Raw genomic sequence first — 70,784 nt, 5'->3', positions numbered from 1 at the left:
ACGTTGTCGGGGATTCGATTAATCCCGTATGCAATTCCCTTTGTCTACCGGTATGATACTTGCCCGAGATTTGATCGTCGGTATCCCTATACCTTGTTCAATCTCGTTACCAGCAAGTCTCTTTACTCGTTCCGTAACACATCACCCCGTGGCTAACTCCTTAGTCACATTGAGCTCAGCATGATGATGTATTACCGAGTGGGCCCAGAGATACCTCTCCGTCACACGGAGTGACAAATCTCAGTCTCGATTCGTACAACCCAACAGACACTTTCGGAGATACCTGTAGTGCACCTTTATAATCACCCAGTTACGTTGTGATGTTTGATACACCCAAAGCACTCCTACGGTATCCGGGAGTTGCACAATCTCATGGTCTAAGGAAATGATACTTGACATTAGAAAAGCTCTAACAGACGAACAACACGATCTAATGCTATGCTTGGGTCTTGTGCATCACATCATTCCCCAATGATGTGATCCCGTTATCAATGACATCCAATGTCCATGATCAGGAAACCATGATCATCTATTGATCAACGAGCTAGCCAACTAGAGGCTCAATAGGGACACATTGTGATCTATATATTCACACATGTATTACGATTTCCGGTTAATACAATTATAGCATGAATAATAGACAATTATCATGAACAAGGAAATATAATAATAACCAATTTATTATTGTCTCTAGGGCATATTTCCAACAGTGCCTCCTAGATTGGTCAGGTGTCGCTTGGGAGCCTCCTACTCCGTGTTGTGGAGTTGAACCAAGATGTTTGTAAGGGCAAGGAGATCGCCTACTTCATGAAGATCTACTGTGAGTGAGGCTAGTCTTGTGTGGACGGAAGCGTGGTGGAATAGACAAGGCCGCTTCTTTATGGACCCCTTGTGGGTGGAGCCCTCCGTGGACTCTCGTAGCCGTTAGCCTTCGTGGGCTAAAGTCCCCACTAAGGCTGAAGTCCCCACTAACATGGACGTATGATAGCACCACCTATCGGAACCATGCCAAAAATCGCCATGTCAACCTCTTGAATTTGATCTCCCTACCCTACCTTACTTTACACTTGCATGTTTTACTTTCCGTTGCTATACTCTTAGATGTGCATGTGTAGGGTGTACTTGACTAGTCATAGTTGGTAAAACTGGCCCACACTAAAAATTAAGAAAAGGCTAAGCTTTTTTATCTTGTCAAGTAGTCTAATCACCCCCTCTAGACGTACTTTCAATTGTACAGATGTACAAGGGTATATAGAAGCTCTCCCCTCTCATAGCTATGCATCTCCATGGATAGATCTTGCGTGTGCGTATAATTTTTTTGTTTTCCATGCAACGTGCCCCAACAATTTCATACACTTACACTTGCATGTTGTTTGTTATCCACTGCATATACTCTATATGTGCATGCGTAGATTGTATTGCTAGCAAATTAGTTTGTGCTAAAATCTGCCTAAGTTTAAAGAGAGCCAAAATTGCACCTTTTGTCTTGTTAGTGTCTATTCACTCCCGCTCTAGACCATTCCTTTCGATCCCTCATATGCTTGACCGTATAGCATGCTCACGTTACATCCTTCTCCTCCCGCCCACTCCAGTATTTCGTGCATGCTTCTCCCGCAGCGTCAGTCGATTGTCCAGCGACACCCAGATGATCCCTCGTGGTCGCGATTTTGGCACACCGCGAACGCTGCTGCATCACCATGCATGCGAGCATCCAGCTTGCCACATGCATGGTTCTTGCAAAACCTGACCCTCGTTGTCGCTTGCCAAACTCATGGTTCCAGCATCTCGTACCGTCTCGTAGCACCGACCGCGGTTGTAGCTCACCGTGTAGCCGGTGCGAGAAAACTGTATGGACGGTTGCAGCAAAAAAAGTTATCGTTGTAGCAAGTCTCATGTCGATTCCAGCATTGCAACCACCGATTCCAGCAAAATCCATAGTCGTGTGCATCATTTTACACTATCACCGGCACCCCGATGACGAGGGACCAAGGTTGCAGCATAGTCACCAACTAGTCCAGCATCCGCCTATCGGCTTTGCAGCACGCCGATTTTGATAACCCATCGTCTCTGGTGCCAATAGCTGTTTTTTGTGTGGAGAAGGAGGGCACAAGCAGGCAACCTCTGAGATAAGGAGGGGGGAACGAGAAGAGGAGGCGCACGAGGTGTGAGATGGTGATACATCCATTTTGCATCATGTTTTCATGTTGATATTTATTGCTTCTTGGGCTGTTATATTACTTGTGGTACCATATTTATGCCTTTTCTCTCTTATTTTGCAAGGATTATTTGAAGAGGGAGAATTCAGGCAGCTGGAATTCTGGACTGGAAAAGGAGCAAATCCTAGTCCACTATTCCGCACATCTCCAAATGCCCTGAAAATTTACGTGGATTTTTTCTGGAATATATTAAAAATACTGGGCGAAAGAACTACCAGAGGGGGCCCACCAGGGCCCCACAAGCTTGCCCACCGCCACCACCCCCTGGTGGCGCAGGGCAGGCTTGTGGGCAGCCCACTGGCCCACTATCCCCCCTCTTTTGCTATATGATGCGTCCTGACCTGGAAAAAAAAATTCAAACGAGAGCTTTTTTGTGGTTTCGCCGCCGCCACGGGGGGAACTTGAGCAAATCCAATCTAGAGCTCCGGCAGGACGATCCTGTCGGGGAAATTTCCCTCCCAGAGGAGGGAATCGGCGCCATCGTCATCACCAACACTCCTCTCGTCGGAGGGGAGGCATCTTCATCAACATCTTCATCAGCACCATCTCCTCTCCAATCCCTAGTTCATCTCTTGTAACCAATCTTCGTCTCGCAACTCAGATTGGTACTTGTAAGGTTGCTAGTAGTGTTGATTACTCTTTGTAGTTGATGCTTGTTGGATTACTTGGTGGAAGAGTTTATGTTCAGATCCTTGATGCTATTCATTACACCTCTTGTCATGATTATGATTATGTCTTGTGAGTAGTTACTTTTGTTCATGAGGACATGGGATAAGTCATGTTGATAATAGTCATGTGAATTTGATATTCGTTCGGTGTTTTGATATGATGTATGTTGTTTTTCCTCTAGTGGTGTTATGTGAACGTCGACTACATAACACTTCACCATATTTGGGCCTAGAGGAAGGCATTGGGAAGTAGTAAGTAGATGATGGGTTGCTGGAGTGACACAAGCTTAAACCCCAGTCTATGTGTTGCTTCGTGAGGGGCTGATTTTGATCCACTAGTTTAATGTTATGGTTAGACTTTGTCTTAATTCTTCTTTTGTAGTTGCGGATGCTTGCGAGAGTGGTTAATCATAAGTGGGATGCTTGTCCAAGTAAGGGCAGTACCCAAGCGCCGGTCCACCCACATATTAAACTATCAAAGTAACGAACGCAAATCATATGAACATGATGAAACTAGCATGACAGAAATTCCCGTGTGTCCTCGGGAGCGTTTTTCCTCCTATAAGACTTTGTTCAGGCTTGTCCCTTGCTACAAAAGGGATTGGGCCACTTGCTGCACCGTTGCTACTACTTGTTACTTGTTACTCTTTGTTTGCTACGTTTCACCTCGCTACACAATCACTTGTTACTGCTACTTCCACTGCTTGCATTTATTACCTTGCTGAAATCCGTTTAGCAGAACCTTCTGCTCCTCGTTGGGTTCAACACTCTTACTTATCGAAAGGACTACGATTGATCCCCTATACTTGTGGGTCATCAGATGGTGCACATCATTGATGGTGGCCATCAATGGCGACGACGTGCTGTAGTGGAACTTGACGACGCACGGCGCGCGGGATGGCCGCCGGCAGCAGGATGCGCACGACACGAGGAAAAAGGGACAATGTGAAGAAAAAAGGAATTTGACGCGGGTCCTGCAACAATGTCTATTGTGAGGGTATTGATGCGGTACGCATGATACGTCCATTTTGCATCATGCTTTCATGTTGATATTTATCGCTTTATGGTCTGTTATTACACTTCACGGTACGATACTTATGCCTTTTCTCTCTTATTTCGCAAGGTTTACATGAAGAGGGAGAATGCCGGCAGCTGGATTTCTGGCCTGAAAAAGGAGCAAGTTTGAGATACCTATTCTGCGCAACTCCCAAAGCCGTGAAAATCAACGAGGATTTATTTTGGAATTTATAAAAAATACTGGGCCGAAGAAGTACCAGAGGGGAGACAGCAGGAGGCCACAAGCCTGCTAGGCGCGGCCTACCCCGCTGGCCGCCGCCTAGGGGGCTTGTGGGCTCCCTGTTGGCCCTCTGGCCCCCCTCTTTTGCTATAAGGAGGATTTCGTTCCAGAAAAAATGAGGAGGAGGCTTTCGAGAGGAATCGCCGCCGCCACGAGGCGGAACTTGAGCAGAACCAATCTAGAGCTCTGGCAGGGTCGTCCTGCCAGGGAAACTTCCCTCCCGGTGGGGGAAATCGTCGCCATCGTCATCACCAACACTCCTCTCGTCGGAGGGGACTCATCACCATCAACATCTTCATCAGCACCATCTCATCTCCAAACCCTAGTTCATCTCTTGTTACCAATCTCCGTCTCACGACTCCGATTGGTACTTGTAAGGTTGCTAGTAGTGTTAATTACTCTTTGTAGTTGATTCTAGTTGGATTACTTGGTGGAAGATTATATGTTCAAATCCTTGATGTTATTCATTACCTCTCCGATCATGAACATAATTATGCTTTGTGAGTAGTCACTTTTGTTCTGAGGACATGGGATAAGTCATGTTATAAGTAGTCATGTGAATTTGGTATTCGTTCGATATTTTGATGCGTTGTATGTTGTTTTTCCTCTAATGGTGTCATGCGAACATCGACTACATAATACTTCACCATTATTTGGGCCTAGAGGAAGGCATTGGGAAGTAGTAAGTAGATGATGGGTTGCTAGAGTGACAGAAGCTTAAACCCTAGTTTATGTGTTGCTTCGTAAGGGATTGATTTGGATCCACTAGTTTAATGCTATGGTTAGACTTTGTCTTAATTCTTATTTCGTAGTTGCGGATGCTTGCGAGATGGGTTAATCATAAGTGAGATGTTTGTCCAAGTAAGGGCAGCACCCAAGCACCGGTTCACCCACATATCAAACTATCAAAGTAGCGAACGCGAATCATATGAACATGATGAAAACTAGCTTGACGGAAATTTCCATGTGTCCTCAGGAGCGCTTTACCATCTGTAAGAGTTTGTCTAGGTTTGTCCCTTGTTACAAAAGGGATTGGACCATCTTGCTGCACCTTTGTTACTTTTGTTACTTGCTACTTGCTGCGAATCATCTTATCACACAACTACTTGTTGCCGATAATTTCAGTGTTTGCAGAGATTACCTTGCTGAAACCATTTGTCAGATCCTTGTGCTCCTTGTTGGATTCGACGCTCTTACTTATCGAAAGGACTACGATAGATCCCCTATACTTGTGGGTCATTAACGCACAATTAGCCCCGACCTATTGGCTGGGAGCGAAAATCATACGTGTTATCTACACTCTTATTTGCAAGAAAGCATATTATGAATGATAAATACGATTTATTCAGATAATAAACACAATTTTTTAGCAAAAAAAAGATCTTTTTTCTTCATATTGAAAAAAAAACGATCCTGTTGTTACGGAAAAATAAACACGAGGGGTACGAAATGGGCTGGGCTGGAGTAGTAGGCGTCAGCCTGGGCTGGGTTTCTTCTCAGTCCGCTCGGATGATGGGAGAGAACCAAATCGAAACCCTAGCTGCTTGCTGAGGCCCGCCACGCAACAACACGGCGCGATGCGGCGGTGGTGCTGCTCCTCCGCCGGCGGCCTTGCCCGCCGCTTCCTCTCCGCCCCCACCGCCGTCCATGCCCGCCCGCCCGTGCCCTCCCTCCCCTTCCGGCGCGACCACTCCCACTCCCACTCCCACGCGCCTCTGCCCATCATGGGCTCGCTGTTCCACTCGGCGGCGGCCGCTGCGATCGTCCGGCCTCCGGTGATGGCGATGCAGCTGCGCCACTACGCCATCAAGGGCAGGTCCCGCGCGCCGACCACGCCCACCATCTCCAAAGTCAAGAAATACAAGATGAAGGCACCCTCGTAGGTTCCCAACTCACCCTCCCTCCACCGCCAGTGTATTGCCTGCATTTCTGGATCTCATGGTTGTGTGTGTGTCAGGTCCATGAAGTTCCGCTTCAGAACGATGAAGGACGGCCAGATCCGCAGGTGGAGGGCCGGCAAGCGCCACAACGCACACCAAAAGGTACAGTGCTCTTCGTCTGCTAGCTGCAGCCCGTTTTCCACAACGTACTCAAGTTTCACTTAAATTGCTCTAGATCCATGTATTTCCAATTGATGGCACTACCAAACTATGCCTTTTGATCTTACAAATGCTAGCCTGCTGTGGCGCGTACGGTGATCCTTCCCACACATTTGAATTACTATTGCTGTATAGATGCATCAATATAGTTAAAAATGGGCTAGGCTCTATGAGATAGCAAAACGCCTAGCACATAATTGTGCTTAATGTGCATATAATTGCACTTAAGGCGGTTGCAAAACCCACAATTAACGCCTAGTTTTTTTTTTACTTTGTCCATCATGCCTCTCAAATCGCAAGCATACGACAGATAACAGCTGCTTGTCTTTCCGCTGTTGCTGCTGATCTATCTATACCAATGTGTAGTTGCCACTAAGGTCAAGGGAAAATTAATCTGGTTGACCATCTTGGTAAATGATAGCAAATGCTAGCCTGCTGTGGCACGCACGGCGATCCTTCCCACCCTTTCGAATCACTACTGCTGTATAGATGCATCATGTCTCTGAAATTGTAGAATGGAAGCATATGACAGATAGTCTGCTTGCCTTTCTGTGATTGTATACCAAAGTGTAGTTGCCACCGAGGTCAAGGGCAAATTAATCTAGTTGATCATCTTGCTAAATCGTAGCAGTTCTTCATTCCTGTAGAACTTAGCAACTACAACATCTGTTAATCTTTACAGTGAATAAAGTTACTTAAAAGCTGCACTTTCTCTTATACTTCAACATAGTTGGTCGTGGGATCCAGCAGATCTTTTTCAAAGGAAAAAAGGAATGTCAATAAAATGTGAGATAAACCTGTTCCACACCCAAAGTATCAGCTTTGGAACCCCCCCCCCCCCCCCCTGCCCAAGAGCCTCTTTGACTGAGAGGAATCAAAATGCAGGAACACGAAAAACACAGGATGTGCCATGGCCACTTGAATCATATAGGCCAGATAGTGTTTGATGTCACAGGAAAAACAAAGGAAATCTAAAAGGTGGTTGGATTGGATGCTAGATTTTGTGGAATGTAGTACAAATGATTCCTTAGGAAAAATCCCTATAAACCAAACGATGAATGTAGGAAAAATTCATAAATGCCTCTTTGATTCACCGGGTTTCTAAAACATAGGAATAGGAAAATCACAGGAATAGAGTGGCGTGCCATATTCATTCCTACAAGGTTAGTGTGGATGTTTGATTGCACACAGTAAAAACGTAGGATTCTTCACGTGAGGTTGGAGTGGTTGGAAATTTTCGTATGAAAACTAGTACAAACGAATCCTATGAAAAAATTCCTGTGAACCTAAGGATTAGAATCCATCAAAATTCCTTTAGGAATCCTATAAATCAAAGGGGCCCTAAGGGTTCAAATCCTTCAAAAGTCCTATGAAATTCCTTTCAATCAAAGGAGCCCTATTTTTTGGTACATCTAGCCCCCTGACCTAATTACTCTTTAACCATGATTTATCAGCCGATTTAGTTGATTAGGCACCAGTTTTGCAGATTCGACACTGTTTGATCCAGTCAACGAAGTTGTTGACGCACTTTGTGACCAGTTCCTTTGGTTTGCATCCGACTTGACCGATGCCGACCAGAGCCACCTTTCTGCGTAGCCCGAAGTACTCCGCATTAACTTGAGGAGGCACCGGCTAGACTTCCATGCGACGGTGTGCAATGCATCCCTGTGGCGGACGCCAGGTTGCAATCACCTGTGTCCTCGAGTGTGGTGCATATTGTGTGTTTTCGTCTGGCTGCTAGAATCGATCGGTTTGATCGTCTTGCTAGCTAGCTTTGGCCATTGGGGACCAGTACATGTCGTGAACAAATCAATCAGCCACTGTGTGCTAGATGTGTATGTACACATCTCGTCACCTCTGATTTCTTGTTCTCGCTGGAAGTACTTGGTGCTATTGGGGCTGTGCCAACATGGGCTGTCGCAGTAGATGAGCTAGTCTATTTTGAAGCTGTCCATCGTGGTCCTCGACGCGCAGCCACCAGAGCGCCCCCTTGTAGAGGTCAATGAAGAGGTCTTGGAGAGTCTCCCCCGTGGCAACTGATAGGGTCATGGATGAGGCTGTGGCCGGTGAATCACGGGATCACCTCCCTAGTAGGGATGTAGGGCCGCAGGAGTGGCGGCGACGGCATCTATATCGATCGATTTATGGTTTTTGAGGATCAAGAGCTAAGCCGGTGCCTAATCAGCTAATCTGGCCTGTAAATCATGGTTAGAGGTATAATTAGCTCGTTTAATTAGGGGGTGGGGGTGTTAGTTGTGCCAAAAAATAGATTAGTGGAGAAACAACATGAAGCTTATAGTTTATGGTGTTAAACGGACTTAACTCGATACATGTAGGTTCTGTTGTTGTACATATGATTCCAATTAGATTTCTTCATTGAATTTGTTTGTGATGTAATTATGAATTTGCAGTCCAAGGAAGCAAAGCGAAGACTTCGGAAGCCTGCTTTAGTGCATTTAGCTTATGCAAAAGTTATAAAGAAGCTCAACTTCTGTGGCTAGGAAATGGATGAATGCAGGATGGGGATTGGCGCATGAATCTGATCGATGAAATACTGATTGCCAATTGTAATCTTCTTAGATTTGTCCTTAGATGCATTATCATCAGATTTTTGTGCTCTTATCTGTTCACCAATACTGATGAGCATTTTATCGTATTACCATCTGCTTGTTTTCTACACAATCTAGTCTTCTAGTTGATAAAGGCTCCCTTGTGTTTTGTTATGCACACGGAGAAGACTCGCCATAGTGATGATGGCCAACCTGCTGCCAGTAAAGAAACTCAATGTTCCTTATCCTAGCTTCAGATTCAGTGAGCTTCACATGCCAATGTTTTGACCTGGTGTTCAATTGTAGAAATTCAGAGGACATTGTTCTGTGCTTTTGTTTTCTCAAATGGCATAGTTCACCACTTTGATTGTATTGCGGCTTGTGGTTCAGAGATCTTACTGGTGAAACCATCTTTCAAGGTAAACTGAATGTTGCATTTGCTGGTAACTGGGCTGCTCTGTGCCATGATACGCTCTGGGAGCAAATTGAATGATTGAATCTGAGTATGAATGTGTACCCAAGGATAAAGAGCATCGTTTATTGGCCATATAGAAAGTTCTCTTTTTGGGCTGCAATTGGTCTAGAAAATCATGCATGAAACTAGAATATAGTGGCTTGCATTGTCCAGTCTCATCAGAGACTATGGGCAACAGGGCTTGCATTGTGGTAATGAGATTCTTGTTGTCGTGTGAGCTTTTATCTGCGCATTCGGGCCTCAGGTTTTCCTTTCAGCATGTTCCTCCTTTCCTTTTTATCGTTCTTTGTAACCTTTTTTAACAGTGCGGCGTGGCCGGATTTCGCCATCAAATCATCATGATGAAAAAGGAGATTGGTGGAACTTGAAGTGATAGATCGAAGAGATTCAGAAACAGTTGCCGTGTTAGTAAACCACTCCCTCCTAGATAGCTTCAAGATGTGAGTAAAAACTGCTTGCATGGGTAGGCTATATACCTTAAGCTGGGTTCAGTATAATTAACCAAGTTGTCATGGACAAGTACACACGAATCTGGCCTTGCATGTTCTTTCCCTATCTATAGTGACATGCTCTTCCTTCCATCCAGTAAATAAACATTAAAAAGGCACAATAGAAGCTACTACTGAGACTAGTAAAAGGTATCATCATCAGTACAGTGTAAGCATCGATTGCTGGCTTGATTCGTAGCCTTCAGCGGTAGAGGCAGATGATGAATTCTGGATTAGATGTAGTCGCAGAAGCCGGAGCTGAACGGATCAAACAGCTGCTGCTTGCTGTCATCTTCCTGGATCTTGTTGATGGAGGAGAAGACGTTGAGGGCATCCATGTCCGCGAACAGGTCCAGGTCGCTCTCTTGCTTTAGCTGATGATGAACACCGGCACAGTCGACGTCGACGTTGGTGTTGCTACTATTACGAGCTGCTGTGGCCGCCAACGAAGAAGAAGAAGAGGAGGCGGCGATCCTCGCGGCGGAGGAGGAGGACGGACGGGTTGATCCGGCGAGGGCGTTGCGCTGGGTCGGCCACGGGTGGTTGTGGTCGGAGGTGTAGGTGATGACGAGCATGTTGGGGTCGGTGCGGCTGCGCTCCACCTGCTTCCTCGCCGGGCACCCCTTGGAGCTGCTGCACCGGTAGTAGCCCCTCGGGTACGGCGACCCCTTGATGGGCTTCTGCCCGTACTTCCTCCACGCCCACAGGTCCGACGGCACCACCTCGCCGCTCGTGCTATGCCGGCCGCTCGCCCCCGGCGCCGCCGTCGGCGCCGGGATGCACACCACCTTCTTCGACTGGCTCTTCCTGCACGCACGCACGCAGCATCGATTATGGCATGTTTTAACACGTAGTGGTGCCCGTCGGTCCGTACGTGTGGAAGCTATATCAGACGGGTGAGAATATGTTAACCTTGGCTTCATCGCAGCAGGCACACGAGGGTGATGGACGATCGACATGTGCTGCAGGCGCTCGCCTATCTCCGGCGGCGGCGCGACCACCATCTCGCCTTCCCTGCCGATGCCCGGCCGACGAATCATCCCGGCCAGTGGCTCTGGATGCGGCCGTGTATATGTCGTCGCCGGCGGTGAATGCAGCGAGATCACGTGATGATCAGACGAGGGAAGCCTGGTATTGCCGCCCATCATCATGGCCACCATTCCCAGCTGCTCATCGCCATGCCCATGGCCGACGACCAGGCCGTCTCCACCGCTACCTCCTTCCCGTAGCAGCGAGCTGTACTCCTCCTCCTCCTCGTCGGCAGCCGGGGTTGGCAGCTGATGAGGCCGGTGCAGGCTTGCCCTGACGACATCGGAGAGGTCTCCTTGCTCGCCCGGCGACAGCCAAAACAGGTCGCACATGATCGACGGCCGCCGATGTCGATCGGTGTTGATTCACTGGTGAAGGTTATGATCGATCAGCCCGCAAAGCGCAGCGCCGTGACCTACCATGCATGCAGATCATCTATATCTACTCTCAGAGGGAGGACTCAGCCGATCTAGCGAGCGCTTCTCTTGTTGTATGTATGTGCATGAGGATAGGCGGCTAGCTACACATATAGTGGTACAAATGAGTGGAAACTGGAAACCCGGGGCTGACTTTTAACACTAGCTAGGGAAGGAAAAGTGGCAGCAAAGCAAGACGAAGGTGGTGCTGCCATTATACAAGTGAAAGAGGAGACAACTTATACATATAGTAAATAATATTCAAGGTAATTCATTCTCAAAGGGAGCATGCATGTAACTATATATATATAATCTATTGATCACAACATTTAATCGAACGGAGTACTGCATATTTCTGCTCACTGATGGAGCCATTGATGGTCTTGTCTTGCACGGTCCAAATCAGCAACCCCCCCATGGGCGATCATCCATCGATGGCTGCTACCATTTCAGTGGTCGATCCATCTATCTCCTTTTCTTTTCGATCAAAAAGGGTCTCAAGGCCCTCGAATTCAATATCTCTTCTGGCTTTTATCTTTTCTTTGCCTTTTTGTATCCCGCCGATTCCGGACACATCTTTAATCATTTCATGGGTTTCGGCGAGCACTAGCAGCTTGTTAATTTGACCGGCAAGGAAGAGGCATAAATGAGATGAATAATTAATAAAAATGGTTATATGCATCGTTTAGTGCGGAGGCCGAGGATTTTAACCTCTTTTTCCAAAACAAAACAAAATTCCCGGGCAACAACTTTCTGAATTTACTGCATTGTGCGAGCCCTCACATGGCATGTGCCGTATTCTCTCCGACAGGGTTATAATGGCTAATATATACTCCATCCGTCTTAAAATAAGTGTCACAACTTTGTACTAGCTCTAGTACAAAATTGTACTAAGCTTGAGATAGTTATTGTACTAAGGGCTAATATATAGTACTTCAAGATTTATTTTGATCGTCAGAGTTATACCAATAATATATGTTATGTATGTCACAAAAAGTATACCATCAAATTTGTATTTGAAAGAAGTTTCCGGTGATATAACTTTTATGACACACACCACATATATTATTATCATTGTCTGTTAAAGTAATCTCACAGTATGTATTAGGCCTTACGAACTTGAGCAGATGAACTAAGCTCCCTTAAAAATTCCCAAATGCATGCCCTCCAACTGAAATGAATACAAAATGTCAAGCTAGTGACGACTTGGATTAATTATCACGATATAATCAATGATATTGGCGGAGCTACATGTAGTTCTCCGAGGCTACTTAATTACCCCCCCCCCCCTCCAACATTCCTGAGTAGAAAAGGTATGCCCCCTCAGAAATAGGTGTATTTGCCTTTCACCCCTCCAACAGTCCCTCCCTAGCTCCGCCACTACAGAAGCTTGATTGACTCGAGTTTGTCCTTCATGATTGATGCAGATTTCAATCTTTTTTCTATTGCTGGGAAAGTCAGGTTTTTGTCAAAGGTAATCTTATATATGGCCTAATCTAGTTAAAGACATGTATTTTCGACTAGAATACTAGTATAATTTGTTGATTTTAACTGTAACATAAATGTTTTAGGGCATTGGCATGGTCTTAATTATGGTGTTTTGACAATAAATTTGTAACCAAACATATTGTCATGTAAAAATACTTATATATTTGATGAAAAATCCAATAAATCTCAATACGATGTTTTGGATATGACTATTTTTTTCATATACGATGTTCACAAATGTTTGGCTTACATTTTGGAAAGGATATAACAACTAGTGATCTGGGGGATGACAAGAGTGCTCTTTTCTGGTTAGACCTTTGGCACACTACAATCATGGAGACGTAATTTCCACACATGTTTTCCTTCAAGTTGAAGTTATCCGTGTGAGCTTGGAGCTATCAGAATACAAGGATATGTTAGATACTTGGAGCTACATTTGGGAAACATGAAGGTATTCCTCTGCCAAAGCCTACAATGTGATGAGTGGTATTAAGCTGGTTCATCCTCATTTCCAATGCACTTGAAAAAGCTCTCGTCAACAAAACACAAGGTCTTCTTTTGGATTTTTTTGCATGATAGATTAGTACAAGAAATCTTTTGAGAAGGAATATTTTTGAGTTGGACAGTTATAATTGAGTTGTACTGAACTGCCAATATGAAGAAACTTTGCACCACCTTTTTTGGAGTTTCCCCTTTGCTTTGAGATGTTGGGACTTTGTTTATCTGAACAGATCTCTAAATCTTTCTTTTAGCGAAACATTGAAGACATGAAAAACATTTTGAGAGTGCAATTATTTACGAAAATTGCCGCTCTTGTTGCATGGGAAATTTGGATCACACAATTTTTTTCCAGAATATTGTAAAGATGGAAGAAAGTCTACTTAAATTATGAGCTAAATCTTTTGAGGCAGAAGATCGAAAACAAATATGCAGGAGCCTACAATGCTTGGCTACCTGGCATTTTGTAAATATGTATTTCAGTTTTTTTTCTTTATCTTTGTTTTTTCATTTTCCTTGTAGGCTTATTTTGAGCCTTGTAACTGCTCTTGTACTTTCTGAACCTTGTTTAGATTTATAAAACTGCAGTGGGGTTTTACCCTACTGTTTGTAGTAAAAAGAAAGTAAAGTTCAAGAAGCAAAAATAAAAAAAGACGATTTAGGATGTACTCCCTCCGTTCCAAAATAAGTGACTTAAAAATGATTCAACTTTGTACTAAAGTTAGTGCTAATTTGAGTCATTTTTAAATCACTTATTTTGAGACGAAGGGAGTACTACGTAACTAGCTAGGCTAGAGTTTTTTTTAGAAAAGGGCTAGGCTAGAGGTGGGGAGGCACCATGAAAGAAATAACATGAAAGGAGCAAAACAAGATTCTTATTTCCAATGTATAAACGACAAGTTGTGTCTAGAATGAATTTATCATGAATGAAATTAACCAATAACAAGAAATGACGGCCGGACCATCGATCGAGAGCCTGTGAGTGCATGGACTGTTACACATACTTTCTTGCCCTGAGAAAAGAAAAGAGGGGGATGTCGTCTGATATCTCTGATTCGCCCCTAATTATCCATGACCGAAAGCTACATCTCAAAATCAACCACCTAATTTGCTATAGTAGCTCTAATAGTACATAGGAGTAGAATTAATCTGTTGATGATTTCAGCGGGCAAAAAGTGTACGTAATGATTCCATTGGTTTGCAAGGAGTCATGTCAACGCCCGATTGGTGAACAAGCTAATTAATTCACTACTAGATAGCTGGTTAGTCAACCATCAAGTCATGAACACGCATCGATCTTATCCTATCCTAAATCAACTATCAGTTCCAACATAGTACTACTTTCGTCCGGATTTATTAGTCCCCAACATACTTTATGTCAAAGTTCGGTCACATACTTGGCTAACAAAATGTTAATGCGTGTCATCAAACGTTATACTGTTGGATTCGTATCTGAATATAGTTTTCCACGACATTATCATTGCTACGCGTAAATTATATTTTATTAATTAAAACCATTGTCAAAATATGACCTGAATTATGACTGCCACTAAACCAGGACGAAGCCAGCAGTAGCATAGCTGGTCGTATTCTAATGGGAGATTAACATGGTCACATTCAGGCTGACAGCTACGCGCACCACGAGAAGCACATAAGCGGGGCGGATGATTTGAGGCGGGACCTGATCGTCGACGGGGAGGTCGGAGTTGCTCCATGCATGATTGGTTGACGACGATGCGTATGCTAGTGGCGAGATGGATTCGACGAGACGTTTCGAGCGACAGAAAAGATTGGAAAAAGTTCATTTTAAACCTTGAATTCGTAATGGTCGGGCGAAATGAACCCCCAAATCAAAATCTCGGTCGATCGTACCCTGAACTATGTAATCCCGGTCTAAATCGAACCCTAGCAAATTTCAACCGGGATTCATCTTATGGGCCGGCCCGCTTTAGTTTTTCTTTCATTTAAAATTTGTTGGGCCGTGCTCCTCGACGCCTGCAAAGCCATCGCTGCCCGCGTTGATCGCCTCCGTCATGACACGGCGTCGCCAGTGTGGACGGGAGCAAAGCCGTTCTCACCAGCCGGCGGGTGTGAACCGACGAGGAGTTCGAGAAGCGTCCGAAAGAACACGAAGGAGACCAACGGCTGCTGCATGGAAAAGGTGGCCCGGACGCAGCAACAGCTTGCGGCAAGCCGGCGAACACACGGGCGATCACAATCATAATCACATCACGCTAGTGGTCTTCCACGGTGCGCGGCGGGAGCATGCAACGACAGCGCTTCGGGTTTGACGAAGGGCCGGCACGGAACCCCGCCGAGGAGAGGAGACTCAAGAGACCCGCCGCGACCGAGTCCGAGGAGACCCCCGGCGGCGGCGACGACGAGGACGATCTGCCCCCGGGAACCAGGAGGAGGATGAAGGAAACGCAGCAGAAGCCGAGGCCGAGCGGCAGCACCGCGGCCTCCTCCGTCCGCGCCGTGTTGCAGGACTTCCTGGAGCAGCAGCAGCGCCTGGACGCGCAGCGGCAAGAGGCGGCGACGCGCAGGAGCGGCTAGCCTTCGAGCAGCAGTGGAAGGGTAAATGTTTTTTCCTGCCAGACATAACAAAACAAATATATGTTTTTACATATTATTATTATGTACTGCCATTCATATTGGAAGGAAAACCAAAAAGAAAAATTTAAATGAAAGGAAAAAAGAACCCAAAAAAAGACAGGAAAAAGAACAAGAAAAGGAAAAAGGGAAAAAAAGAAAAACGAAAGGAAAAAAGAACCAAAAATAAAAGCAAAAAAGATAAATTTAAATGAAAGGATAAAAGAACGAAAAAACAAAAAATAAAAATAAAATCAGAAGGAAAAAATCAGAAAAGAAAAAGGAAAAAATAAAATGAAAGGAAAAACAGAAAAGAAAACAAAAAAACAAAACAAAAAAACGAACGAAAAAACGCGCTTCCATAAACTGGGCCGGCCCAATCCCGGTCATCGTGTGGCACATCAACGATCCCTGTTTGGAAAATGGTCAGAAGGTTTGATTTAGACCGGAATTGCATAGTTCAGGGTACAATCGACCGGGATTTTAACTTGAGGGTTTATATCGACCGACCTCTACGAATTCAGGGTTTAAAATGGACTTTTTTCGAAAAGATTGGATGGCATAGGTCGGCCGCCCGCCCGGCTTTTACCCACTTGGATGGAGCTGCACAGGCCCATCAATCCGTCACTTCGCCTTAGCCCATCCATCCATCCATGGACGATCGAGTTCGTGCGCACACTCACTCGACGGTCTAGTAGCTAAGCTAGCGAGCTATAATCTGTGCAGAAGAATCTGAACTAGTATACTGCTAATGATTGTTCCCCATATATTTCCTCTTTCCCGGCCGGGACGACGTACGTGGTGGTGGAGCGATGATCGTTTGATGGAGGGGTAGCATAGCTTGCTGCATGTGGCCGACGGAGTGGCCCTCATGAATTAAGCTTGAGCTATAGGGTTGCAGAGCTGGAGTTTTTTTATTTATAAATAAATAAAACGCAAGCTGTATTCATTTGTAACAACCATACGTGGTTTATGAGGATATTTATAGTGTTTTTTTTATGGTAAAAGAGTTTTATTCCATATTCATAGGATTACAATCAAGAGGCACCAACTCCTTCACACGAACAAGATCTCTACCAGACCATACAGTAGTAGTACTCTCCGTACGACTATACAAAGCCAACCGATATGCTACCCTATTTTGCTCACGCTTAATTTTCAAAGAAATAAACTCTTGCTTAACCATGTGATGCCTAATCTCTGCAACCAAGTGACCATATGCCGACCTGGTTAAACTCTCCCCCATTCATACCTACCAGTGCCACGAAGGAATCTGTACAATGTTATTTAATGGCTCTCAAACCGACCAGGAAAAAGATATAGCTAATCTAGCAATCTTCTGACCAGCTTTATTTACTTCTATATTATAATGCTCGAACCTAGAAATGGGGTAATCATAAGTAAAATATAAACAATCGTCAAAGACCGTCACCGCCGCCGCCTACCATCCTCCATTCTTCATGGTATCGATCATCTTTAGATTATCCGAATTAATAATAACACGATTGCATCCCGTCCTTTATGCATATGATAGACCGAATTTAAGGGCCAAAACTTCAACCATCAAGACATTCGCGTGCCAATCTATATTTTCATTCCTCTAAGGATGAATCTGATTTTGTCATCTCTTATGACCACCCCCGTCGTACCCCTAAGCATGCCATTATAAAGAGAATCATCAATATTAAATTTAACAAAACTTATGTGAGGGCAGACCAACCCTTCTTTTCATGGGAAAACCTTCGGAGAGAAAGTAGTAACATAATTGGTCGTAAGAGCATGGATGCCCATAGAAATCGGGTGTACGCATTTTGAGTTGTCTCCGTGTGAATCAATTTACGTCTTTTCCACCGCAAATACCAGACTAGATGACAATCATTTTACGTGCATATCGAGTACCCATGATACACAAATTATGTTCTGTCAGAAGAAATAAATACTCCAATACCGTCTCTCTAGCACGATCTACTTCATAGGCTTTATAAATAATATTGTCCATCTCCATCCTTTTTCAAACCACCCTTGCTTTGTTGAAGAGAAATAACATATGCTTCATATCTTTTGGATTTTTTTTTTTGAAATGATTCATATCTTTTGGATCAGAGGAGCAAGTAGGGCAGGCGGGCACAGTGGCGAATCTTGCAAGAGAATAAAGGGGGAGGGATCAATGTTAACAGTGTGAAGAACAATACACTAACTCTCAGTTTTTTAGTTCAAATAATGTTATTTTTTATGATGAATACTTGTAAATTTAGTTTTTCAATTTTTGAAGAGGGCTCAACCCTTAGATTCGTCACTGGATGGACAAGACTTTCATGTATCTATTAGCAAGCGTAAAACGGCACAAGAGTGTGCTATGTAACGCATGCCAAATATATTTAGACCTTGTTCGGAATCTCTCCACTCCGCGGAGCTGTGGAGCTGAATGTGAGCCGCTCCTTCAAAATGATCTTTACCCTGCTTCGCTCCGGGAGTGGAGTCGACGGAGCGGAGAGGAACCGAATAGTCTTTTGATCTTTATCAGACAAGGTAATTTTCATAACTTACACCAAATAGAATTAACTACTGTTCATCCCATCCAGTTGGTATGTTGAAATTTGCTTCCATCGAAATCTAGCTGTTTTTTTCTTTTTGTTTGATTATATAATCAAGTTTGTGTTGGATACCCCGTGTACTTTCTTTTTCTTTTTCTTTTTATGGAGCAGGGAGAAGAATGCATAACAACGTGGCTCGGCCCGGTTGCAAAATGCTGGCTCGTTATTTTTTTTCGTGGATGATGGAGTGAGTGAGAAGAGAGTGGGCCGGCCCATACCGTCCTGGTCCGCTTCGCCTATCTCCTCCTACCTTCCATCAGAGAGAGAGAGGGGCGTCGCGTCGCATCGGCCATTGAGAGGAATCAGAGGGGGAGCGGCGCAGGAAGCGAAGGTATCATCCATGGCCGCGGTGGTTCGGAGCGTGTGGCAGGGCATCAAGGAGAAGGGCCTCGCCAACTTCCTCCGCTACGCCCGCGACGAGGGATACCTGTAAGACTCGCCCCCCCCCCCCCCCCCCCCCCCCCCCCCTCCCTCGGATCTGAGATTCGTCCATGCTCCTCCTGCGGCTGTTGGGTCAAAATCCCATCCGATTATCATCTAGGGCTTCTTCTTCAACTTCGAATGCCTCGCCGCGCATCATTTTACCGATTGATTGTTGGATCGGTAATTTCGTTCGCGTCAATATTAATGAAACCAAATGAATATGCAATATCACATGTTCATCTGCTGCCTCAAATTACACAGAAACCTGCATATCTCGAAATTACTCTGCTGGGATTGCAAGGTCTGGAAACAGAAGCACAACTGTTCCTTCCTCTTGGTCTAGGTAGCAGGTAGCTTAAGACAAAATCCTTTGGTACACAAATGCCTCTGCCCACGTTATCAATTTCCTCGATAGTAAATTACAACGCGACAGATCTTCCAGAAAAAAATGAGTACGACACAACATTACCAGAAAGCGAGGGACATTCAAATTTTCATACCATTGGTTGGCCACTGTACTCATTTGCTCGTTTAATATTTTTCATGTGCTTTTAGCTTCCACATAATGCTTTTTGATTATAGCAGGACCTTAGCATCCCAGAAATAGAATACTTTGAAACCTATGTACGCATTGCAGTTAGATCAAACAGTTGCGGGGACTCCCGCGTTAAGGTATCTCCGACTCTCCGCTGTGTGATAACTTGATAAGTATATCCTTCCATCAGAGAACGCAGTTTAGTGCGATGGCTGATGAATACTGGTTACAATCTGCAGCTTCAAGTTGGAGTCCCCAATTTTTAGAAGGAATCACTTTCACTCTTTTCCAAGGTTTTTTTAAGCGCTAGGCGCTGAGCTAGTGTTTTGTCTCCACCTTGCCCTTTTCTGACCAAAGCACATGCTTAAGTGCAATTAAGTGCATGTTAAACGCGATTAAGTGCTAGGCGTTTTGCCTCTGCCCAGTGCACAGGCACACTTAAGCGTGTGCGTATGCTCTTTTCAATTTTCTAAATGCAATAGTTGTATTGCTTTTTGTTAAATGAGCATCACCATGTACACTATCCTCTTCTTGTCGATATTCTCTGGACTGTTTTTAAATTTCTAAAATGATATAGCTCTCTTAGAATTCCATAGTAGGAGGGGAAAAAAGAGCTAAATTGCACATGTGTTTCTTTGTTTATGCTTCTAATGTTGTAATATGGTGTTATTTGCAGAAAATGCCTTGGGGATGGAAACCTATTGTAAGTCCTCCCTCCCATCTCTCCAGTTTTGCAGGAAGGAATGCTTGGTTTTGTGCCTCAGTGTGCAGATTTCTCTTCTTTTCAGGCAAACCAAAATTCACAACATTGGTGCAACCCTTGTAGGAGTTGACAGTTTTGGAAACAAGTACTATGAGAAACTACATGACACTCAGTATGGTTAGTGGCTTTACCCCTGGTTGAGCTACTACAATATTTTATTTTTTAATTCTGCTGCATGCCCACATAAGAATGTTGACCATGAAACTGATACAAATTGCCACTTTAGAAAGACCAGTACAGACTCTATACTCATCATCCATAGTAGTCTCTAGTCTGAGATTTTGTCTCTCTTTCTTCTTTTCTCTCACGCCTGAGAATGGTAACATTGTTCTTTAATGAACATTCCAAGCTTGAGCATTTGTGTTTCTTCGTGGGAGCATAATTCTTATTGTGCTTCATTGCCCCCCTCCCCTGACTATGTAGTAGAAACTAAACATTTTCAATTTTCAGGAAGGCATAGGTGGGTAGAGTATGCAGAGAAGGGTCGCTACAATGCGTCCCAAGTGCCTGCTGAATGGCATGGATGGCTGCACCACATTACAGACAGCACTGGGGACAAGGCAAGTTTTCTCTAATGTTTCCTGTGTTAGCACACACAAAATTTTCTGAGGTGCTTTATCCGTATAGGCAATGCTTCCTGAATGACATGTACTCCCTCCGTCCCAAAATAATTGTCTCAAGCTTAGTACAAATTTGTACTAGAGCTAGTATAAAGTTGAGACACTTATTTTGGGATGGAGGGAGTATTAACTAAGCTGTACTCCCTCCATTCTGAATTGTAGGATGTTCTAACTTTTTTCTGAATCGGATGTATATAGATGCGTTGTAGTGTGTTTGTTCACTCATTTCGGTTTGTATGTAGTCCATATTGAAATACCGAAAACATCTTATAATTTGGAACGGAGGTACTATAAAATAAATGAGCACTTACGTGTGTTCACAATCTCTGTTAAAAAAAAACGTCTTCACAATCTGTGGAATCAATGAGACTGAAAGTTTGCTTATTATTTGGACGGTGCATAGGCTGCTGAGGAACATGATCACATTTCAAGCTATTGTTCTTCCTTATATATTGTTAGCAAGGATATCCTTTGATGTGTACAAGTAGATTCGGTGCACTATCTTCACTATTTGAAATTCGAAACCAAGTAGCTCATAAATATGACTTGTTTTTTCCTTGGGAGGGCACAGCTGCTGGAGGAGAAGACTAAAAAGTTCATTATGGAGCACAGACAGAACTACACTGGACAGGGTGACGACTTGATCTACCACTCCAAGGGGCATGCTCTGAACCCTGGGCAAAGGGACTGGACAAGGTACCAGCCTTGGGAACCAAAGAAAGAAGAGGCCACCTGATCGGATCTGAATGGTACCTGATAATCATCCTCTTCTATGTTTCACATTTGGTTTGGTGTCGCCGATCTAAAGCTGCCAGCCAGCTTGGTTTCATGGACTGGACCTGAATAATGTACTATATCTGATACTGAACACCTGCCACCGAACAATTTTAATCTCTGTCTGGATGTGGCAATAGAGAAACTGGCGATTGTCGCTGTTTGCTTTGAAGAGTTTCTTTTTCTACTGATGTCAATGGTGGGTGGATGTTGAGATGCCTAAGGCTTCGTTCGGTTACCCAAGGTAGAATCCAAGTGTGGATTCTACCCTCCCAGGGATTGGGTGATCCCCGTCATGTCACCCACCCCCACCATACCCATCCATAGAAATCCCTGTGTGCATAGTATGTGTTCGGTTGCTCCCCTTCTAATTCATACTAAAAGACAACCAGTCACCCAAACGAATATGTGAGCAGTATACTGAAAGACAAACTTATCTCAAATAGACAGCAAAATATTTATCATACAAATTTACAGTATATGTCACCCAAACGAAGCTGGAGTATATGTCATACAAATTTATCTCAAATAGACAGCAAAATATTTCTAAAAATTCTCAGTTATTCTAAGCTAGAGTCCATCAACTTTCAGAAAATGGTTTACAATCTCTCCCAAATCGTTTAAGATATACTAGAAATGTTACATAATTTATCTCGTCGATGCCGCTTCCATAGCGATTGATGCACTACATTGGCAATAAAGGCAATTAGTCCATATCAAAGAACTAATATGTGAGCAGTATACATGAACAAAGAAATAAATATGAGATGTTTTACTTCTCGCAATCAACAATCAAGAAATAATCATGAACTAATATACATGAACAAATAACTAATATGTTTCAATGTGAGCAAAGAAATACTGAAGAAATACTGAAGAAATAATCATGAACTTATATACATGAACAAAGAAATAAATATGAGATGTCTTACTTCTGGCAATCAACAATCAAGAAATAACCCTGAACTAATAATCTCAAATATTGAAGAATAACAGCAGCACCACAACCACAGTGGGCTGGAACTGCATACATGCATTTGAATCAACCAGCACACCAGCCCCAAGCACCGATCCAATATCTATAACAAATCAACCATGAAGAGCAGCCCCACTCTCTTAAAAATCCTCAATCTATCTACTGATCTCCTTCCTCACCCATCCCAATCTCCTTTTCCTTAAAAAATAAGACTATCATATTTAAAATATTTGTCATGTATTATTTACTTATTTTAATTCAGGCTAGAACAACACATTTTGAAGTTGTTATATTACAGTAGCAATGAGCAGGCCAAACAACAATTGATAAAAAAACAAGGGAGCTTCATGTGAGTACCTGAGTTATTCCATTTCTGCTCTCAGCCACATAAGAGCGGTCTCCGGTCTGGCACTCATGAAAATCTTTCGGTTCTCGGGGATCTTGAATACTCGGAAAGCCTTGACTTCTTCCTCGGGTGTGATATCCATTGTTTTCAGCAGATCAATGCAATTTTTGATAGAGTACTCGTCCACAACCCTTGGCTTGTTCCTCTCATCTTCCACCTGCTTCGTCCTTATTTCCAATTACTTCTCCATCATTGCAGCCACATCGCTATTCGCCCTGTTTTTTGGAAGGAGAGGTGGGGGTTGATTCCCTGCTGAAACCCGACGGTTTTGGACGGGATGTAATCCCGGTCGGGTTTAACCGAAGACAGTTAACTGGTTCACATGTATTTAATCCCGGTCGGGGCAAAACCCCGGGGTTTGACCGGGTTTCGGCGTCGATTCTGACGGGGGAAGGCCTAACTGAACGAAGCCTAAAGGAGATAATATTGTTTGCTAAATTCGGCGGTGTTGCAACATGCCCGTGTTGTTTTCGTGTCAATACGCGACACTGAAGTGTACGAGTATTTGATTTGGCAGTTGTTATATGATGCTGACTAGAGGGATTCTTTTCTTTTCATTTTCTTTTAAGAAAAGGTCTTATCTTTTCATTTTCTTTTGAGAAAAGGTGACCATCGTCATTTTTTGGTTGGGAATATTCCCCTTATCGAAATTACGTTGATGCCTCTGAATTGGCTAACTATAGATATACAAGGATGACCCCCTCACCCACCTCATCACCGCGGACTAGCCGGAGAGGGGCCAACAATGAAGAATTGGAAGAGAAGTGTGTGGGACCAGAGCAAACAAATACGGAGTATGAGAGGGAGGGGTTTGGTATCATTGCTTGTGTGTGTGTGTATGGCTAAGATGCTCTTTTTGATTGCGGTCATTGTTTGTGTGTGTGAATATGGCTAAGATGCTCTTTTCGATTGCAAAGTGCCTATTCTTCTCCCCGCTGCACACACAAAAAAAGAATAACCTCAAACAAGCAACACGCAGCCGGTGCGGTGCGTGCATTATAGTTAGTGAAGGCGACGACTTCTTCACAAGAAAACAAATTGACGAGACATAATAAAAACCGATCGATCGATCCATCCATCCAGAGAGAGAGAGTCGTGGAAGCGTGGAGAAAGAGCCGGCGTGGACGACGACGTGACTCCTCCAGCTCCAAGGCCTCCCGCCTGGTTATGGTTACGGTTTAGGTCCTCGTGTACAGAGCACAACCTCGTGCTGCCGCCATCGGTTTGGTTCGGCGGGCCTTGGGCACCAACCCCTCTTCCTCCCCGCCCCGGGTCTTCCTTTCCTCAGCACAGCGCACCTGCTAGCTAACTACTCCCACCCACGAGTAGCACGGAACCGAGCAGCGCGACATTGATGGCGTCCAAGGTCAGTTCTTGCTACCACTACGGTTCTCCTTCCAGCTTCCATTTGCGGCTGCTTCTCCTGCCCGGCCCCTGGCACGTACCTTTTTGTCGGCTGATCGGTTTCATCGGCTCGGATTTTGTGGTGCAGGGCGAGAGGGATGTGGAGATCCACGTCTCCTCCCCGGCGCCCGACGACCGCGACGCCGCCAGGCCCTTGCTGCCCGCCGCCTGCGAGGCCTACTCCGTCTCCGCCGCAATCCTACCGTACGCCGCTCCCCTCCTCCTCCTCCTCCTCTCGCTTAACTGATCGTTCATTGCTAGATTCAGTTTTTTTCCCTACTTATTACTGCTGTACTGCCGCCGCCCATGCTGCTGCTGCCGCCGCCGCCGCTTCATTCGTCTGGGGTCTCCCTGGGTGGGACGGAGCACCCAAATCACGATTCAGGCTTTTCATTCACTCAACACTGCAAAACCATCATCTTACTCTGCAACCAAAATACCTGTAGAGTTGTACGTAGTACAGAGTACAAAACATATCTCTTATCTGAATGCTTCGTTGTACTGTTTGCAGCTTCTTCTTCCCAGCTCTGGGTGGGCTTCTCTATGGCTATGACATCGGGGCAACATCTGGTGCCACCATATCGCTCAAGGTACCACTTCCTCACCACTCTCTCCGGCACCATGACAGTTTACAGTTGGTTATAATCATCTTCTGTGCGTCGGTTGCAGTCCTCCACATCCAGTGGTACAACATGGTACGACCTGTCATCAGTGCAAACTGGCCTCGTGGTAATGCTCTACTCTACCATCAGACCAATCTTCTGTAATTATGCCGTCACCACGTTTGGCCTCATTTTAATCTTGTCATTCCATTGTTTGCGATGCAGGTCAGCGGCTCACTCTACGGTGCTTTGATCGGATCCGCCACGGCATTCACCGTTGCGGATTTTCTAGGTACGCCTGTTCTGCTATCCTCATGTTCTACTTGCTATGCTGTGCAATCTATCTGTTGTTCTGTTATGATTTGTGCCTAATTGCTTACCACAGGAAGGCGCAGAGAGCTTGTTGTTTCTTCTATCATGTATTTGGTTGGGGCTCTTCTCACAGCAGTGGCCCCTAACTTCCTTATCATGGTGGTTGGTCGCTTTTTATATGGCATAGGAATTGGATTGGTAACAATACTTTATGTCATACTTGAATTGGATACGGACACATACACACATTTCTTTATGAGGCTGATGTGAGTCGCTTTCATTAGGCAATGCATGCTGCTCCAATGTATATTGCTGAGACTGCTCCAAGTCAGATTAGAGGCATGCTCATTTCTCTCAAGGAGTTCTTTATTGTTCTTGGGATGCTTGTAAGTTCATAATAGATACTTCTTTCCCCCTTCTCCGCCCACTTATCTTCCAGCCTACTTATTTCCATTTCCTTCTGCAGCTTGGTTATATAGTGGGCAATCTCTTTGTTGAAGTGATTTCTGGTTGGCGCTACATGTATGCCGCCAGTGCTCCGATATGCGTCATTATGGGCATCGGAATGTGCTGGTTACCTTGTTCACCTAGGTGGCTTCTGTTATGTGCCACACAAGGAAAAGGAGATCTGCGGGAGACAAAAGAAAATGCTACACGTTGCTTATGTCGATTGAGGGGTCAAGCGTCACCTGATTTGGTTTCGGAGCAGGTTAATTTGATTCTGGAAGAACTCTCATACGTTGGTGAAGAGAAAAAAGCAGGCTTCAGTGAGATCTTTCAAGGAAAGTGTCTCAAAGCAATGATAATTGGATGTGGCTTGGTGTTCTTTCAGCAGGTACTCTCTTTAATCTTGTTTGTTGACCTGTCCTAGAGTTCTGTTCGTACATTCTCCATGACATCATGTTGATCTTTTCAGTGCAAATAATATCAGGTTGATCTTTTCAGTTCAAATAATATCAGGTTGATCTTTTCAGTTCAAATAATTGATCTTTATGTGGTATTTATTCTTCTCCTTCTCTATGTATTTGCCAGGTCACTGGCCAACCAAGTGTGCTATATTATGCTGCGACAATTTTTCAGGTACTAATACTTCTGCATATGAAATTATTCAACTCAAGTATGACATCTTTTTGGTGTTAAGGTTGCCATTTCCAGTATAGGGATGGGGGTCAATCTTGCAGGGCTAGTTGTATTGGCATGTCCTTGCCTTCGAACACCATCAATTCTTTGCTTTTCTTGCTGTGTTGCTGATAGCTATCATTATTTGCACACAGAGTGCTGGATTCTCTGGAGCATCTGATGCCACTCGTGTATCAATTCTTCTTGGCTTGCTGAAGGTAGGTGCCAATTTTTGCACAAGTTTAGTTTAAACTTATAATAACCAGCAGTGACATCTGCTCGCTTTAAGATGGTTCAGAGGTTTCACGCGTACAAATTATAAATGCCTTGAGAAAAATTCAACATACACACGGTGATTCCATATCATTTTTTGTTCAATCCTGCCCAATATATGCCTAGTTAAGATTTGATGCAATGCTGATAAATACATAAGAAAAATAGTACGATTTTCCATTAAATTGCATATGTCTTTGTTTGTGTTGGAAAAACAAGAAAGTATTACTAATGCTGTGGTTTCATCTGTGCAGCTGATTATGACTGGAGTTGCGGTTCTTGTGGTTGACAAACTTGGTAGAAGACCATTACTAATTGGTGGTGTTAGTGGAATTGTAAGTCTGGCTTCAACATGTAAATTTCTTATTTGAATATGACCAACCGCAAAAACATAACCAAGTTTAAGTTAGTATTCGAGTGATTTTTGTCATTCTGTGTAGTGAAATGATATATTCATATAACCGAATAATATCTTTTCATGCACAACTATGTGTCTCTGTGGAACAAAGGTATTGTTAACTTTCAAATATACTCCGATGTCAAAGGCTATCAGGGGCTAGGAAGCATGTTCATTTTTTTATCATGGTATTTTGATGGAGATGTATCCACACTTATTCACACTTTCCTGTTGATGGTTGTTATGTGCAGGCTGTCTCCCTATTCTTATTGTCTTCATACTATACCTTGTTTACGGGTGCTCCTTATGTGGCTGTAATAGCACTTCTACTGTATGTTGGCTGCTACCAGGTACTTACAGAATCAGCTTACCCTTATTTGCCATAAAAATTGTACACGAGGATTCCAGGGAGGAATATAGTTGGCCTTGCCTTTCTGAAATACTAGTTGGCTTGCATTTACACCAAACTTTCAGCAGTTAAAATTTACCTGTGAGTTAAATTTGGCTGTTTGTCTATCTGATAAGAAATGGTTACTTTGCAGTTATCATTTGGTCCTATTGGCTGGCTTATGATTTCGGAGGTTTTCCCGCTGAAACTGCGTGGCCGTGGATTGAGTGTTGCTGTCCTTGTGAACTTCGCCTCCAATGCGCTTGTCACTTTTGCTTTCTCCCCTCTAGAGGTACAATCCTGCTGCTCTTTCCTTCTGAGTTCTGCCTTGGTCCTTGGATGTATTATCATGTTAATCCTTTCTTAAGGTTAGTACTATCAAGTTAGTGATCTTTTTGTTTTTCTGCATTGTGCTGTAGGACTTGATTGGCACTGGGGTTCTCTTTGCTTCGTTCGGGGTGATTGCGGTGGCGTCTCTCGCATTCATATTTTGCATTGTGCCCGAAACAAAAGGGCTCACCCTGGAAGAAATCGAAGCCAAACTGTAGATCCAACTATCTGTAGTCTCGTCTTAGTTAGCATCTTCTTTACTGCTCTTATTGGTCAGGTATTTTGTAAGCGTAGTATTACATTGAGAAAACTACTTATTTGCCTCTGAATAAGGTATATCTGAATAGAAGGTGTCCAGGTGGGAAAGTCTTCATGAGTGAAAAAACATTCGAAGGGCAGAATCTGTGAAATGTAGAAAATTATGTCTCAGTGGAAAAAAAATGGCATAAAAACGTGTGCAAACACGCACAGAATCGATGAGAATTTAGATAATGACATCCAGCAAAAAACTGTTTAATCACATAAAAAATATGTTCTAAAACCTACCAAGTTTGTGATATACGTGAAAAATGAGGTCCTATTGGAAAGAAACTCTCAAGCAAAATATTGTTCGAGGACAAACCAAAATGTTTCTGTACCAACCCCCCATGGAGTTAGATGAAATTTGAGAAAAAGTGGTATTGCCTGAGAAACATCTCTGGCAAAACACAGTAAGAATATATAAAAAAAAAGTAAATTAACTCCAATGTAATCATCGAAAAAAGTTGAGCAAATTATGTACCAACTCAGGAATCAGTTTGAGCTTCTTCTTTTTTCGTTAGAAATAAGCTCGGCCTTTCTTGATTATCTGACATCGAATATATTTAACTAGGCTAACTTTTTAATCTGCCCAATTATTGAGTACCATTTGGCTATCCCTAAGCAAGCCATTACACAACTCAAATACACATGACAATTTAAAATCTATGGAGACAAATACACACTGTATACGACCTATGAGTAACAATTAAGATACAATATACTTGCAGTGTCTCACGGTGAGTTGGTACAATCCCATGTTCCCTAGCATGTGCCAATGTGCGCATACAATTGGTTAGACATCTCTATTTCTATGACCTCTGAAACATGATCATTAATCAATATGTATGCTAGTCAATTACTCCCTCCGTTCCTAAATATAAGTCTTTTAAAAGATTTCACTAGCGTTCTACATACGAAGCAAAATGAGTGAATCTATGCTCTAAAGTATGTCTATATACATTCGTATGTAGTTCATTAGTAAAACCTCTAAAAAGACTTATATTTAGGAACGGAGGGAGTATTTTTTATCCTCATATGAGTTCAGACTAGGGACTTATTTGGAATATTCATTCTTTAGTCGTTACTTATAATTTTCTTTAGAAAGATGAATATGGAGTTCCATAAGCAAGTTACATACTTGCCCATGATTATCCAAGAACATTATTAAATAAATCTTTGAGCATGGTCGAGGGCATATTCCGAACACATTCTTCATCGAGCCTTTTTTAAATAGGGGAGGGAAACTATGCTGGATTGATTCCAGCTTTGGTCAGTTTTCATTTCTTGTATGCAGATTGATTGATGATCCAGTCCATATCTGAATGATCTGAGACTTTGACGATTTGTTGGTTCTAATTCATCTCAACTCTGAAAGAAATTTCGGAGGGTTTGCCCTGCTTGCACCAAGTTATCATACATGCATGCATATATGTCAATATAATATCACAAAGACCAGCAGCTCTTCATTGTCCCTTTCTTTTATTTGACTTTATTTTGAAACTGTCAGCTAGCTAGGCTTGATCTTGGCTCACCCAGAAAAAGGAATCAAGAATTTGTTTAGTCTGTTGGAGTATGTAACAACTAAGGAAAATCGCATAGCTTCATAATTGGATGCATATCCTGACAGGTTTACTAGATGTGCATCAGTCATCAGTGCATCTTGTCCTTGCGTGTATCGGCGTGAGCCGAATTGGACAGCCATTCTTCAGCCTCGGAAACATTGCCCATTTCTCGAGGCTTGAATCGTGGTCTGCCATCTCCCATCTGAAAACATCAGAAATTTTAATCTTACTCTCCAGCTCTATCTGTCTGCCGTGCATCACATAAAGGGACTTGGATTTAGTGTTGAAACCTGAAATTCGTGACAAGGCGATGAAGGAATATTAGCATCATAATCTTGGCAAGGTTCATCCCCAGGCATGTTCTGCTGCCTGCTCCAAATACCAAGAAGCTGTATGGCTTCATATCATCCTGTCCATAGCAACAACATCAGTCTGTCTATATCACAAAACAATATATCTCTACTATAATCTCTTCAGGCTTACAAGAATACATACATTGAACCTGGAAGGATCAAACACCGTCGGATTGTCATAGATGGCTGGATCATAGTGTATGGATCTCGCGTCGACATTCACGATCCAGTCCTTCTTAATGTGGAACCCTGTTGTTATTTGTCTGTGTCAATAGTAGCTTCCAGCAAGGAAAAAGAAAAAATCAGCGAGAATTAGTTACCTGCAACCTGGCAGTCCTTGAGTGCCACCCTTGGAAACCAAGAAACTATGGTGGCCATCCTCAAGGATTCTTTGACTATCTTGTATGCATAGTCCATGGTGTTTAGATGTTGTAGGGTAAGAGGTGCATCATGGTGCTTGGATGCCAGATCCAGCTGAACCGACTGCATGCATACACAGAGAATTGCAATCAAGACATGAACTAACTTATTCTTCATATATGGGATATTATGCTATATATAGATAGATAGATAAGATGATGAGATGAGATGGAATGACCCCTCACTCTTAATTTCTCTTGGAGGTCTGTGTTGTCGCCCAGGTACTTGACCATCCATGTAATTGCTGTTGCTGTTGTCACTTGCCCTGCACTCGGTTACAAACAAGAGTTACCTCATGCACCTGGATTGAAACATTAACCAATCCTTTGCAAGTTAACAACTGAATTACGACTGACATATATCTATACCTGCAATTATGAGTGTCAAAATGTTGTCCAGAATCTGTTCATCCGTGAGCGCTTCTTCAGGTGAATCCATATGGCTCTTGAGAAGAAGGGACTGCAGAAAGTCGTCGCGGTGATCTAGTTTCAGGCCTTTTTCTCTCCTCATGGATATTTCTTGCCTCAGTACATCCATGATCCTTTTCCTTGCCTGGCGCCAAAATAAAAATAAAAATTCGACACCAAGAATCTAGCTAGAAATCATTCCCTTCTTGTGAATTGTACAGTAATTAAAAACATGTATTGTTGTGCGAATCTTGGTATCTAGTCAATCTAGACCGGACAGTGATGGTTTCGAGTGGTGAAAAAGGTAAAAAGAAATAAGCAAAACTGTTCAAACATTAGCAGAAAACAAATTGAGGTACCTGTAGGCCTCTGTAGAACCTTGTTCCAGGCAGCCTGATTGGCAGCGCGAGCATGGCCTGCGTTACGTCCATGACGTCGCTCTGCAGCTGCTCCAGCTTATGTGCATCCTCCTGTGGTCCGATGAGCATCTCGCAGATGGCCCCGAAGGTGACGTCGAGCGCGGCGTCCAGCACGACGGCCCGGCCCTGGCAGCCGTCGGCGAGCAGCCGGGCGGTGATCAGGCGGTCGAATGCGGCGGCGAAGGCGGCCGTGGGCGCGGAGGCGAAGAGGCCCGCGACGGCGCGGCGCATGCGGCGGTGCGCGCCGTGGGAGGTGCAGAGGAGGCTGTGCTCGCCGAGCAGGTCGGCGACGGTGCGCACGTAGCGCTTGGCGAAGTGCGGCGGGTCGGCGGCCAGGAGGCGCGCGGCGGCGGCGCGCGCGCGGGCGGAGAGGAGGAAGACGTGGGTGCGGCCGAAGAGCACGGTCCGGAAGCAGGCGCCGTGCCGGAGCGCGCGCGCGTGGACGAAGTGGTAGAAGCCCCTGCCGCTGCTGTTGTCCGCCAGGAAGGAGAGCGTCTCCGCCCCGACCGCGCCCCGGCACCAGCCGCCGACGCCCCCCGGCGGCGGGCTGTCGCCTTCCTGCCGGAGCTGGGAGGCACGTAGAGCGCGGAGGAGGAGGTAGGCGACGCCGCCGACGGCCGCCGGTACCAACAGCAGGAGCTGTGCGGCCGCAAAGCGCCATGCCAGCTCCGCCGCCGTCGACATCGTCTCCGGCCGGCGCGCGCGAGCTAATGATGCCTAATGTGATCTCACTGGCGCTTGCACTGGCACTGGCAATGGCACTGGCACGCATATCTAAGCAAGCATGCAGGCGCGCCATATATGATCGGGCCGAGCGCAACCGTTCTCCAGATCAATCATGCCGATGGATCCCGGAAGGATACCCGATCTGACGGATTCCGACCGCACTTGCGCTAGTTGCATCGCATCTTCTCTCGCCGCCCTCGCTTGCGTTTCAAGACGAGTATCATTTGATTTGCAAATAGGTGGTACGTTGACGAGATACCGGGTTTCATTCCATTTGCATGCGGAGTGCTGTGTGTCGTCATGATCTTAGCTTCCAGGGCAGCTGGGCAGGCAGGCAGGCAGACATGACCAACCAGCACGAACCAAAGTTCAGTCGGCTTTATCAGTTGGGTTTGCGTTTTCCCATTGACTGAAGGGCCGCATATTCTGGTCTAGTCGAGGGGTATCTCGAGGAAGAGGAACCCAGCCAATTTCCCACTCACTTAACCCAGTGATGACTTGTCGCCCGCGGAAATATGGCCTTCCACCGCCATCATTGTCATCGTCATCACGAGAGTTAATTGCGGAAAACATAGATATTAAAGGCTAGGGTTGCAGAAACCACAACATTTTGTAATTGCGTCCAAAATCATTAATTCTCAGGTTTTGTAAAAAACACTAGTTGATGGTTTTGCCCATGTAATAACGATTATGACATGTGGAGCCCACAAAAGCTGACCTGGCGTGACGCTCAGGATAGACGTCGTTAGGCTTGGAAGTTATCCAGATTTACAAAGCAGTCCGTGTAAAATTACAGGGAGACCTTTCAATTAACAACAAAAAATTGCAATCAAAGGAGCGCTTGCGGACGCGCGCTAAAACAATCACGGAAACATGCCCCACGGTGTGACGTCCGTCCCTAGGGTGACGGTTGGTTTCCTGGCTCGCGAGTCCTAAGGCGATCTAGGGTTGCCTGGCCGCCGCCGTCCCGCCGCTGCGCTGTCGATCTATACCCTGCCTTGGGAGTCTGCGTTGGGGTGTGATTGTCCTCCCTCGACCCTCTCCTCGAACCCATCCACCTCTCAGCCTTTCGTGGGTCTAGGGGCCACGATCGTACACCAAGTCAAAACCCTAGTTCGGTGCCTGTGTGTGCGGTTGGTGTCCTGATGGAGAAGGTTGAAGGATTGCTGCATAATTTGAAGTTGTCGGAGAAGGAGCGGAAGGGGGTCAAGATCGGATGGGCCGGATCAGGGAAGGTGGGGATGGTGGAACCGCAAGCTCTGGCAAAGCTTCTGTCAGAAAAGCCGGTGTTTGTGGAGGCGATGGATGAGACGTTGGGAAGAATTTGGTGCCCGATCAAAGGCCTGGAGTGCAAGGAGGTCGGGGAGAATATTTTCCTCTTCACGTTTGGGCAGGAATCGGGCAAGCGAATGGCTCTAGAAGGGGGGCCGTGGGAGTTTGGGAGTGATTTGTTGGTATTCGAATATTTCATTGCGAGCAAGAGACCGGAAGACTATAACTTTGACACTATCCCTATTTGGGTGAGGATCATGAGGTTGCCACTTGGGATGATGTGTAAGGAGGCTGGTGAGGCGATTGGCTCCTTGATTGGGGAAGTGTAGGAAGTGGAAGCTAGAGCAGATGGAAAAGCTATGGGAAGGTTCCTCAAGGTGAAGGTCCGTATGAATATCAAGGCCCCGTTGATGCGGGGTTTTCGCTGGAGGAGGAGGAGGACGAGGTTGATCAGAAGGAACAGGAAGACCCCCACCGGAAGGAAGAAGCGCTGGATGGGAAGAATTGGTGCCCGTTTGAATATGAACATCTTCCTGACTTCTGCTATGTGTGTGGGATCATAGGGCACACTGATAAGGCATGTGGGGTGAAGCTGAAGAAAGGAGAGAAGCCGCAGTTTGGCCCCCGGCTACGTGCGTTCATCCCTAGACGGGGCGTCCTGGAGAGCAAAAGTAGGGGGGGGGGGGAAATCGATGGGGGGCTGGGGGCCGTAGCTTTGGAGGGAAGAGTTCAACATGTTGGGGTCGCCGTAGTCTATCGGGGAGTGATGGCCCGTCTTGGGGTAAGGACAGGAGCAGTGGTGCTGAGCGCAATGAAGGCGATGAGAAGGGGCAGGAGGTGACGAGTCCGATAAAGAAACCGGCGTGTGCACGGGAGACGGAGGTGGTTAAGCAGCCGACTTTCCCGGCCGGCGAGAAGGGCACCGAGGAGAGAGGGAGAGTTAGTGCGGAGCGTAGCAATATGAAGGGGGCTGACGAAGTGGATTGCGGGTTGGTGAATGATGCGCTGCCGCAGGGTAACATGCTGGTTGATGATGAGGGAGTTAGAGCGAGTACTGGCTACATACTGGCAGAACATGATCCCGCAAGGGACAAGGGTGTGGAGAACAAAGGGAAGGGAAAGAAAGCTGGTACATTCAAACGAGCGAAGGGGGGAGGAAGGTTGGAGAGGTGTTTACCGAAGGAGTAGGCGGACATCAGGTAGCGATCACTGGTACGAAGCGTGGTGGTGATCACATGGAACTGGATGAGTCAAAAGAGCACAAGAAGAAGAAGGTTGAGCAGGGTCAGACCATTGATGCAGTTATGAACGCGGGGTTGCCGGGACAACCCTGCGAGCCCCAATGAAGCTATGTGCGTGGAACTGCCGGGGTTTGGGGAATGGCCCGGCAGTTCGTAGCCTTCTGAAGTTGCAGAAGGAGTAGGACCCCGACATTCTTTTTCTATCGGAAACAACACTAGACAGAGGGAGGATGGGCAAGTTCAGAGACCAGCTGGGTCTGTATCACATGGTGGTGCAGGACAACGTCGGCAAGAGTGGAGGTTTGGCATTGTTCTGGAGGAAAGGAATCAAGCTTACAGTCCGCTGGAAAGGCAGGATGCATATTGATGCTATAGTTGAGGAGAAGGATGGTTTCAAGTGGCGTCTTACAGGGATATATGGGGAGTCGCATACGGATAGGAAGGTGGAGACGTGGAGGCTGCTGCGGACTCTTCATCACCAACTGGCGCTGCCCTGGGTCTGCTTGGGCGATTTCAATGAAATTTTATTTAGCCATGAAAAACAGGGGGGTGTCCCGCGTGATCATAGAATGATGCAAAACTTTCGGAATGCCCTAGAATTTTGTAACCTGCATGACCTTGGTTTTGGCGGTGATGTTTTCACCTGGAGGAATAAAAACTACCGAGTTGATGGATATATCCGAGAGCGTCTGGACCGTGTTGTTGCTAACCCGGGCTGGTGTACCCGATTTCCAGCGTATAAAGTCATGAATGGGGATCCTTATCACTCTGATCACCGCTCGGTGGTGTTATCACGAGATGGAAGCCCGAGAGTGCAATGCTTGGCTGTCGGCCCATGGCTACCACGCTTTGAGGCGAAGTGGCTGCTCGAAGAGGACTGTGATAGTATTGTGGAGAACACATGGGGAAAGGCTATGAACCCTACTGTTAAGAACAGACTAGCGGAGGTCATGGGAGCCCTTAGCAATTGGAATCGGGAGGTGTTGGGGGACTTAAGGAAGCGGATGAAGAAGATTAAAGCTGAGTTGGAGGCCATTCGAAAGGAACCGATCTCGGATCACCAAGCCAGAAAAGAACAAACGCTGAGTTTCAAACTTGAACGCCTTGAAGAGCAGGAGAACCTAGTATGGCGTCAGCGTGCACATGCTAATTGGCTTACTAAGGGTGATCGTAACACGCGGTATTTCCACGCGTATGCATCGGAGAGAAAGAAGCAGAATTTCCTAACACGACTGAAAAGAGAAGATGGAGTGGTGGTGGAGGATGTGGAGGGCATGAAAAGCCTCATTACTAACTATTTTACCTCCTTATTTACCCCCATGGTAGGTGCGGACGCGTCCTCTATTCTTGAGCACATCTCCCAAAGTTACACCCCTGATGAATGGTGTACTGACTGCGGAGTTCACCGCGGAGGAGGTCAAGGAGGCGCTGGACAGTATTGGTGATCTGAAAGCCCATGGTGTGGACGGTCGACCTGCGATTTTCTACAAACACTACTGGCACCTAGTTGGTGATGATGTGACCCGCGAGGTGTTGCATGTGTTGCGAGGCGACATCTTACCGGAGGGATGGAACGACACCCTAGTGGTTCTTATCCCCAAGGTTCAAAACCCGGAAACGATGAAGGATCTACGCCCGATTAGCCTTTGCAACATAGTCTATAAGCTGGTGTCTAAGGTGTTAGCTAATAGACTCAAATGCATCTTGGGGGAAGTTATCTCACCAAACCAAAGTGCCTTCGTGCCAGGGAGGCTCATCTCGGATAACACTATCTTAGCATATGAGATGACACATTTTCTAAAGAGGAAGAGGTCGGGAAGCAGTGTCTATGCTGCTCTTAAGCTGGATATGAGCAAAGCCTATGATCGTGTCGAGTGGGACTTCCTCGAGACGGTGATGACACGGCTAGGGTTTGCCCCAAGTTTTGTGGGACTGGTCAGTAAATGTATTCGAACGGTGCGATTCCAGTTCAAGGTCAATGGGGAGTATACGGAACAGGTGATCCCGGGTAGAGGACTGCGCCAAGGTGACCCGATCTTGCCGTATCTTTTCCTCCTGTGCGCTGAAGGACTTTCGGCTCTGTTGCAACAAGCGGAGGATAATGGTCAGCTTCATGGGATCCAGGTGGTTCCAGCCGCGCCAACGGTTAGTCATCTCCTCTTCGTGGACGATTCACTATTGTTGTTCGAGGCCACCCCGGAGAGCATTGAGGTCATTAACAAGATACTGCAAGTGTATGAGCGTGGCTCCGGGCAAATGATTAACAGGGACAAGTCTGCAGTGCTTTTCAGTCAGAATGTATCGCACCAGTGGAAGCAGCAGATGTTAGCACTGCTTGGTTTGAACTCGGAAGGGGAGCATGGAAAGTACCTTGGTTTACCTAGCTATGTCGGGCAATCACGACGAAAGTGTTTTGAATACCTTAGGGACCGTATTTGGGAGATCCTGAAGGGTTGGAAAATCAAGCTACTGACAAAGGCAGGGAAGGAGGTACTTATCAAAGCTGTAATTCAGGCGGTGCCCACATATGCTATGGGATGCTTTGATCTTACGAAAGCATTGTGTGATAGCATAGGTCAGATGGTATGCCAGTTCTGGTGGGCAAACCAGGATGAAGAGGACTGGCACCATTGGGTAAGCTGGGAGAAGATGATGTTACCAAAGGTGCAGGGGGGGTTTGGGCTTTCGGGACCTACACTCCTTCAACATGTCTCTGTTGGCACGCCAGATTTGGAGAATCATCCAGGTGCCTGAATCCTTGTGTGCCCGTGTCCTCCAAGCGAAGTACTTCCCTCACGGTGACGTGCTGCAAGCTACTACTCAACCTGGTATGAGCTATGTGTGGAGGAGCTTGCTGCAAGGGGTGGAGGTAGTGAAAGCTGGCATGATCTGGAGGGTTGGATCCGGCGATAATATCAACATCTGGTCAGACCCTTGGCTTCCCTCTAGCGACACCCGTCAACCCCGCACCTTACAGGGACCACATCTGCTAACGAAGGTATCCGAACTCCTTGATCCGACAACTAATACATGGGACGAGCAGCTGGTGCGCCAAACTTTCTGTCCTGCAGTTGTGGCAGACCCGGTGCCCAGCCCGTGTCCATCATTTTATGTGGCGCCTAGCACACAATAGCCACCCGCTACTCCGTAATGTTGAACGCCTGGGAGTGGAGCTTGATACGAAATGCCTCATGTGTTGCCGCCTACCTGAGGATGGAGCCCATCTCTTTTTAAAGTGTAAACAGGTGAAACAAGTATGGAGGGTGGGAGGTATGGAACGGATATGGCGAGAGCTGCTGATGTGCCACAATCCAAAGGACATGCTGATCACCATCTTCAGATTGCAGGAAACGCAGAAATTGTGGGTGATTTGCTTTCTATGGAGTTGGTGGTCGGAGAGGAATAGTGTAAATCATAAAAAGGGGTGACGGTCAGCAGAAGTGTTGGGAGCACTGATCAACTCCACGACCAGGGAATGGGTGGAGTTTCTGGGGAAGAAACAACCCAAGCCGAAGTGTATGGAGCGATGGCAGCCTCCACCTGAAGAAGTTATTAAGATCAACCTGGACGCCTCTTACAATGCCAGCACTGGAGATGGAGGCTGGGGCGCTGTCACCCGTGACCATGAAGGAGTCATGGTTGGTTTGGCGGCAGGGCGACTAGCCCACCTGACAGACCCGCTCCAAGCAGAAACAGAAGCTTTGCGGCATGCGATCGACTTTGCCGAGGATCAGGGGATGGGTCGGGTTATTTTCGAGATGGACTGTTCCAACCTCCAGCAGGCTATCTCTTCTACTGCGCAGGATCGGGGACCGTTGGATATCCTCTTCCGTGAGGCTAAATTCCGTCTGCAATTCGGCTTTATGGAGTGGCAGGTTGTGTACTCTCCTCGTATGTGTAACACCGCATCGCATGTGCTGGCGGCGGGTGGTATGGTGGGAGCCTTTGATAGCCGAGTGTGGCAATCTAACTTCCCGAATGATGTAACTCATGCTGTGGCCGCTGATTTGGCTGGTCCACCGTAATATTGGAATGCAAGGTGTTCCACTTAAAAATAATTGCAATCAGTCCTTTGGCCGAGTGCGCGTGGAGGTACTCTGCCTCCTCGGTGTGGCTGGCCGGCACGTCACGACGGCGCTGGAGCATGGCGTGCCACAAGGAGAACTGCCGTCGCAGAGCTTCTGGATAAGTTGGCCTCGCCAGCGTCCCCACGAGCACGCCGACGGTCGCCGGATTGGCCATGGCCTCGAGAACCTCCGTCGACGCCGGTCAGATTCCGTCGTAACTCTACGTGGTGCGGGTGCAGGTGCTGGAGAGGAGGTCAGAGATGGAGGTCGCCCTCCCCCTCCATGCTGCTATTGACCAAGGCTACGATAGAGCTCATCGACCTCCCCCTCCATGTTGTTTGTGTTGCTGACGTCCGTGCCACCTGTTCCCGCGAGGTCGAGCGAACTCGACGGCCGGACCCCTGGCGAGCGCTCGGACTAAGAGAGCGACCACGCGGTGGATGCATCCTCGCCGGATCCTGGGAGCTGCGACCCGATGCTTGGCGACAACGGCGACCCGATGTGGTGGCAGGGGACGGAGGGGCGGCGATGTGAGATGGGGCGGCGGCGTGAGCAGGGACGGCTGCCCGATGGCGTGAGCAAGGGCGGCTGGCCGATGATGGGGTTGTACATTAGGGGTAGGCTTATGACCCGCGTCCTAGCTCATCTAGGACCCCATACGGACATTAGTGTCCTACAAGTCATCGTTGAAGCCTCGACCTCATTCAGTTCGACAACCATCACTCGGCCAGCTCAGAGTCATTCGGTCTGCTTAGAGTCACTCGGAGAACCTTGTGTCATTCGGAGGCATCTCGTCACTTAGTCCACAACAAGGTGAAGGCACCGAAGAGGCAACAACGGCTAAGGATTTAATCCATCACATGAAGTGAAGTGAAAACCTGCGTTACCAGTAACGCCAAGAGTTAAGGCTATCGTTTCTAGTAACTTCCTTCTTAGTTACCATTTATTGCCTTGTAATGATGCTCAACCGGTCGTGGCAGCCACTATATAAGCCACTCCCACACACCAACTCAATGGTTCAACACTTGTAATCTTCTACACCCCCATAAGAAAACACTAGCCCCAGGGCTCGAGACGTAGGGCTGTTACCACTTTCGAGTGGGGCCTGAACTCATAAATCCGAGTGCATCCTCTGCGCGTAGATAGACTTTGCCCCTTAGTTCATACCCCTGGTACTATTGTCAGGATCATTCCCACGACAGTTGGCGCCCACAGTGGGGCTGCGTGTCTAACAAATCCAGCGCAGTTGGAGATTTTTCACATTTTCGTCAACATGATGACACTCGGTGAAGAGACCCTCTTCGGTTCCCTCAGCTTCATCGTCGACGACTCCGCGTGGCTGCAGGATGCGCCACTGGACACCGACGCCCTCCCCGCGCGAGGTACGTCGCATTTCAGCGCAGTAGCGCATGGAGTGCTGATCTGGTAGCCATCGGTGCCGTATCATTCGGCATCGCCACGTCCAGTTGCTGTCCGCCGCAAGCGCTCTGGACGCTCGCGGATGCAGCGATGGATCAAGCACGCTATGGCCAATCAGGCCATCTCTGGACAGGTGGCCATGCTCAACTCAGATGAGCCCACCGTCAGCCTCTTCCCTTCGTCGAGCGAGGGGTCACTCGACAACTCTGAGTGCGACAGCAGCAGGGTGCAGCTGAGATCCTGATGGCCGACACCAACAGGGGAGGCAGCCCCGATCACGCCATGGAGAATTCTCTCGAGCTTGACGGCAGAGAGTGTCGCCATGGCGACCGCAACCACCAGGTTCTGCAGCCGCTCATCGAGCAGCAGCGGGAGGAACCCCGGCAGAGGAACGATCAAGGCCTTCGCACCCCCATCACCGGGAACCCCCCGAAGGAGATCGTGCTTGAAAACGCGTGACTAGCCAACCTGGACGAACGCGAGCGCCTCGAGTGGCTCCCACGTTCCCTCGATGCTTGGGCTGCGAGAGATCAGCCAAGCTCCAGTCGCAGCCGCAAGCAGTTGTTTCCGGACGACCCCGCACGCCAAATAGAGGTGATGCGGACTACTCTGCTAAACCTGGCCGCCGCCAATTGGATTGCTGATTCCATTCAGCCAAGTGATAGCGCGCCCGGGGAAGGCATTCGGTAGATCCAAGCTCTACTTAAGACGACCCTACAACAGAATTCCGAAGTGTCGCAGTCGCGACACCGCATTCACAGCAAGTTCGTCCAGGCGGATATCGTACAGTCGGCTCATAACCCGCACGTGAACATGCAACACCAAAGGTCTCCTCCTCTTCCGAGAGGCCCACAGGGAGATCGGAGGCAAGGTCATCGGGACCGAAGCAGGTCATCCCCTCAGGGGAATGGCTCACTCGGTCGTCGTCCTAACGACCGTAGGCCAAGTCCCAATCAGCGTCAGGGTCATGAGGGTGGCGACTACCGGGCCCCCGAGTTCAATGCTCGGTACATCATCACGCAAGAAGTGATCGATCAATCGCGAGCTGGTCGTGGAGTGTGTGGACTCGAGTGCTTCGTCCGACACATCCGAGAGGCGGAAATCCCTTCCAACTACCGGTTGGCCTCGGGGATCGGCAAATTCAATGGCGAGTCGAAGCTAGAGACTTGGCTGGAAGAGTACCGAGTGGTTGTCCAGATCAACGACGATGACGACTACGTCACGATGAAGCATCTGCCCCTCATGTTTGAGGGGTCCACAAGGGCGTGGCTCAACCAGCTGCCCCCAGCAGCATCCACAGCTGGTTAGATCTCGTGTGAGTTTCACCAAGACATTCGAGGGCACGTACAAGCGCCCAGGCGGACTGACAGAGCTGCAACACTGTGGTCGAAAGACCAACGAGACTCTTCGAGAGTACATCCAGCGGTGGACCACTCTCCACAACACCGTTGAGAACGTCACCAAGCACCAGGCCGTGTGCGCTTTCAAAGCGGGCACTTGGTATCAGGAGCTCATCCTCAAGTTCAGCCGATCGGGGGACCTGTCCCTCGGTAGATCCATTGAGATCTCCAATCGGTACGCGAATGGTGAGCAAGAAGACCGCCTCCGCAGCGGCAAGGGCCGAACCAATGAAACCCCTTAGTTGGGTAGTGCTGGAAAGAAGCAAAAGCGAAAAGGCGACCCATCGGGTAAAGCCGAAGTAGGTGCTGTCTGAGGACAGGGCCAAAGCAAAACCAAGAAGAAGAAGGACTGGCCTAGCAAGAAGAAAGCCGAGTCAAAGAGCAATCTGTTAGACCAGCCGCATCCGATTCATTCTCGCAAAGACGAGGAGGGGGAGACTATCCCGCCAATCATACGGCTTGTGAATGCCAACTGCTCCAGACGGAGATGGGCGGAGAGACCTCCAGATACAAGGAGGATGAGGACGACCCTGCGGATGCCTCCGGGTATCCTAATATTCACGCGACTCTCATGATCTTCGCCGACGTGGAGATCAAGAGCCAATTGAAAGTTATCAATCGGGAGGTGAACATGGCAGCCCCGGCTATCACAAAGTACCTCAACTGGGCAAATACGCCCATCACCTTCGACCAGTCGGACCACCCCGCCTGCATAGCCACCCTCGAGAGGCAGGCGCACGTGGTTGACCCCGCAGTCAACAGGTTCCGACTGCGGTAAGTCCTCATGGACCGAGGCAGCAGCCTCAATATCATCTACGTGGACACTCTCAAGGCCATGGACATCCCGCTGTCCAAGCTGAGCAAGAGCAACATGAAGTTCCACGGGGTCATCACCGGGAAGAAAGCCGAGTCACTCAGTCAGATCACTCTGAGCGTTGTATTCGGCAGCGAGATTTTTTTCGCAAGGAGAGGTTGACCTTTGAGGTGGCCGACTTTCGCAGCGCCTATCATGCCATCCTGGGTAGGCCCGCCAATACACATTTCATGGCACGACCATGTTATGTGTATCTTAAAATTAAGATGCCAGGTCCGAAAGGTGTGATCATGATGACTGGCAATCAGAAGGTCGCTGAAGAGTGCCTCCAGCAAGGCTCTAGGATCGCCAACGAGCAGGTCCTTGCAGCCGAGCTTGATGGGTACAAAAAGGTGGTGGACACCGCAGATCTTCTCAAGTCGAAGCAGCCAACCACTGAATCCGCCTTTCAGTCGGCTGCGAGACGAAGTAGGTTCGGGTCCACCCTACCGATCCGAGTGCTGCTACGACCAACATCTCCACCTCACTTGGAGACAAATAGGAAGCCGAGCTCATTCAGTTCCTCCGTGAGAACTGGGACATCTTCACACGGAAGACGTCTGACATGCCGGGGATCCCTAGGGAGCTGGCTGAGCATCACCTCCGAGTGGACCCGAAGATCAAGTTTGTCAAGGAACGCCTGCACCGCTCCTCCGTGCAGAAGCGTAAGGCAATCAGCGAGGAGATCGCTCGACTCCTAGCTGTCGAGTTCATCCGTGACGTCTAACACTCTGAGTGGTTGGTGAATGTGGTCCTGGTGCCGAAGAAGAACAATACACTCCAAATGTGTATTGAGTTCAAGCACCTCAATCGGGCCTGCGCGAAGGACCACTTCCCTTTGCCTCGCATAGATCAAATAGTAGATTCTACTGCTGGATGTGAACGCCTCTTGTTCCTGGATGCGTACTTCGGTACCACCAGATCCGAATCTATGGACCGGATGTAATAAAGACAGCCTTCATCACCCCATTCGGGTGTTTTTGTTACATCAAGATGCCATTCGGTCTCAAAAACGCTGGAGCTATATTCCAGCGTATGATTAAAAAATGTCTGTAGAAACAAATCAGTCGGAATGTCGAAGCGTACATGGACGACATCGTGGTCAAGTCGAGGAAAGGTTCTGAACTCCTCGCCAACCTTGCCGAAACCTTCGCCAACCTACAATGCTTCAGGATCAAGCTCAACCCGGCCAAGTGCACCTTCGGCGTACTGGTTGGTAAGTTACTCGGTTTCCTCGTTTTCGAGCAAGGGATCGATGCTAATCCCGACAAGATCGGAGCCATCATCCAGATAAGACGGCCAGAGCACATCCACAATGTGCAAAGGCTTACGGGCTAACTCGCGGCCCTCAGTCGCTTCATCTCGTGACTCGGTGAGAAGGCCCTGCCTCTCTACCGATTGATGAAGAAATCCGACAGGTTCGAGTGGGCTGATGAAGCGCATGTCGCATTCGACCACCTCAAGGCCCTTCTTTCCACCCAGTCAGTGTTGGCTGCTCCGAGTAGCCAGGAGCCCTTGCTCCTGTACATTGCTACCACTAGGCAAGTGGTTAGCACCGTATTCACCATGGAGCGGGAAGAATCGGGCAAAGCTTACAAAGTACAAAGGCCAATCTACTACATTTTCGAAGTGTTGACCCCTTCAAAACAGAGGTATCCGCACTATCAGAAGCTGGTCTATGGGATCTACCTGTCTGTGAAAAAGGCGGTCCACTATTTCCAAGATCACTTGGTCACTGTCATCAGCGACGCTCCCCTAGCAGAAATTATGTACAATCGGGATGCTACTGGCTGAGTGGCCAAATGGGCGATTGAGCTCTTGCCATTGGAGATCAAGTTCGAAGACAAGAAATCAATCAAGTCTCAAGCCATGGTGGATTTCCTTGCCGAGTGGGTAGAGAAAGAGCAGCCTGAACCAGTCGTCCCCGAGCATTGGACTATTGTGACAGCCCGAGACCGACGTTCTAGAAGATCCCCCTTTTATTCTGTTCTCGGCGTGTGGTTTGTTTGTCTGTCGCATTCATCATCGCATCATGCGCATCATCCGCATTGCATCAGCATCCCGTTGCTGCGAGTTTTCAAAAGTTGCATCCCTTAGTAGTTGCTGGTTCTCTCCGTTCTCGTCGTTGCTCGTGTTTAGCCCGACCACACTCGCACGCGCCCGCGGCATCGTCAAAATCTTGTTATTAAAAGTGTGTGTAAAACTTTCTCTGATTGGGTTGGAACTTGGCGTGCGGTCTTAATATATTATAGGTAGGCCGCCCGTCAAATTTCGTCGCAATCGGAGTCCGTCTGGTACCCGAACGGTCGACCGTAGCGGCACCGTATTCGGTCAATCATCAGACGTTTTATCGGTGTTTTAAATTACGTTGCCGGGTGCCGTTTTCCCTCTCATCTCCAGCTAACCTACTCTACACGGCCACTTAGCCCGTCCCGCGTTCGAGATCGTTCGGTTCCGATCACACGGTTGAAACAGGGGCGGAATTCTGCTAAACTTGCCCCCCACTTGTTATAAATAGACCTCCGAGGAATTTTAGACAACAAACCCTAACCCCCCTCGGGATCCACGCCCCTCAAACTCTAACCGCGCAGCCTCTCTCCTCCCTCCAGCCGCTGGGCCCGCGAAGCCCATCCGGGGCCCGCCCGAGCCCGGATCGCCCCACCTCCTCCGTCGCAGCAGCCTCGCGCCACCGCTCTCCCGCAGCCGCCCTGAGCCGCCCATGCCGCGCCCCGTTTGCTGCCTCGCGCACGCGCACTCATGCGCCCCCACAGCCCTATCGCCGGACCACCGCACCCCCTTGCTGGTCGCCGGAGCTCCCCCAGCCCCCCTCGCCCTGTTCTCCCTCTCTTCTTGTTCCCCGTGCACCTCTAATCTCCCTCTCCCCGTTCTGCAGGTCCGGGCCATGGCTGGCCGAAGCTCGCCTCGCCGGTATCCGCCCTGAGCTGCCGGATCCGCCGGACCCTAGGCTCCCGCCCCACCCTCCGCCTTCGTCCGACCCCGCCGGCACCCCCCGCCGCCGTTGTCCTGCCGCAGGCCACCGGGACGAGCCGATGCCCCCACGTTCGATCTGGAACGGGGATCCAGATCCATCCCGAGCGTGTAGGCCACGCTGACCGGCTAGGTGGGCTACCGCGGCTCGACAGCGCCTCGTGGCCTCGCTCGCCTCCAGCAGTCGCATGGGTCCGGCCTGCCAGGCCGCCACGCCGGCCCATCTCCTCGAGCTGGTCCAGCCCCATCTCCTGGGCCAGGTCCAGCGCCTCCTCTAGCCTGCCTCCTCACCTCCGGCTGGGCCGAAGCCCACAAGGTGAGCGCCACCTCTCTATCCAACGCCCTGTGCACGTTTTAGTTATCTTGCGCATGCACCGATTTGGCCCGGTAGTTATTATTATAGGTTTTTCGGATTTATTAATTTCAGGAATATTAGATATTTCAAACGCCCGTATTTAATTAACCAAGCGTCAGATCGAGATGATCTATATATGAAACTTATGTAGTTTTTCGTTTAGATTAATATTTTGCAACTTGCATGCATGTTTGACATAGTTTGACCCGCCGAATGCCTAGTTTTGCGTGCTGTCCTAATAGGGGTTTTATTCCGCAGTTATTTTCGTGCGTGTCCGGATTGCCCGAACTCCGTAGTTTAAATGCTCATATTTTTAGGGACCCTTTGCCATGTATTTTAGAGTAGTTGTTTGTATTTTTGCATGTAGGATTCCGTAGCTAGTTTGCTATATCGTGTTTAGGACATATTCTCGCATATTCGTGTGGCGATATTATTGTTGTGCAACCCCACATGTTATATATGTTTTCGGGGTAGAAAAATCCATAGAATTTAACTGTGCATTTAGTTTTAGCTTTTGAGTAAGTTAGTTCGCATGATATTTTGCCATGTTGCCCTTTTGTTTATTTTGTGGGATTTAATCCGTGCATGATATGAATTAGTTTTGAACTAGAGATGTGTCCTTGGATGTGTAGACTAGCCCCTGGTAATTTTGGTTGCAATAGAAATCCATGTTTAGGTGTGGTTTGCTTGCTCTCAACTTGCTAGAAAATAGTGCTGATTTGGAGTTGCTGAAATATTTCTAAGTTTGAAATCTGCTATATTTTGTTGCTGTCTTTGCATGAGTTTATCCGGTGATCTGTAGCTCTTTTGAGGTTGGTGCAATGGAGCATGCTGTAAATTTTCATGCCATTTCGATTCATGTAGCTTATGGTTTTGCTGCTGTTAATAGGCCTTCAGATCGAAAACTGCACTGTCATAAACTGTGTTTTTCACTAAGTCTGAAACTGTGTGTGAGAAGCCATTTTGTGAGTTCTTTTCCTAGTGTTCCATGCTTCCACGCTAGATGTTATTAGTTGTATGTTGTAGTGCATCTTGACCTCTATTGCCTCATGCCTTATTTGAGCATTTTGGATTTGTATAGCTCGTAGTTGTGGGGTGTAGAAAATGATATGTGGCTGATTTTGGCAGTTTGTAGTGATTTCTTGCTTAGCTCGTAGTTGCTGAACCGTTGCTCCGTTTTGATCGCGTCCTATATAAAACTTGATTAGAATCTCGTGTAGTTTCATAATATCTTGATGGTTGTGTGTGTTGAAATGTTGTGGATGCCATTTGCACACACATTGCATTCATGCCATCATATCTTGCGGTGTTCATATCTTTTGACCCGTAGCTTCGTTGGAGATGTTCTCTATGTGTAAATTGATTGTAACGACGCGTAGAATCTCGTGAATATTTTTTTATGTTTAACAAATATTAAAACATGTTAGTTCAGATCTGGACAGAATTATAAATTAATGCATGAGGTCATCTCGGAGATGCTATATGTCATTTCCGACCTCATTTAGAATGCCTAGATAGGTAGTTTAATAACGCTTCATGATATGTCCGTTTTGCATCATGTTTTCATGTCGATATTTATCGCTTCTTGGGCTGTTATTTCACTTCACGGTACAATTCTTATGCCTTTTCTCTCTTATTTTGCAAGGTTTACATGAGGAGGGAGAATGCCGGCAACTGGAATTCTGGCCTGAAAGTGGAGCAAAGTTGAGATACCTATTCTGCGCAACTCCAAACGCCGTCAAAATCAACGAGGATTTTTTTCCGGATTTATAAAAAATATTGGGCCGAAGAAGTGCCAGAGGGGCGCCAGGGGTTGGCCACAAGCCTGCCCGGCGCGACCACCCCCCAGGCCGCGCCATGAGGGCTTGTGGGCAACCTGCAGGCCCACTTGCCCCCCTCTTTTGCTATATGAAGGGTTTCGTCCAGGAAAAAAAATCAAGGAGGAGCTTTTTCGTGGTTTCGCCGCCGCCACGAGGCGGAACTTGAGCAGAACCAATCTAGAGCTCCGGCAGGACGATCCTGCCGGGGAAACTTCCCTCCCGGAGGGGGAAATCGTCGCCATCGTCATCACCAACACTCCTCTCATTGGAGGGGACTTGTCACCATCAACATGTTCATCAGCACCATCTCATCTCCAAACCCTAGTTCATCACTTGTAACCAATCTCCGTTTCGCGACTCCGATTGGTACTTGTAAGGTTGCTAGTAGTGTTGATTACTCTTTGTAGTGGATGCTAGTTGGATTACCTGGTGGAAGAGTTTATGTTCAGATCCTTGATGCTACTCATTCCTCTCTGGTCATGAATATGATTATGCTTTGTGAGTAGTTACTTTTTTTCCTTAGGACATGGGATAAGTCATGATAATAGTAGTCATGTGAATTTGGTATCCGTTCGGTATTTTGATATGTTGTATGTTGTTTTTCCTCTAGTGGTGTTATGTGAACATCGACTACATAACACTTCACCATTATTTGGGCCTAGAGGAAGGCATTGGGAAGTAGTAAGTAGACGATGGGTTGCTAGAGTGGCAGAAGCTTAAACCCTAGTTTATGTGTTGCTTCGTAAGGGGCTGATTTGGATCCACTAGTTTAATGTTGTGGTTAGACTTTGTCTTAATTCTTCTTTCGTAGTTGCGGATGCTTGCGAGAGGGGTTAATCATAAGTGGGATGCTTGTCCAAGTAAGGGTGGTATCCAAGCGCCGGTCCACCCACATATCAAACTATCAAAGTAAAGAACGTGAATCATATGAACATGATGAAACTAGCATGACAGAAATTCCCGTGTGTCCTCGAGAGCGTTTTTCCTCCTATAAGACTTTGTCTAGGCTTGTCCCTTGCTACAAAAGGGATTGGGCCACTTTGCTACAGCGTTGCTACTTTTGTTATTTGTTGCTTGCTACGAATCATCTCACCACACAATCACTTGTTACCGACAATTTCAGTGCCTGCAGATTTTACCTTGCTGAAAACCACTTGTCAGATCCTTCTGCTCCTCGTTGGGTTCGACACTCTTACTTATCGAAAGGACTACGATTGATCCCCTATACTTGTGGGTCATCAAGACTCTTTTCTGGCGCCGTTGCCGGGGAAGCGCCTTTGGTAAGTGGAACTTGGTAAGGAAACATTCATATAGTGTGCTGAAATTTATTGTCACTTGTCACTATGGATACTAATCCTTTGAGGGGCTTGTTCGGGGTATCTTCACCTCGAACGGAAGCACAAAGAGTTACTCCTCAACCTGCTGCACCTACTAAAACTATTTTCTTTGAATTTCCTTCAGGTATGCTTGAGAAACTGCTGGCTAATCCTTTTACAGGAGATGGAACATCACATCCAGACTTCCATCTAATCTATGTAGATGAAGTTTGTGGTTTATTTAAGCTTGCAGGTTTGCCCGAGGATGAGGTCAAGAAGAAGGTCTTTCCTTTATCTTTGAAGGATAAGGCGTTGACATGGTATAGGCTATGTGATGATACTGGATCATGGGACTACAACCGGTTGAAATTGGAATTTCTTCAAAAGTTTTATCCTATGCATTTAGTACATCGTGATCGGAATTATATTTATAATTTTTGGCCTCGTGATAGAGAAAGCATCGCTCAAGCTTGGGGGAGGCTTAAATCAATGCTATATTCATGCCCCAATCATGATCTCTCGAGAGAAATTATCATTCAGAACTTCTATGCTCGGCTTTCTCATGATGATCGCAACATGCTTGACACTTCTTGTACCGGTTCTTTTATGAAGAGAGATATTGACTTCAAATGGAATTTATTGGAGAGAGTTAAACGCAACTCTGAAGATTGGGAACTTGAATAAGGTAAGGAGTCAGGTATGAATTTCACGTTTGATTGCGTTAAATCCTTTGTTGAGACAAATACCTTTAGTGATTTTAGCGCTAAGTATCGACTTGACTCTGAGATAGTAGCTTCATTGTGTGAATCCTTTGCTGCTCATATTGATCTCCCCAAAGAGAAGTGGTTTAAATATCATCCTCCTTTAGAAGTCAATGTAGTTAAACCCACTCCAGTTGAAGAGAAAGTCATTGCCTATAATGATCCTGTTGTTCCCAGTGCTTACATTGAGAAACCACCTTTCCTTGTTAGGATAAATGATCATTCTAAAGCTTCAACTGTGATACGTAGAGGCTATATTAGAACACCTACACCCCCTGAGCAAATTAGAGTTGAACCTAGCATTGCTATTATCAAAGATCTTCTGTCCAACGATGTTGAGGGACATAATATTCACTTCTGTGAAGATGCTGCTAGAATTGCTAAACCTCATGCTAGAGACAAACATAGGCCTGTTGTTGGCATGCATGTGGTTTCTGTTAAGATAGGAGATCATTGTTATCATGGCTTATGTGACGTGGGTGCTAGTGTTAGTGCAATACCTCAATCCTTATATGATGAAATTAAAGATGAGATTGCACCAGTTGAGATAGAGCCTATTGATGTCACTATTCAGCTTGCCAATAGAGATACTATCTGCCATGTGGGAATTGTTAGGGATGTTGAAGTCTTGTGTGGTAAAACGAAGTATCCTGCTGATTTCCTCGTTCTTGCTACCGCACAAGATAGCTTTTGTCCCATCGTATTTGGTAGACCTTTTCTCAATAATGTCAATGCTCATATTAATTGTGAGAAGCAAACTGTCACTGTTGGCTTTGAAGGTGTGTCACATGAGTTCAATTTCTCTAAGTTTGGTAGACAACCTCATGAAAAGGAGTCGCCTAGTAGGGATGAAACTATTGCCTTAGCTTCTATTGCCGTGCCTCCTACTGATCCCTTAGAGCAATACTTGCTTGAGCAGAAAATGATATGCATATGGATGAAAGGGATGAGATAGATAGAGTTGTCTTAGAACAATATCCTATCCTTAAGAATAATCTGCCTGTTGAACTGCTTGGGGATCCACCCCCACCAAAGGGTGATCCTGCGTTCGAGCTTAAACAATTGCCTGATACTCTTAAGTATGCCTATCTTGATGAAAATGAGATATATCCTGTCATTATTAGTGCTAGCCTCTCAGAGCATGAAGAAAAGAAGTTACTAAAAACTCCGAGGAAGCACCGTGCTGCTATTGGATATACTCTTGATGACCTTAAGGGCATTAGTCCTACTCTATGTCAGCACAAGATTAAAACTGATCCTGATTTCAAACCAGTTGCTGATCATCAAAGGAGATTGAATCCTAAGATGAAAGAAGTAGTGAGAAAAGAAATACTAAAGCTCCTAGAAGCAGGTATCATTTATCCTGTTGCTCACAGCGATTGGGTGAGTCCGGTGCATTGCGTCCCTAAGAAGGGAGGCATTACCTTTGTACCTAATGAAAGGATGAATTGATCCCTCAGAGGAATATTACTGGCTATAGGATGGTGATCGATTTTAGGAAATTGAATAAAGCCACTAGGAAAGATCATTACCCTTTGCCTTTTATCGACCAAATGCTAGAAAGGCTATCTAAACACACACACTTCTGCTTTCTAGATGGTTATTCTGGTTTCTCCCAAATACCAATTGCACAATCTGATCAGGAGAAAACCACTTTCACCTGCCCTTTCGGTACCTTTGCTTATAGACGTATGCCTTTTGGCTTATGTAATGCACCTGCCACCTTTCAAAGATGTATGATGGCTATATTTTCTGACTTTTGTGAAAAGATTGTCGAGGTTTTCATGGATGACTTTTCCGTTTACGGGTCTTCCTTTGATCATTGCCTCAGCAACCTTGATCGAGTCTTGCAGAGATGTAAAGACACCAATCTTGTCTTGAATTGGGAGAAGTGCCACTTTATGGTTAATGAAGGCATTGTCTTAGGACATAAAATTTCTGAAAGAGGTATTGAAGTCGACAAGGCTAAGGTTGATGCAATCGAGAAAATGCCATACCCCACAAATATCAAAGGTATAAGAAGTTTCCTTGGTCATGCTGGTTTCTATAGAAGGTTCATCAAAGACTTCTCTAAGATTTCTAGGCCTCTTACTAATCTCTTACAAAAGGATATTCCTTTCGTTTTTGACGATGATTGTGAGGAAGCCTTCGAAATACTTAGGAGGGCTTTGATAACTGCACCTATTGTTCAACCACCTGATTGGAACTTACCTTTTGAGATCATGTGTGATGCTAGTGATTATGCTGTTGGTGCTGTTCTAGGGAAAAGAGTCGATAAGAAGTTCAATGTTATTCACTACGCTAGCAAAACTCTAGACACTGCCCAAAGAAACTATGCCACTATGGAAAAGGAGTTCTTAGCAGTCGTGTTTGCATGTGAAAAGTTCAGGTCTTACATAGTTGATTCCAAAGTCATTATTCACACTGATCACACTGCTATTAAGTACCTCATGGAGAAGAAAGACGTTAAACCTAGACTTATCAGATGGGTTCTCTTGCTACAAGAATTTGATTTGCACGTTGTCGACAGAAAGGGTGGTGATAACCCAGTAGCAGATAACTTGTCTAGGTTGGAGAACGTTCTTGATGACCCACAACCTATTGATGATAGCTTTCCCGATGAGCAACTAAATGTCATCAATGCTTCACGTAGTGCACCGTGGTATGCTAATTATGCAAACTATATCGTTGCCAAATACATACCACCTAGTTTCACGTACCAACAAAAGAAGAAATTCTTCTTTGACTTGAGACATTACTTTTGGGATGATCCTCACCTTTATAAGAAGGAGTAGATGGTGTTATTAGACGTTGTGTACCTGAACATGAACAGGGACAGATCCTACAGAAGTGTCACTCTGAGGCCTACGGAGGACACCATGCGGGAGATAGAACTGCACACAAGGTATTGCAATCAGGTTTCTATTGGCCCACTCTCTTCAAGAATGCCCGTAAGTTTGTCTTGTCGTGTGAGAATGTCAAAGAATAGGAAATATTAGCAAAAGTCAGGAAATGCCTATGAACTATTCACTTGTCATTGAACCATTTGATGTTTGGGGCTTTGATTATATGGGACCTTTTCCAAAATCCAACGGGTATACTCATATCCTAGTTGCTGTTGATCACGTCACTAAGTGGGTAGAAGCTATCCCCACTAGTAGTGCTGATCACAACACCTCTATCAAGATGCTGAAAGAAGTCATCTTCCCTAGATTTGGAGTCCCTAGATATCTAATGACCGACCGTGGTTCACACTTCATTCATGGTGCTTTCCGTAAAACGCTTGCTAAGTACGATGTCAACCATAGAATTGCGTCTCCCTATCACCCTCAGTCCAGTGGTCAAGTAGAGCTAAGTAATAGAGAGATTAAACTGATTCTGCAAAAGACTGTCAACATGTCTAGAAAGAATTGGTCTAAGAAGCTCGATGATGCAATGTGGGCTTATAGAACTGCCTATAAGAATCCCATGGGCATGTCTCCGTACAAAATGGTGTATGGGAAAGCATGTCATTTACCTCTTGAGCTAGAGCATAAAGATTATTGGGCAATCAAAGAGCTCAACTCTGATTTGAAACTTGCCGGTGAGAAGAGGTTATTTGATATTAGCTCGCTTGATGAGTGGAGAACTCAGGCATATGAGAATGCCAAGCCGTTCAAAGAGAAGGTTAAGAGGTGGCATGATAAGAGGATACAAAAGCGTGAGTTCAATGTAGGTGATTATGTCTTGCTATATAACTCTCGTTTAAGATTCTTTGCAGGCAAGCTTCTCTCTAAATGGGAAGGTCCCTATGTTGTTGAGGAAGTATATCGTTCCGGTGCTATCAAGATCAACAACACGGAAGGTAATTGTCCGAGAGTTGTAAATGGGCAGAGAATCAAGCATTATATCTCACGTACTCCCATAGATGTTGAAAGCAATATTAGCGAGACCATAACTCCGGAAGAATACCTAAGGGACATTTATCAGCCTGTTTCAGACTCCGAAAACGAAGAAGTATGTGATTCGGTAAGAAAACATAGTCCAAAACTTTTCCAGTAGGAAATTTTATCCGTTTTGGAATATTTGAAAAAACACAAAAATTGGAAGTAGTCCGGAAAGTGCGCGAGGAGGCGACAAGCCTGCACGGCGCGGGCCCACCCCCTGGCCGCGCCGTGAGGGCTTGTGGCCACCTCGTGCGCCTCCCGGACTCCGTTTTCATGCAGGGTACTCCTTCTGGTCTGAAAAAAATCATTATATATACTCCCATTTGGTGTGACCCCTGCATCACGCAGATTTCCTCCGTTTTTCGTTGCGAGCCTGTTTTCTGCCGCAGATCTAGGTCAAGATGTCGTCCCAAGAATCTGTGAGGGAGAACAAGCTCCGTCAAATCTATGGAGAAGTTCATGCTGATCTGAAAAGGATGGAGGTCATGGAGGCTAAGGAGAGGCTACCTAAAGAAACCAAGGGCAAATCTAAGGAGAAGGATCAGACATGGGACGAAGTGCAATCTGTGCTCAACAAGGAAGAAGTTGAAGAAGTGGTTTTCCTCCAACCTTACCTCCACCTACTGTCTCCATCTTTGATTGAACTCTTGAGGTTGCAACAACTCCACCACCATCACCACCAAAGGAAGACAACTGAGCATTGGTATGGGCAATCCCCTTGGCTTGTGCCAAGCTTGGGGGAGTTTCCCTGGTATCGTATCACCATCACATCTTTTACCTTTACCTTTGCTTTAGTTTTCCTTTTCAGTTTTCTCTTTCTCTAGTAGTTTAAATGTCTTAGTGTTTTAGTCTTGAGTTTTTCTTTGTGTCACCCCCGATGCGTTCTTGCTCGTGAGCCATATAATAAAGAGTGTCTTAGTTGAAGGGCTTTGCCTCTTGCCATGATCAAAAGAGTGAGAATAGAACAAAAGCATGAAAGATCATGTAATGATCTTATGGGAAGTGATGGCTTCATATATAAAAAAGAATAAGGATTGAAACTTGTTGAGGGTCGGCAAACGTAGACCTTGGTCATTGTTGCAATTAATAGGAAGTTATAAAGAAGGAGAGGTTCACATATAAATATATCATCTCTAACACCATCTATGATTGTGAACACTCACCAAACTATTGCATGCCTAGAAGTAGATGTTGGACAAGGAAGACAACATAATGAATTGTGTTTGCTTGGCTCTGAACAATGTTATATGATTAGAGATCCCTTAGCATGTGACGATTGCTTCCACCTCATATTAGCCAAAACTCCCGCACTAAGTAGAGGTACTACTTGTGCATCCATAAACCTTCAAACCAGTTTTGCCATGAGTGTCCACCATACCTACCTATGGATTGAATAAGATCCCTCAAGTAAGTTGTCATCGGTGCAAGCAATCAAAATTGCTCTCTAATATGTATGATCTATTAGTGTGTGGAAAATAAGCTTTATATGAACCTATGATGAGGAAGACATAAAAGCGACGGACTGCATAATAATTTCTTTATCATAGGAGGCACTATAAAGTGACGTTCCTCCGCACTAAGAGGACACACATCCAAACCTCAGAAGCGCATGATAACCTCTGCTTCCCTCTGCGAAGAGCCTATCTTGTACCTTTAATTTTTGCCCTTGAAAGAGTCATGGTGATCTTCACCAATTCCCTATTTTGCCTTTACCTTGGCTAACGTCATATGCTTGGGAAAGATCTATATTCATATGTCAACTTGGAGGTAAGTATTCATGAATTATTATTGTTGACATTACCTTTGAGGTAAGCAGTTGGGAGGCAAAACTGTAAGCCCCTATCTTTCTCTATGTCCAGCTGAAACTTTGATCTCATGAGTACCACGTGAGTTGTAGCAATTGTAGAGAACGAAAGAATGATTGAGTATGTGGGTTTGCTTTACAAGCTCTTATTTGACTCTTTCTGATGTTGTGATAAATTGCAATTGCTTCAATGACTAAAGACTATCGGTTGTTACTTCTCGGTAAGGTTCTTGATCCATGCTTTACTTTGTGAAGGAATTATCACTTTAGCATGAGAGATTATATGTTGGTATTGCTGTTCTGATCTTGATCATGATGCATGCATGTTCGTATCTTGTTTTGTCGACACCTCTCTCCCTAAACATGTGGACATATTTATTGAGCTAGGCTTTCGCTTGAGGACAAGCGAGGTCTAAGCTTGGGGGAGTTGATACGTCCATTTTGCATCATGTTTTCATGTTGATATTTATCGCTTCTTGGGCTGTTATTTCACTTCACGGTACAATTCTTATGCCTTTTCTCTCTTATTTTGCAAGGTTTACATGAAGAGGGAGAATGCCGGCAACTGGAATTCTGGCCTGAAAGTGGAGCAAAGTTGAGATACCTATTCTGCACAACTCCAAATGCCGTCAAAATCAACGAGGAATTTTTTTCCGGATTTATAAAAAATACTGGGCCGAAGAAGTGCGAGAGGGGTGCCAGGGGTTGGCCATAAGCCTGCACGACGCGGCCACCCCCCAGGCCACGCCATGAGGGCTTGTGGGCAACCCGCTGGCCCACTTGCCCCCCTCTTTTGCTATATGAAGGGTTTCGTCTAGGAAAAAAATCAAGGAGGAGCTTTTTTGTGGTTTCGCCGCCGCCACGAGGCGGAACTTGAGCAGAACCAATCTAGAGCTCCGGCAGGACGATCCTGCCGGGGAAACTTAGCTCCCGGAGGGGGAAATCGTCGCCATCGTCATCACCAACACTCCTCTCATCGGAGGGGACTCGTCACCATCAACATCTTCATCAGCACCATCTCAAGTCCAAACCCTAGTTCATCACTTGTAACCAATCTCCGTCTCGCGACTCCGATTGGTACTTGTAAGGTTGCTAGTAGTGTTGATTACTCTTTGTAGTTGATGCTAGTTGGATTACTTGGTGGAAGAGTTTATGTTCAGATCCTTGATGCTACTCATTACCTCTCTGGTCATGAATATGATTATGCTTTGTGAGTAGTTAATTTTGTTCTTGAGGACATGATAAGTCATGCTAATAGTAGTCAAGTGAATTTGGTATTCGTTCGGTATTTTGATATGTTGTATGTTGTTCTTCCTCTAGTGGTGTTATGTGAACGTCGACTACATAACACTTCACCTTAATTTGGCCCTAGAGGAAGGCATTGGGAAGTAGTAAGTAGATGATGGGTTGCTAGAGTGACAGAAGCTTAAACCCTAGTTTATGCGTTGCTTCATAAGGAGCTGATTTGGATCCACTAGTTTAATGCTATGGTTAGACTTTGTCTTAATTCTTCTTCCGTAGTTGCGGATGCTTGCAAGAGGGGTTAATCCTAAGTGGGATGCTTGTCCAAGTAAGGGCAGTACCCAAGCGCCGGTCCACCCACATATCAAACTATCAAAGTAACGAACGCGAATCATATGAACATGATGAAACTAGCATGACAGAAATTCCCGTGTGTCCTTGGGAGCGTTTTTCCTCCTATTAGACTTTGTCCAGGCTTGTCCCTTGCTACAAAAGGGATTGAGCCACTTTGCTGCACCGTTGCTACTTTTGTTATTTGTTGCTTGCTAAGAATCATCTCACCACACAATCACTTGTTACCGACAATTTCAGTGCCTGCAGATTTTACCTTGCTGAAAACCACTTGTCAGATCCTTCTGCTCCTTGTTGGGTTCGACACTCTTACTTATCTAAAGTACTACAATTGATCCCCTATACTTGTGGGTCATCACTTTACCTCTTGCCATGTTTAACCACATTTAATATTGCCGTGTACCTAATTAGGATTGAACTAAATAATCCGTAGGTGGAGTTTCGTCAATCTGCAACCCGTTGCATATTGAACTTCACTTAATGTGTAGTGTTTGATTGTTGTGATTCGACATGCCATGTCTTGCATATATTCACAGATCCTGCATCATATGTGGATTGCATCTTGTCGTGCATGTGCTGTGGTGAATATCGTGTGTTGATTCTTGCTTCCGGTTTGCTTCGTCTCGATAGAGTTCCACAAGCGTGTCGGAATGTGAGGACCCGTTCGACTACATCGGTTCATTTGCTTCATGGAGTCGTTCTTCTTCCAAGCGGGATCTCAGGCAAGATGACCATTTCCCCAGATACCATTACTGTCATTTCCATGCTAGATTTATCGTTTCTGTCGCTATGTCTCGTTGCCTACTACCTGTTAAATATCAGCCTCTCAACATTGCCATGAAAACCTTCAACCTGTTCACAACCTAGCAAACCATTGATTGGCTATGTTACCGCTTGCTTAACCATGTGTTAGCGTTGCTAGTTGCATGCGCAGTTGTTTACATGTGTTAACACGGGTTCCTTGTTATATCACCATATTAATGCTATTTAATTTAATGCACCTATATAGTTGGTAAAAGGTGGAAGGCTCGGCCTTTCTAGCCTAGTGTTTTGTTCCACCTTTGCCCCCTTAGTTTCGGCTACCGGTGTTATGTTCCATAATTGAGCGCTCCTAACACGATCGGGGTTGTTATGGGGACCCCCTTGATAATTCGTTTTAGATTAAGATTGGTCTGGCCAGGCCCAACTTTGGTTTTACATTTGCCTAATAACTAATAATGCATAGGGACCCGCCGGCACCCGTGGATAATTAATCAACCCCCGGGGCGAGTGCTCCGCATGAGTGTTGGTCCAAAATGGTCTGTCTGCAGGGCCACCGCGAGGAAACTCGAGGTTTGGTTCTCGTAGCTAGTACCATCCGGTCGTGTCGTGAGAACGAGATACGCGGCTCCTATCGGGTTCGTCGACACGTCTGGTGGCCTTACTGGATTAGTGTTACCTTTGACGAAATATCTTGTGCATCGGGATTTCGGTGATGCTTTGGGTAATCCCAAAGTTGAGGTTTTCCACTAAGGAGTCCGACGAGATCGCGAGTTTCGTGATCGAGGATTTGTATGCGGCTTGTGGTAATTTGTGATGGATTAGTTGGAGCACCCTTGCAGGGTTAAATCTTTTGGAAAGCCGTGCCCGCGGTTATGTGGCAACATGAAAACTTTGTTTAACACTGGTTCTAGATAACTTGAAGTTAACTTAATTAAAATATGCCAACTGAGTGCGTAACCGTGACTGTCTCTTTCGTGAGTTCCTTCTCCGATCAGGACACGTGGGGTTATGTTTGACGTAAGTAGGTGTTGAGGATCATACTTTGATCATCAGTAGTTCACGTCCGTTATGCGTAGATCACCCCCTCTTTATTTCTTGTACTCGTAAGTTAGCCACTAAATAAATGCTTAGTCGCTTGCTGTAGCCTCACCACTTAACCTACCTCACCTATTAAGCTTTGCTAGTCTTGATACCTTTGGAAATGAGATTGCTGAGTCCCCTGTGGCTCACAGATTACTACAACGCGAGTTGCAGGTACAGGTAAAGGTTACTTGACGCGAGCGTGTTGATTGTTCATTTGGAGTTGCTTCTTCTTCTTCTTCTTCTTCTTCTTCTTATTCTTCATCATCGATCTAGGATGGATTCCAGGCCGGCAGCCTGGGATAGCAAGGGTGGACGTCGTGTTCTTTTCTCGTTTGTTTTCGTCCGTAGTCAGACGCCGCTCTTCTTCATGATTATGTATTGTACTGATGTGACTCTGATGTAGCTTGTGACGAGTGTAAGACAATTCTATATATCTCTTCTTTCAGTACATGTACTTGTAACAATATCCATTCTTGCGAAACGACAAGATGCGCTTCTATCCCTGAGGAGGCCCTCGTGCCAAATTGAGGATAGGATCGCATCTTGGACGTTACAAGTTGGTATCAGAGCAGTACAGACCTAGGAGCCCCCTTGATTGATCGAACTTGGCTGAGTCGAGTCTAGTTAAAAATTGCTTTGAGTCTAGTTATATATGAGAGAGTAGGATTCTTTTTCCCCCTCTTCTATGCTGTGGTGAGGAATCTTGACGTAATAATTTATTCTACTCCTCTTCTCACTCAATTTTTTTTAGGATCACGCGGATATTTTTGGAATCTATATGATGTCGATGTGACGGAGTTCTGTCTTGGTGCCTCCTGTCTGACTTGATTTCTTCCGGGGAGTTGATCTCCAGGGAATTCTTGAGCACATCGTTATCATTCAGATTTCTTAGTATCTCAGAATGAAGGATGTTCGTAATTGCTTCAATACTAGTAGTGGCGAGAGGAGTCCGGCTTCCCCAGTACTAGTGCACAGAGTTTCGGATGTATCGCCACACTTTGTATCGTTGTGATTACGAGGGCCTGTAGTTGATGAAGGTCCGAGATTTTGGTTATGTGTTGATGGATGTGATACATTGGACGGGTTAGTATAGGAGTTGTGTGACATATTACTCCTTGTGTCCGTGTACCAGATTGCATGACCAGAAATTTCGGGAGTTCTTAGGTGGGAATTCAAGTAGTTACTTGTCACACCCTGTTTTTCATCACAAGTATTTTATGTTGCAAAAATCAGAGCTTGTTAAAACTTTTCCAAATAATGTTGTGAGTGCAATGTCAGCCCTTGTATGAGTGAATGCTTGCTTGCTTGATGACTCAAACCCATGAAAAACTTATTATTTTGCTCTCTTCAAAAACCCTTTTTCCTTTATATCAAGATCACCTTCATCATGATGGGATACACTACTAGCTCATGAAGCCAAGTGGCACTTCCAACCAAAGTTGGTGATCTGATCCAAATATTATTTTCATTCATTAAAAACATTAATTGGTGATTTAAAATATTAATTTCCTAATTTATATTTATGTCTGTTTCTAAGGGCAGGAATGATATTCCCACAAGGAAAATTGCTTTCCTGCCTTAGAAAATTCTGAGTAAATTCATGGAAGCTCAGAAGGACATATATTTTCCATATATAAGATTTTCAACCCTATTTTATATTAATATTATTTGAGTAAAACCCTGAAAACCATTTCTGTCTGTTTTAGCTTTTTGAGATGTTTCCAAAGGAAATGATCTCAACAAATTCCCATAAAATTACAGGAGCCCTCCCAAGCCATATTAGGTGCTCACATAAAATCTCACCTTGATCCAAGGTGGGGAAGTGCACCTAATGAGCCCAAAACCCTCTCTGTCCAGAGAAGAGTTGGAACAACTCTACATTGCAAAGTCTCTCCAATGGAGCTGAAACTTTGCAGAGGTGTTTGACACCCCAAATGAGGACTCCACACCAAAAATGGGATTTGTGAGACTCTCATTGGCCACAGTTCCTTTGTAAAGGACAGTACTGGTCATTTTGAGGCATTTTCAAGTTTACAAAGCTAAACTTGTTCAATGGAGCTCAAATTTGGTGAAACCCCATGTTTTTACCCCAAGACCAAACCTGTTAAGTTTCAGTTCCAGTGGTGGAGTGGAAGCACCCCAAATCACTGTCGAACACCTACTGACAGGAAGGTAAAAACCCTCCTAGCCACTGTTTTACCCAATGTCAAAGCCCCAAACTTGGTGAGTTAGAGCCCCAGAACACCCTGAGCACCCAGTCAACCAGCCCCTCCCTAACTCCAAGCACTAGTGACAAGATCTTCAATTTGAGCCGCAGGCCAGTACTGGCAACACTGGGTTCCTTGCCTCCTTTGACCAGCTCGTGCTCCCACTAGCACACAACGGATAGGCACACTCTCAGCAACACTCGGGACATGGAGGACACGTCCAAAGGGCCCCAGAGCGCGCCAGCATGCCGTGGCATGCCAAAACCGCGCTCTGGACGCGCTACAGAGAACCTCCAGCAAGGGGACGTCGCCCCGACCAGTTCCAACCCCCCAGTAATGTCCAAACGCTCCCCCGACACCCACTCTGTGCAAAGCTACCATCAAGGACCGCCTCTCCTCGCGCAAGAGCTCAGGCGCCGCGTGCCCGCGCGCGCCCGACGCGGCCGAGCATGCACGGTCGCTGCGGCTCCACCCCACTCGCTTTCCCTCTGCGGCCGATGCACCAGGTGGTCCTAAACCACGTCCCGAACCCGTGGTTTCGCGGCCAGTACCTCACTCTGCTAGCACGCGCGCCACGGTGAGTCACCGGCGCGCCCGAGTCGGCTCACCGTCGCTGGCCTATAAATAGGTCCCCCCGGCACCCCAGCACCCCCAGGCAGCTTCAGCACAACCACTAGACTCCCCCTAGCCGCCCAATCGAGCTCGTAGAGCCCCGTTGCTCGAGATCGAACGAGGCCCCTCCGCCTCGGAGCTCCGGTCGATCTCCGGCTACACGCCGGCTCCTGCGCCGCCCGACCTCCCATTGCACTCCTCTTGACGCCAGGAACATTTCCCCCAACTTCCCCGAGCGAATCCCGTGCCCCTAGCTACTAGCTCGACGCCAACCCGAAACCTTTCCGCCATGATCACCTCATCGCCGACGAACCAGACCACCTCCGGTGACGTCCCGACAACGAGCAGGTAGGCGGAGGAACGAGGGACCCATTCCCGCTCCTAGATTGGCCTGAGGGCAACGGTAGCCTCGCCGGCGTCCGTCTCCACCTCTCTCGCTAGAGGAAGGAGAAGGACCCGACAGGTGGAGTCCACCTGTCGGTGTCCTGGGGCAGCCAGCGCGCGCAGCCGCTGACACCGACCCAGGGGCCCGCAGGTCAGGTTTGAACCTGGCCCGCGTGTGCCTGGTGGCCGGTCTGCTGGCTGGGCCGACTGGGTCTCCCCTGGCCTTTTTCTTTTATTTTTAACCTGCAGTTTAAATGATTTTTATAAAAAATATTTAGCCAGTAGAAAAATATGATTCTTCCACCAACAATTTTCTAAAAATGTGTAGTAATTGATTCTGTAGAGTTTGACATTTATCAAAAACAGAATCTGTTTTGGTATAATAAAATGATATTAAAAGCATTTGTTTGCTCCTGTTTGCTTTAAAATAAATATGCTTAGCTAATAAAAACCATAGGAAACATTTTCCAAAATAATAAACTGAATTTATTCAAGCTTTGCAACATTTTTAAAAGCACCTTGTGATCTGTTTTGGTGTGAGCTATTATTAATTTATTCCTTTCTCGACGGTAGAGTTACCGAGTGACGGAGGATCCGGAGCGGAAGACCTCGAAGACCCCGGATACCTAGCTGACCAAGGTAAGCAGCCCTTTGACCATGACTTGAGCACATACATTGATACATGCTAGAATAGCAAGTACTTTTTCGTTGCATGAGATCACAGTGCCGGATCATCATTGGTGTGATGGTACCGAAGGCTTCTTCGAAGCACTTGCATGATAGTGATGTTATTCATATGGCTCCTCGGAGCACAAACATGATGAGGTTGACCCTACCATCTATGAGGATCATGCTACTGTCATGTTGACTAGTAAAGTTATAGGACCATTGCATTGAGCTTGACCCTACCCCTTGAAGGGTCATGCTAATACCATGTTGACAAGTAAAGATAGAGCATATTATCATGAGCATGGTGATGAGTTAAATCAAGAGTTTACGAAAACCCCATCGGGTGCCACTAATGCCCGAGGGTGATGATGAGTTGGTGATCACTTTTGGTGAAGTGATGCACCGGTGTTTTGTGTGAGTATGGTTTCGGAAATGGGATTAGATTTATGATGTGTCGACCGTCCCAACCTTACCAGTACGACCACGATACCCCTTTATGGGACGGGGCTTTGTTGATTACTCTGCTCGGTACTAGCAAAGAGCCACATTACTAGTGGCGGGAGTGATCGGTGTCACTCTCGTGATGGGGTCGTGCCAGGTAGGACGACTATGCCATTATTATGAGTTCCAGGCACACCGTTGGTCCCTGCATGGTTGATACAGTCCAGAATCGGTGCTCGTAAGACGTACAACATGTGGGCTGGGTACCAATCGAGTGGACCTCTTTGTCTAGTATCGTCAGGGGAAAGATGATGATCGGGTACTTACCTCGGGTATATGTGATATACCGCGAGTCGTGGATGACACGGAAGTTTCCCGTTTCTCGTGGGTCCAGCGTACTACCTCTGCAGAGTGTCAAACTATTCGAATAGCCGTGTGCACGGTCAAGGACAGTTGGGTGGTGCTGCTTAAACTACGTCCAACGTTTCCGCATAAACCAAGTGTGAGTAAGTGTGTGTGTTAAAAAGGTGTTGTTATAAAGATAATAATATGACCAAGTTCGGTGACTTGGCATATAGGGTAAACCCGGATGGTTTAGCCCTCATTAATACACTGAGGTTATGACAAGTCCGATGACTTGGCATATAGGGTGAACCCGGTGTGTTCAACCCTTAGTAGATATGTTGATATCTGTAACCTGTTCTTCAAGAGTAGTTCTTTAACTTGTTGCATTTACCTGATCATTCCACCAAATTGCATTCCACCATAGATACATGTTACTATTATTCTTCACTATCAATGTTCATATCATGGGCTGTTTGCGAGTACATTCAAAGTACTCATTGGCTTGCCACTGGTTATATTATTGACCAGACATGGAAGGACCGGAGTTTGGCGACGAGTACGCCGTCGAAGACGAACTTGCGATCTAGGACGCTTCCAAGTCAGAATGCCTGTCGGTGTAGGCTTGATGGCATGGGCACCGCTTAGAACTTACGAGTTTCCGCTACTCGATGTATCTGTTTAGTTTGGCTTTAGGCCTCGCTCTTGAACCCGACCTTCTGGTCGTTTGATGTAATAATTTCGGTACTTGGATGTAGGACTCGATTATTCAGTATCTGTGTTCAGTGAACATTGATCCTTGGGGTCACTGGGCATGGCGAACTCGACTTACTAGTCGGGGTCCCCACAGAACTGGTATCAGAGCCATCCTGACTATAGGAAGCCTTAGATAGCATGGACGTTAGCCGAGAACGTTAGAACGCCAGCCTTGCACAAACTTTTGCACATACAACCTTCTGACCTCTCTCCTATGCCTTGTAGATGGCTGCCGTACCTGAGACGCTTCTGGAGACCGGCTTTCCACTACTCATGGTGGATTGTCTCGAGAAGTGCCACGTACGTCGCACGCCCATCTTCCTCTACCACGAGCACTGGGTCAACACCGACACTAAGGAATATCACGTGGACGTGATAGTGAAGGCTAATGACTCCCTGTCTAGTTGGTTCTTCGAAGGACCACTGAAGGGAGAGCTGATGTTGGCAGTGGAGACGGCCACACGAGAGGCGCTCGTGCGTCTCCGCAGCATCCTCCCTGAGATGGCTAATGAGCCTGTCACTCGTCACCTACCTTTCATTAAGGAAGGAGTGGATGGGAGTTGGACACTCACCCCAGCCACGTAGGATGGGATGCCATTAAGGTTTCAGACCTACTTCAGCCTCTCGTCGGACACCCTGACGCACTTCCTGGTTAAGGAATCAGCCAAGCTTTGCCAAGAGCTGCACCTAGTCAAGGGCCTGCTCCACACTGAGAAGATGCAGAATCGCAAAGTAAAGAAGGCAGGCGCATCTGAAGGGAGGACAGCTGTTGCTACTAGGGGTGGTGTGTTACCCATCCAGGGAGTCCCTCTTCGGAGACGCCACCTGACAGCGGAAGAGTACACTGAGATCTTCGCCGCCTCGCCTAAGAGACGCCGTGATGTGCGAATTCTTTCTTCCACTCCTATAAAGGAAGAAGATGTTGATGAAGACGAGGACAAAGATGATGATCCTGTTGAATCCGCCTTTGAGACTGAGCAGTCCGCCACGTAGGATTTAGCGTAGGCAATTAGGAGTTCCCCGAGCATAGGGTATCCATGTATCCGTTTCTAATTTACGTATGTGTGCACGATGTAAGTCACCTATTGCCTTAGGCAGCCTGTAAGTGACTACATCACCTAGTTTTTATGAATGCAAATTCCGTTTGTCAAAAACTTTGGTTTTGAAAACTTGGCACTTGCACGTATTGGACCCCTCTTACTAGGAACGAATCCTTGTATTCCCGAGCAAGGTGGCATTTTGACCTGTCTGTTTCTATGACAGGATGGTGAACGCAACCCGCAACAGCACCTTCGGCAACCCCGGCGCCGGATCCTCTGGGACGCCGCAGGGAACCGAAGGAGAAGCTCACGCTGGAGGTCACCACGAGCAGCCTAAAGACCTTCTGCCACCACCTCCTCCTGAGAACTTGACGATGGCTCAGTTCCTTCAAGCTCTTCGGGAGGAGCGTCAAGCCAGCAATGCCGCTATTCAACAGCTGACTCAAGTCCTGGTGGACAACCCGCCACGGAATGGGAATGGCGGTGGACGCTCTACTCTTTCTGAGTTCATGCGGACTACGCCCCCCATATTCACGGAAACGACTGAACCACTGGACGCTGATGACTGGATCCGCACCATTGAAGACCTCCTTGCGCTGGTCAAGTGCACCGACGATCATGAGAAGGTCCGTTATGCTTCTCACTGTCTCGGAGGCACCGCCAGGGCATGGTGGGATGGATTCCAGATCATGCGGATAGGGCAAGTCATCACTTGGGTGATGTTCAAGGAAGGATTTCGCGCGGCTCACATTCCACCTGGACTGATGACCATTAAGAAGCGGGAATTCCGAGCCTTGAGGCAGAGCAGTGGAACTGTTAAGGAGTACATGCAGAAGTTTAACCTCTTGTCGAGGTACGCGCCCGAAGATGTTAACACTGAGGCCGCTAAGGTGGAACGCTTCATGGAAGGGTTACAGCAGTCCCTGCAATAGCAGCTGGTGGTTTGCGACTGCCAGACTTTCAGCGAGTTGGTTAACAAGGCGCTTATGCTGGAAGACAAGCGTCGTGCGATGGACGACACCCGCAAGCTTAAACTGATAGGCAGTGGAGGACCCAGTAGCGCAAGACCAAGACCATGGCAGTCAGCACCTGCAAGACCCAACTTTCAGCAGCAGCAGTACAAGCACCCGGTGTTCCGCCAGAATTATCAGCCTCAGTAGCAAGCCAAGCGAGTAGTCAACCCGCCGAACAATGGTGGAGTCAAGACCAACCCTCCGGGGCAGGTCACCTGCTTTGGGTGTGGTTAGACCGGGCACTATTCCAGGCAGTGCCCCAACAAGAAGCCCGACGCACCGCGTCCCAATGCACCCAACCCCGATCAAGGTGCACCAGGAAGGAACGAGGCCCCCCGCAACCAGCAGTTCAATGGCAGGGGCCGGATCAATCACATCACTGCAGAAGAGGCGCAGGAAGACCCGAACTGCATTCTGGGTACGTTCCTCGTCAACTCAACTCCTGCAACAGTGTTGTTTGATTGTGGTGCCTCGCATTCTTTTGTCACTCAAAGGTTTGCGGAGAAGTGTGGTTTAAAACCCACTCTACTCCATGGACAGATGGAAATTCAAACCCCGGGAGCAGTATTGAGGACCAACCTAGGGTGTAGAAGGGTCGAGATAGTTATCAATGGAACGAGTTTCTTGGCAGACCTCATTGTGCTTAAATCGCAAGGTGTAGAAGTAATCCTCGGCATGGATTGGTTGGCCAAGCACCAGAGTCTTTTGGACTGTGCCAACAGGGCCATTACCATGACAAGCAACCAAGGGGTCAAGATCAAGTTTGTCTCCGAGCCAGTATCGGCTCAAGTGCCTCGAGTCAACAGTCTATCCGAGGTAGAGCTTGATCAAGTGCGTGTAGTCTGTGAATACCCGGACGTATTTCCTGACGAGCTACCCGGAATGCCTCCCGACCGAGACATCGAGTTCATCATCGAGCTCATGCCCGGATCAAGGCCTATATATAAAAAGCCTTACAGGATGGGTTCCGAAGAGCTGGCAGAGCTGAAGAAGCAGCTGGATGAGCAACCCAGGAAAGGGTTCATCCGTCCGAGTGCATCACCTTGGGGATCATCTGTTCTATTTGTTTCAAATAAGGATGGTACCATTCGACTCTGCGTCGATTACCGTTCTCTTAATGAAGTCACAATTAAGAACAAGTACCCGCTCCCCAAGATCGAAGACCTGTTTGACCAGTTAAACGGGGACAGGGTATTTTCCAAGATCGATCTTCGATCGGGATATTACCAGTTGAAGATTCGACCCGAAGATATACCCAAGACTGCATTCGTGACCCGATACGGTCTATATGAATGCACTGTCATGCCCTTCGGTTTGACAAATGCCCCAGCCTACTTCATGTACCTCATGAACAAGGTCTTCATGGAATATTTGGACAAGTTTGTCGTCATGTTCATCGATGACATATTAATCTTCTCCAAGTCCGAAGAGGAGCATGAGCAACACCTGAGGTTAGTTCTGGGAAAGCTTCGAGAGCACCAGCTTTATGCCAAATTCAGCAAGTGTCGGTTCTGGCTGAACGAAGTTGGATTTCTGGGTCATACCCTGACGGCAAGCGGTTTGGCCATAGATCAGTCCAAGATTACTACAGTGACCAACTGGGAATCACCAAAGGACGTGAAGGATGTCAGGAGTTTCCTCGGGCTCGCGGGATACTACCGCAAGTTTGTAGAAGGTTTCTCCAGCATCGCTCGACCTATGACTCAGCTCTTGAAGAAAGGCCGAAAGTTCGAGTGGACACCAGTGTGTGAAGCAAGTTTCCAGGAGTTGAAGAAGAGGCTAACTACTTCCCCGGTATTGGCTACCCCAGACATCAACAAGGAATTCGTAATATATTGTGATGCCTTTGGAACCGGGCTCGATGGAGTCCCGATGCAAGATGGCAGGGTCGTGGCGTACTTGTCACGGCAACTGCGACCGCATGAGGAGAACTACACCACCCATGATCTCGAGCTAGTAGCTGTAGTGCATGCTTTGAAGACATGGCGACATTACCTTCTGGGAAAGCGATGTGAGATATATACAGACCACAAAAGTCTGAAATATATCTTCACTCAAAGGGAGCTGAATATGAGGCAGCGGAGATGGCTTGAGTTAATCAAGGATTACGACCTCAGCATTCAATATCATCCCGGCAAGGCGAACATGGTAGCCGATGCCTTAAGCCGGAAGGCAGGCTCCTTGAACCTCACACTCAAGGAAAGTTTACCCATCTTGTATGAACAGATGGAGAGCTCCGGGCTTGAGATAGTCGAACCAGGATACATGGCCAACCTCGAAGTCAAGCCTACTCTGGCGGACGACATCAAGGAAGCCCAGAAGGGACACAAGAGTATCGAAGGCCTCAAGAGGAAGGTGCGAGAAGGCAAAGTCCCAGGATTCTCGATTGATGAGCAAGGAGTACTGTGGTACGGGAAGCGCTTATGCGTACCTAACAAGGCCGAACTTAAGGACTTAATCCTGCAAGAGGCTCATGACACACCGTACTCTATCCATCCAGGTGGTACCAAGATGTGCCAAGACCTCCGAGAACGATTCTGGTGGCATGGCATGAAGAGGGAAATTAGCTCCTATGTCGCTAAATGCGATGTATGCCAGCGAGTCAAGGCTGAACACCAGCGACCTGCTGGATTGCTGCAACCTCTTGAAGTGTCGGAATGGAAGTGGGATAAAGTCGGCATGGACTTCATCACCGGGTTGCCCCGGTCGAATAAGGGTCATAACTCCATTTGGGTCATAGTCGATCATTTGACCAAGGTGGCCCATTTCATCCCCGTTAACACCACCTACGATGGCAGCCAGCTGGCCAGTCTATACATTCATCGAGTGGTGAGTCTCCATGGAGTTCCCAAGGAGATCGTGTACGACCGCGGCACGCAATTCACCTCAAGATTCTGGAAGAAGTTTCAAGAAGCTCTCGGAACCAAACTCTCCTTCAGTACGACTTTCCACCCGCAAACGGGCGGACAGACCGAGAGGGTAAACCAGATACTTGAGGACATGCTCCGCGCCTGTGTTTTGGCTCATGGTGCCAAGTGGGAAGATTGCCTGCCATTTGCTGAGTTTTCTTACAACAACAGCTACCAGTCCAGTCTTCAGATGGCGCCATTCGAAGCGTTATATGGGCGGAAGTGCCGCACCCCGCTCAATTGGTCCGAAACCGGTGAAGGACTAGTTTTCGGACCAGAAGCACTACAGGAAGCAGGGGACAAGGTTCAGCTTGTCCGAGAGAACTTGGAGGCAGCTAAGTCAAGGCAGAAGAGCTATGCGGACCCTCGCCGCAGAGATATGGAGTTTGTTCCCGGAGATCAGGTGTACTTGCGAGTCACGCCTCTCAAGGGGACCAAGTGTTTCCACGTCAAGGGGAAGCTAGCTCCCAGGTTCATTGGACCCTTCAAGATCACGGCAAGGCGCGGGGAAGTAGCTTACCAGTTGGAGCTACCTCCTGAGCTTTCGGGTGTGCACAACGTGTTTCACGTGTCACAGCTCCGGAAGTGTTTACAAGTGCCGAACCGTCCCGATCTTTACAAGGACATTGATCATCAAGATATTGACCTTCAACCGGACCTTACCTACCGCGAGAAACCGATCCGCATTTTGGATGAAGCCGAACGTTGCACCAGAAGCCGCACCATCAAGTTTTTCAAGGTTCAGTGGAGCAACCATACCGAAGCAGAAGCCACGTGGGAACGTGAAGACTATCTCGGATCAGAATTTCCCGAGCTATTTAACGCTTAGCTTAGGAATCTCGGGGACGAGATTCTTGTAAGAGGGATAGGTCTGTCACACCCTGTTTTTCATCACAAAATTTTTTTGTTGCAAAAATCAGAGCTTGTTAAAACTTTTTCAAATAATGTTGTGAGTGCAATGTCAGCCCTTGTATGAGTGAATGCTTGCTTGCTTGATGACTCAAACCAATGAAAAACTTATTATTTTGCTCTCTTCAAAAACCCGTTTTCCTTTATATCAAGATCACCTTCATCATGATGGGATAAACTACTAGCTCATGAAGCCAAGTGGCACTTCCAACCAAAGTTGGTGATCTGATCCAAATATTATTTTCATTCATTAAAAACATTAATTGGTGATTTAAAATATTAATTTCCTAATTTATATTTATGTCTGTTTCTAAGGCCAGGAATGATATTCCCACAAGGAAAATTGCTTTCCTGCCTTAGAAAATTCTGAGTAAATTCATGGAAGCTCAGAAGGACATATATTTTCCATATATAAGATTTTCAACCCTATTTTATATTAATATTATTTGAGTAAAACCCTGAAAACCATTTCTGTCTGTTTTAGCTTTTTGAGATGTTTCCAAAGGAAATGATCTCAACAAATTCCCATAAAATTACAGGAGCCCTCCCAAGCCATATTAGGTGCTCACATAAAATCTCACCTTGATCCAAGGTGGGGAAGTGCACCTAATGAGCCCAAAACCCTCCCTGTCCAGAGAAGAGTTGGAACAACTCTACATTGCAAAGTCTCTCCAATGGAGCTGAAACTTTGGAGAGGTGTTTGACACCACAAATGAGGACTCCACACCAAAGATGGGATTTGTGAGACTCTGATTGGCCACACTTACTTTGTAAAGGACAGTACTGGTCATTTTGAGGCATTTTCAAGTTTACAAAGCTAAACTTGTTCAATGGAGCTCAAATTTGGTGAAACCCCATGCTTTTACCCCAAGACCAAACCTGTTAAGTTTCAGTTCCAGTGGTGGAGTGGAAGCACCCCAAATC

General features: G+C 46.5%; 4 protein-coding genes and 2 pseudogenes across 5 annotated transcripts; 4 read left to right on the top strand and 2 right to left on the bottom strand.

Moving 5' to 3' along the window:
* The first annotated feature begins 5,663 nt into the window (after positions 1-5,663).
* On the top strand, positions 5,664-9,201 carry LOC123437003. Its single transcript, XM_045115676.1, has 3 exons — positions 5,664-6,060; positions 6,139-6,223; positions 8,692-9,201. Exons 1-3 carry the CDS (start codon positions 5,759-5,761, stop codon positions 8,779-8,781), a joined length of 477 nt encoding a protein of 158 aa, XP_044971611.1. The 5' UTR covers positions 5,664-5,758; the 3' UTR covers positions 8,782-9,201.
* Positions 9,202-9,813: 612 nt separating this feature from the next.
* On the bottom strand, positions 9,814-11,419 carry LOC123436987 (probable WRKY transcription factor 27). Its single transcript, XM_045115675.1, has 2 exons — positions 10,705-11,419; positions 9,814-10,599 (listed from the first exon to the last, which is right to left on the bottom strand). Exons 1-2 carry the CDS (start codon positions 11,151-11,153, stop codon positions 10,026-10,028), a joined length of 1,023 nt encoding a protein of 340 aa, XP_044971610.1. The 5' UTR covers positions 11,154-11,419; the 3' UTR covers positions 9,814-10,025.
* Positions 11,420-15,488: 4,069 nt separating this feature from the next.
* LOC123399235 lies at positions 15,489-15,907 on the top strand (annotated as a pseudogene).
* Positions 15,908-18,618: 2,711 nt separating this feature from the next.
* LOC123436971 (probable NADH dehydrogenase [ubiquinone] 1 alpha subcomplex subunit 12) lies at positions 18,619-21,696 on the top strand. Its single transcript, XM_045115674.1, has 5 exons — positions 18,619-18,838; positions 20,044-20,070; positions 20,156-20,247; positions 20,581-20,690; positions 21,322-21,696. Exons 1-5 carry the CDS (start codon positions 18,750-18,752, stop codon positions 21,484-21,486), a joined length of 483 nt encoding a protein of 160 aa, XP_044971609.1. The 5' UTR covers positions 18,619-18,749; the 3' UTR covers positions 21,487-21,696.
* Positions 21,697-23,992: 2,296 nt separating this feature from the next.
* Positions 23,993-28,097, top strand: LOC123436955 (D-xylose-proton symporter-like 2). The gene is made up of 14 exons (XM_045115673.1): positions 23,993-24,272; positions 24,399-24,514; positions 24,822-24,900; positions 24,980-25,039; positions 25,138-25,204; positions 25,298-25,422; positions 25,509-25,610; positions 25,691-26,059; positions 26,257-26,304; positions 26,499-26,561; positions 26,871-26,951; positions 27,265-27,363; positions 27,556-27,693; positions 27,821-28,097. Exons 1-14 carry the CDS (start codon positions 24,261-24,263, stop codon positions 27,947-27,949), a joined length of 1,488 nt encoding a protein of 495 aa, XP_044971608.1. The 5' UTR covers positions 23,993-24,260; the 3' UTR covers positions 27,950-28,097.
* A 1,375-nt stretch (positions 28,098-29,472) lies between these two features.
* On the bottom strand, positions 29,473-32,305 carry LOC123411003 (annotated as a pseudogene). Its single transcript, XR_006613157.1, has 7 exons — positions 31,133-32,305; positions 30,735-30,918; positions 30,552-30,631; positions 30,267-30,429; positions 30,089-30,195; positions 29,884-30,002; positions 29,473-29,795 (listed from the first exon to the last, which is right to left on the bottom strand). The product of XR_006613157.1 is annotated as a cytochrome P450 85A1-like (transcript).
* Between the last annotated feature and the right edge of the window lie 38,479 nt (positions 32,306-70,784).

Source organism: Hordeum vulgare, chromosome 1H, assembly GCF_904849725.1.
Source record: "Hordeum vulgare subsp. vulgare chromosome 1H, MorexV3_pseudomolecules_assembly, whole genome shotgun sequence".
Taxonomy (NCBI): domain Eukaryota; kingdom Viridiplantae; phylum Streptophyta; class Magnoliopsida; order Poales; family Poaceae; genus Hordeum; species Hordeum vulgare.
The sequence above is the reverse complement of the archived record's forward strand: the minus strand, read 5'-3'. Positions and strand labels throughout refer to the sequence as shown.

Coding starts and splice junctions, on each gene's coding strand:
- LOC123436955 (XM_045115673.1), top strand. Junction 24,515..24,821: donor GTCTCCGCCGCAATCCTACC/GTACGCCGCTCC, acceptor TACTGTTTGCAG/CTTCTTCTTCCCAGCTCTGG. Junction 25,611..25,690: donor TTATTGTTCTTGGGATGCTT/GTAAGTTCATAA, acceptor TTCCTTCTGCAG/CTTGGTTATATAGTGGGCAA.
- LOC123436987 (XM_045115675.1), bottom strand. CDS start 11,153: ATGTGCGACCTGTTTTGGCTGTCGCCGGGCGAGCAAGGAGACCTCTCC. Junction 10,600..10,704: donor CCTGCTGCGATGAAGCCAAG/GTTAACATATTC, acceptor GCGTGCGTGCAG/GAAGAGCCAGTCGAAGAAGG.
- LOC123436971 (XM_045115674.1), top strand. CDS start 18,750: ATGGCCGCGGTGGTTCGGAGCGTGTGGCAGGGCATCAAGGAGAAGGGC. Junction 18,839..20,043: donor GCCCGCGACGAGGGATACCT/GTAAGACTCGCC, acceptor TGTTATTTGCAG/AAAATGCCTTGGGGATGGAA. Junction 20,248..20,580: donor ACTACATGACACTCAGTATG/GTTAGTGGCTTT, acceptor TTCAATTTTCAG/GAAGGCATAGGTGGGTAGAG.
- LOC123437003 (XM_045115676.1), top strand. CDS start 5,759: ATGCGGCGGTGGTGCTGCTCCTCCGCCGGCGGCCTTGCCCGCCGCTTC. Junction 6,061..6,138: donor TACAAGATGAAGGCACCCTC/GTAGGTTCCCAA, acceptor TGTGTGTGTCAG/GTCCATGAAGTTCCGCTTCA. Junction 6,224..8,691: donor GCCACAACGCACACCAAAAG/GTACAGTGCTCT, acceptor ATGAATTTGCAG/TCCAAGGAAGCAAAGCGAAG.